Below are 56,560 nucleotides of genomic sequence, written 5' to 3' on the forward strand. Positions count from 1 at the left end.
GAAGATAACATCGGAGAATGGACTCACTTTAAACTCACTGACGCAATGAGAGCTGCTGAGGACAGAGAGGTATGGAGAGAGCTGGTAAACAGATCGTCTGTGGTGCCCCAACAACCCTGCGGGGTTATGGGATAGGATCAGGATCAGGATCAGGATCAGGTGATAAATGTCATTTGTTATTGACAATGTCTTAACTACTGAAATATGCAATGAGAAACGCCAAAATGTATTGATCACATGTATATATAGAGCCCCGAAATCAAGTGTAGGGGTGTTTGAAGACTGGATTAAGACAACCTTCACTAAAATCAGTCAAAATGTGATTTTCTTATGTGGAGACTTTAACATCGACCTTTTGAACCCAAATAAGCAGAACATCATTGATGACTTTATAGATACAATGTACGTTATGAGTCTGTATCCAAAAATCACCAAACCAAGCAGAATCACAGGACACAGTGCCACACTCATTGATAATATTTTCACCAATTACTTTGATATTGCCACAAGCGCTCTGCTCATAATGGACATAATTTGCCAGTTTTTACGTTCTATGACGACTACTACAGGAGAAGAGGCGTTGATGACAAAGACTTTTCAGAGAGAGTGCACAGAGAAAACCATGATTGCAATGAAGAATTAACTAAGAGAACAAAATTGGGACGTTGTGGTCAATGAAAATTATGTAGATGAAGCAGATAGAACATTTCTCAAATCGCACCTGATTTTTTTATGACAAACATTGTCCATGGACATAGCTTAGTAAGAAACCAATGAAGAACAATCAACTATGGATGACAAAGGGATTAAAAATGTTATTATATATTCTGGATTGTAATATAAAAATTGACAATATGAACAAACTAGCTAAACACTTTAATGATTACTTTGTGAATATTAGAATAAAGCTGGAACAAAGGATTCCAAATGTGAATGATGGGTCAGTTGAGGACTTGAATGATAAGATATAAAGAAATCCCAACTTGATGTTTTTCAGTAATGTAAAAACAGAAGAAATCATCAAAATTGTAAGGAAGCACAAAACCCAAAACCAGTCAAGTTGGCACGATGAATAAATCGTAAATAAAAACAGAATACAATGATTTGCAAATCCTTTTCAACCTGTATTCAATTGAATAGACTGAAAAGAGAAGATACTTAACGTTCAAACTGAGAAACTTTGTTATTTTTTGCAAATATTAGCTCATTTGGAATTTGATGCCTGCAACATGTTTCAAAAAAGCTGGCTCATCTGGTAAAAAAGACTGAGAAAGTTGAGGAATGCTCATGAAACGCTTATTTGGAACATCCCACAGGTGAACAGGCTAATTGGGAACAGGTGGGTGCCATGATTGGGTATAAAAGCAGCTTCCATGAAATCTTCAGTCATTCACAAACAAGGATGGGGCGAGGGTCACCACTTTAGGAACAAACTGTCAAACAGTTTAAGAACAACATTTCTCAACAAGCTATTGCAAGACATTTAGGAATTTTACCATCTATGGTCAGTAATATCATCAAAAGTTTCAGAGAATCTAGAGAAATCACTGCACGTAAGCTGCACGCCCGTGACCTTAGATCCCTCAGGCGGTACTGCATCAACATCAGTGTGTAAAATATAACACCACATGGGCTCAGGAACACTTCAGAAAACCACTGTCAGTAACTAAAGTTTGTTGCTACATCTGTAAGTGCAAGTTAAAACTCTACTATGCAAAGCGAAAGCCATTTATCAACAACATCCAGAAACGCCGCCGACTTTGCTGGGCCCGAGCTTATCTAAGATGGACTGATGCAAAGTGGAAAAGTGTTCTGTGGTCTGATTAGTCCACATTTGAAATTGTTTTTGGAAACTGTGGACGTCGTGTCGTCCGGACCAAAGAGGAAAAGAACCATCTGGACTGTTATAGGCGCAAAGTTCAAAAGCCAGCATCTGTGATGGTATGGGGGTGTATTAGTGCCCAAGGCATGGGTAACTTACACATCTGTAAAGGCACCATTAATGATGAAAGGTACCGTATTTTTCGGCCTATAAGTCGCAGTTTGTTTCATAGTTTGGCCGGGCTCCAGTGTGACTTATATATGTTTTTTTCCTTCTTTATTATGCATTTTCGGCAGGTGCGACTTATACTCCGGTGCGACTTATACTCCGAAAAATACGGTACATACAGGATTTGGAGCAACATATGTTGCCATCCAAGCAAAGTATTTTTCATGGACGCCCCTGCTTATTTCAGCAAGACAATGCCAAGCCACATTCTGCACGTATTACAACAGGCTTCGTAGTAAAAGAGTGCGGGTACTAGACTGGCCTGCCTGTAGTCCAGACCTGTCTCCCATTGAAAATGTGTGGCGCATTATGAAGCCTAAAATACCACAACGGAGACCCCGGACTGTTGAACACTTAAGCTGTACATCAAGCAAGAATGGGAAAGAATTCCACCTGAAAAGCTTAAAAAATTGGTCTCCTCAGTTCCCAAACGTTTACTGAGTGTTGTTAAAAGGAAAGGCCGTGTAACACAGTGGTTAAAATGCCCGTGTGCCAACTTTTTTGCAGTGTTGCTGCCATTAAATTTTAAGTTAAAGATTATTTGCAAAAGAAAAATTAAATTTCTCAGTTTGAACATTAAATATCTTGTCTTTGCAGAACATTCAATTGAATATAAGTTGAAAAGGATTTGAAAGTCATTGTATTCTGTTTTTATTTACGATTTACACAACATGCCAACTTCACTGGTTTTGGGTTTGTACAAATCTAAATGGTAAATGGGTTATACTTGTATTGCGCTTTTCTACCTTCAAGGTACTCAAAGCACTTTGACACTATTTCACCATTCACCCATTCATACACACATTCACACACTGATGGCGGGAGCTGCCATGCAGGGCCCTAACCACAACCTATTAGGAGACATGGTGAACCACAACCCATCAGGAGCAAGGGTGAAGTTTCTTGCTCAAGGACACAACGAGGTTGGTAGAAGGTGGGGATTGAACCAGGAACCCTCAGGTTGCTGGCACGGCCACTCTCCCAACTGCGCCACTTCGTCCCCAATCTACAACCTCAACTGACTATCATGGGATAGATAAGGAATCGATTAAAAAAGTTATAAAATAAATCGCTGAACCTCTAAAACATATAAGCAACGTATTGTTTTAAACAGGCAAATTCCCTGACAAAATGAAAATAGCGAAAGGGTTACCAATATGTAAAACTGGAGACAAGCACCAATTTACAAACTACAGATCGATTTTTTTACTTCCACAATTTTCAAAAATCATCGAAAAATTATTCAATAAAATATTAGAGAAATTCAAAACATAAGTTGAACACTAGCAGAAAATGAATACGGATTTAGAGCTAACATTTCAACATTGATGGCATTAATCAAAATAACAGAAACAATTACCAACGCAATAGATGGTAAACAAAGTGTAGCAACAGTATTGATGGATCTAACAAAAGCATTTGACACAATCAATCATAATATCTTAATTAATACATTAGAATGGTATGGCATCATAGGGCTGGTACTGAAGTGAAGAAGCTACTTCACCAACAGGAAGCAATATGTGAAGCTAGGCAAACACACGTCTAAAACGCTGAATATATTTTGTGGCTTACCCCAGGGGTCAATACTAGGACCAAAATGGTTTGATCTTTATATAAACGACATATGTAAAGTTACTACGGAATTAAAGGTAATACTATTAGCAGACAACACAACAGGGTCGTTTTTTTTATAGGGTGCCATTTGGACTTCATAACTTGTAAAAAATAAATAGTTGATTTACCAATATTTTTATGTTCTATTGTATACATGACATATGTAACTTGCTGAAAAACATATTGGTCGAACTCAGGCACCTAAATCATAGTATATTTAGCTATATTAATGAGAGGTGACACACGGGATATGTCCACTCTGTTAAGGACATATGCATAATAGCATACATGTGTTTTCAGTGCATGATTGCCTGTATAATGACTTTCCTATATGGATTGTATATCCCTCACTCTAAGCAGATATATTTTTAGAATACATACATTTTTAAATAGCATATATTGAGAAAAACAAGGGCATTTTTGAGAACGGGGGATATTAATCTATTTCATTTCTTAAGAAATATGAATTATGATACAAATTACTAAAATGTTATATCATTATTATCAACCCCTTACATATCTTTATGTAACTACAAGTACATAGTTGATATATTTTATTTTCATTAAACGTTTCAGTGAAAGAATACTAACATAACAGAGTGGACATAGCTCTAACAGGGTGGACAGTTTCATAACATAGTGGACAAAATTCAGATAAAACCGGAATGTGATTGAATGCATTTTATTAATTATAGTATGACTAAACTTTCTGACTTGGAAGAAAGTGAAAGAACATAGATTTCCAAATACCGTATATTACCAAATAGACGCCCTTGTGCAAATAGACGCCCTTGTCCTAATAGTCGCCCGGGGTCTGAGCCCATTTTGTGAATTAACAGCCTCTTCCTAATAAACGCCTATGTCCAAATAGCCGCCCATGGGCTGTTATTTGCATAATTTAGATTAAAATCATATTGATTTAATTTTCATTAAACCCAATTTATAAGCTAAAAGGAAAAGCAAAGGTGCAATAATTCTGGTCATTACGGTAACAGCAGACGTCACGTGGGGATTCTGGGTAATCAACATATTGCAATGGGTCACCGCATATAGCGTAACACACAACAAAGCCACGAGGAAAAGTTTCAACATGGCAAGCAACAGTAGCAGTGAGTTGAATGAACAGGATACCGGTACACCACAACTGATGGACGGGAATACTTTAAGGGGGAAGAAGAGAAAGTTTGACTTGACTTAAAGTTCAAGCTAGCGATTGTGAAGTATGCGGAGCAGAATTCTGGTTTGGCAGCGGCCAGGCAGTTTAACGTTGACCAAAAACGTGTACGAGAATGGAAACAAAAAAAGGGAGAACTACTATCTCAGTCGGCAATCGATGGAAAACGCCCCCCCCCCGGATGGAGGTAGGAAGAAAGTGAGCGACGAGCTTGATGCTAATTTGTGTCAGTGGATACATCACGTTCGTGGACTGAACCACCGTGTGTCCCGCAAAATGATCAGCATTAAGGCAAAGGAGTTGTATGTCACTGCGAGTTACACGAGAGACACCGGGGTGGTGTTTGGTGCAACAAGTGGCTGGCTTAATCGTGTGTGTGTGTGTGTGTGTCCGTGTTGCAAACAGTAGCCATAGCTGAATGTTGCTTTCTGGTATCCTACAAGGTGTGTGGGCTGACGGTGGCAGCTGATGGGAGTGAGGACCAGCTCATTTACTGCTTCAAGGAGGGACAGCCATGTCAGGCAGGCAGAGAGATGCTGTTGAGGGCTAGACAACAGGCTGCTGCTGTGGTTCAGGAAGAGGAGGAGAGTGATGAGGAATAGCAGTTCCTCAATGAACTTGTGATTGAAAAGGAGGATGATGATGAGGGGGGTGAGGGAGAGGAGGAGGAGAAGGAGGATGATGAGTGGGGTTGAGTTGCATTTGGGGTTGCGTTTGCTGCAGTATTATTGTTTTGATGGTTTTATAGAGTACTTGGTACCATAATTGTATTTTTCTTGTATGCTTCTTTATTTAAAACTTGGAGTACTGTAGCCTTTATTTTATTTAAGTGACGGTATTATTGTTCTGTTTTGATGGTGTGTTTTTTAATACTTGAGTACTTGGTACCATAATTGTATTTTTCCCAGTAGGCTGCTTTATTTAAAAAGTGTATTTATTTTTAGTATTGGTATTCTATTTGACAATTGTTGCAGTACTGCCATGTTGAGGCCTTGTTGATCTCTTGTCTTTTGATAGTCTTGTTTTTTTGTTTGTATGTTTACAATAGCTTTTACATTTAAAATTGTTTGTATGAAAAAAAAATACTGGACAGTAACCATTGTAACCAAATAATGGCCTGGTGCAGGCTGGTGCAAAAATAAATAAAAGCCTTGTGCAAATAACCGCCCATGTCCTAATAGCCGCCCGGGGTCTGACCCCATTTTGTAAAATAAACGCCCGGGCTACTATTTGGTAATATACGGTATTTAATTTTCTGTTCATTTTCTTGGGTAAATTACACATTTCTACAAAATAACCACCGCTCTGGCGAATCACAAAACAGGAACCAATAAACAGAATTGCAGGAAATTAGGCTGGATTGGGCATACCCTGAGGAAACAGCCCAGTAACATGACCAGACAGGTTGCTGTATATGATATTTTGCAACAGCAGTGATGATTAACCAAGAATTATGAAAGAAACTGCTGTTGAATGCATAATAGCACTACATATACATTGTGATAAGTCAACATTACTATATACATGTCCACTCTGTTAGGTTGATGTCCACCGTGTTAGTTGAATGAGGCTAACACGGTGGACACTAACACGGTGGACATTTTGAGCTAAAGTTAGCCTTCAGCCTGCCTGTGTTAACATAACAGCTAGCATGGACTTGAATAATTGATAAGAAATCTATAATTTCACACAAACATGTTTTGAAAAATTTCAATTTGATTGATCTCCTTATTATTTAGGCCTAACAGAGTGGACACGTTATGTTCAACCACATTAAATTCACTTCATAAAAACATCAACATCAGATAGTAAGAGAGCTAAAAAACCACACAGCTTACCAGAGTTGAGTTTCCCGCCACTGGTGTGATGTTACCTGATGAGAATGATGTCACTGACAAATGTGGTTGTTTTCTTAAAGGGACAGTAACGCAACTTAACAGAGTGGACAGCGACCACAGGGACAGACATAGAACCTTATTTTTTTGTAATTCTTTTTACGATTTTGATAATATACACCATATGACTAAAGAGAGCTTGTCTATGATAATTATATCATAACAAAAAAAAATTAAAAATATATGTTTTTATTTGTTATTTTCTAGATTAAAGTTGAATAAACAGCACCAGGGACATGGCAAAATCGCATAATAGAACTTTAACAAAAGCTTTAAAAAATATATATTCTAATGTTTGAAGCCCATATCACTGTATTTATGATAGACAACAATTTACCATACACAAAGAAACTAATGGAATGAGCAATTGTAAATATTTTGAGAAAATATGACATGATTTATACTGGGGACGCAAAAGGCACCATATAAAAAAAATGACCCAACAGTGTTTTGTTCAGGAGAGAACACACAGAAGCTAATACAAATAATAACAGAAGAAATCAAACATTTAAAAGATGGTTTGATAAAAACAGACTATCTTTAAATCTCAGTAAAAGTAAAATAATGCTCTTTGATAACAGTACAAGAGAAAAAATGGAGAAAGTATTTAAAGAGTAAAAGAAACCAAATTTTGGGTGTAATAACAGATGATAAAATGAACTCGAAATCTAATTTAAAAAAAAATGCAACATTAAGTGGAAAAAAAAAAAAATTTCAGGACCTAAAATCACTTCATATTGTATACTGCTCGCTAGTGTTATCATATCTGAGTTATTGTGTAGAAGTGAAGGAACTAATTACTAAAGTGCACTACATACACTAACCCTGTTATAAAAGAGGGCGGTTAGAATAATACATAATGTTTGATATAGAGAACATACAAATCCTTTATTTATGGAATCTAAATGAGTAAAATTTAATGATTTGGTGCGGCTGCATACATCGAAAACTATGTACGAAGCAAATTATAACCTACTACCCAAGAACGTACAAAAATTATTCTCAACAAAAGAGGAGAAATATAACCTTGGAGGAAAATCTAAAACAAAACAAAGTTAACGCGGTAATAAAGTGTTAACTATGAATATCAATAACAGCACTACTTTAATGGGTGATGAACGCACAGGTGTCCTTTTTTACCTTCGGGCCGTGCCGTAGCGGGTGGGATTTGGCTGCCGTTCACTTACCAAAAGCGAGCAGAAATGGACGAAGGAAAGGAAGGACAGGCTACGTTATTGAAATATCAAGTTCAAAGCCATGGCAAGTTGTTCTCCAGACAGGAAAGGAATATTTTTCGCCATGAGAATAGGTGACAATGCCTGATGCGTGCGTCGTTCAGAGGTGGGTGGTGCTTCACTTCCGTGTTTAGATTACAGTTAAGATGTAGTAATAACATAAATTTACATTGTTACTGTGACTGCTTTAGTAAGTAAGATGACATAAAAGCTCAACAGAAATGAAAGACGGTCGGCAGGAAGTCAAAAGGAGACTTTTTTTTTATTGCAAACAGTTGATCCAACATCAAAACATGTCAAGACACTTTCTCAAACCAATCACAAACTATCCCGTCTTCAAAATAAAAGCTTTACGCTGTACATTCGGTTTAACTGCATTCACAAAATAAAATGTCTTACATTACAATCATGCTTTGTCAGAGATGTTTTGTAATGTTTTTCTGTAATAATGGCAGGCTGGCTGAAATGTTGTGTTAAATTATTTTATAAAATGTTCTGGTAAAATCCTCAATTACAGAATGATTAGCAGACTGAATATTACATTTTATTAATTAATAGAGAAGGTTGAAACATTGTCATGCAGCATTATGAAGACCATTAACTTGTACAACATGTCATGTACAGAATATCAATAACATGTATTCAGGTAGAAATATCACAGATTACAGCGGATCCCAAAAGGGACAAGCGGTAGAAAATGGATGGATGGATATTACCAAATATCCTTGATAATCAAAGCATGATCATAACAATCCACATTTTGTGTTATTTACGAGTTAAACCGTTATCTAAACATGGAAGTGTAGCTCCTCCTCTGAATGCAAGTGCTCCTAAAGCAGGAATATAAATTCTGTACTTATACAAAATCTGGCAAGACACCAACACACAGCAGGCATTTTTTTTATTGTCATTAAATCGTGGTTGTCCTTTTTGTGTTGAGCTGTTTAAAAAAGCATAATGTCTAAAACACATTTCATGATTTCAAATTAATGGTCCGTTCATGGTGTTAAAACTTGAAAATGATCTGTCTAGGGTTCACTTATTAATGATGAAAAATTATATATATCTGCGTTTAATTGCGATTAATTTTGAGTTGACTATGAACGAAATGCGATTAATCACGACTAAATATTTTGTCCCTTTGACAGCCCTTGTTGAAAGGTAACATGGCCTTACAAAGCCAACGGGAGGTCTTAAGAGACACATAGAACAGAAAAAAATTACTTTTGAAAATATATGAATTAAATATTCTGTAGAATTTATATAAATACGTTAATTATGCAAGAATGCAACATTTAGTAAAATGTTTTAAACTTTTAAAATCTTTTGTCATCTCCCTAGAAAATATACTGATGAAACTCATAAATATTAGAATGGTTTGTTTGGATTTACATTCTATCATATACACAACATGCAACTCAAGATATTTCAAGCTTTCTTTCGATATATCGTTGATGATAATGGCGTACAGTTTATAAAAACCTTGAATGGAAAATCTCATAATGTGTTGGGTCTTCAAAAAGGGTAAGCCATGATAATCAAAATGTATAATAAAAGCTTGACATATCTCACTTTGCATGAGTTTATATCATATATTAGTTTCACATTTGAAGTTGAATTTGAAGTTGAATTGCTGACATGAATGGAATGGAAGTAGAATGAAAATGACTGAGTGAAAATGTGGTTGAAGGAAAACATGTAACTTTTCTCTGACTACAGTGAACATTGACCCTTTTGAAAATCAGGAGCACTATCACAATTGAGTGCAAGCTTTTGACCACAAATGTATTCACTAGTTGTCTGTCCTGCGTGTACTAACTCATCCCTGCCGCGGTGAAAGGAGAAGTTAGCACTGGGCGGCAGACATGAACTGGAGCTTACCGGCCGCCTCAGAGTCAGTCAGAATCTGTCTCTCATCTTGCTCATCTTAATGAGAAGGCATTCATTTTAAATGAACTGGTAAAAGCGCAAAAATGACAGACGGTGAGTGTGCACCTGTTGTATTTACTTCTGCTAGGATGAGATTGGCGCAGTTCAAAAACGAGACTTTCAATTATAGTTATTGTGTTATGTCTTCAAATGTTACAGCATATTGCTCGTACGTCCTCCCCTTGATTAAATAGCAATCTTTCAATTGTTACATGTAGCACTGTTGCAGTCTTGTAAAATGTAGCCAGACTTCCGCCCAGGTGCCACCATTTTGCTGTATGACGTCACTAGGCACGTTGCACGATGACATCATTCCCAACCACTGGCATCGATAAGTGAATTGTTAGAAAACTTGGCAAGCAATTCCATCCCTTACCATGACATTGATAGCATGGGCTATATGACCAAGCCCTATACAAAGGAGACCATATGCTTTACCAAAACATCCAAGCTTAGAAGCACGTCAGTAGTGACAAGCCGTCTTTTCAATTTATCTGTACATTAGTGTTAATGCAGAACTAAATACTTTGTCATGTTGTACTGTTTTGTTTATGACCTGAGCTTATTAGCAAATAGTTTGTCAAAGTCCCCACCATCTGTTTCTGTTTCCTGCATCCATAAAACCTATATGTATTCAACCATGCAATTGTGGTTTTTCTTACTGTTAATCTGTAGACAATGTGTGAATGTGTTGGTCCTTAGTTTTGATCAACAACATGCCGACAAACTGGAGATTGAAATTAGCCACTGGCTATAATCTTACATATTTACATATTAAAATGTGTGTTAATATGTTAATAATAGTATATTACTATGTAAAAAGTGACATCCAGTAACTCTCAAAGAAAAAAGAAGGTTAAAGCTTTTATTTTGAGTTACTTAGAAAGTGTTACAGAACTTAAACTTACATGAAACCAAGCAAACTGAGATATACCATTAAACTTCACAGCCACACAGAAAAAAAAAGAAAAAAAAGAGGCAGAACAAATCCAAACACTGTATAACTGTTACCAAAGTCTAAAATCTAAAATTAGGAAATTTCTACTGAAATACAAGAAGTGCATGCAAAATTACAACAAGACAGACATTTCTTGGCCCACTTTGTGTTAACCTCAGACACCCATCACATGCAAATTTAAAACATCAATCTTGCGCCTCTTCTTTTGCAGAATATCATTAGGTTACATTTCCATTGACAACAATCAAAGTACGTATCAGGGATTCAGATACACTAACAATGATAGATGCAGTCATTCTATTTTTGGTTCTTTTCCGATCTGGTGGTGAGGCTGGTGAGCCTGGTATGACTGTGATGACTGGTCACTACGGAGGTGGGGGAGCCTAAATCCAAACTGTTCCTTCGGGAACTACGTTGTGAGCCAGTACGAGAACCTGTGCTGGATCCTGGGGCAGAGGCAAAATTGTAAGGACTGCTTATTCCTCTGGAGGAGACAGATGATGCTTGTAGCATTTTCACCCCAGTAGACTCCTCTACCAGACAATTGTCAAGTGCCTCCTGATAGGAAATTTTCAGTTTGCTCTTGGGGCATGTTAGAATCTTTGTGTGGTGACTGATGTCTTGGAGCTTTGTAGCAGTGCTACCATTGATCCAGCCAATTTTCAAAGCATCTGCAATAGTCCTTCTACAGCCAAGTTCTGGGTCATAAAGCCCTCCTGTTACAAACTGAAACTCCATAAACCTCTGGCCTGCCTCATAAGGTACCCACATCTCCTTAATGGCTTCAGCAACAGACATTTTAGTGCCAGTTTTTACATCTTCAAAGCCAAAAAATGCTTTCTGGGCTGGCTTGAGTTTAGTAGCCATATCATCATTAATTATACCGAGGCGAGAAGCTTCTTGGATGCCGAGACGATGGCCATTTGCTGGATTTATAATTCCACCAGTGCAGGACTGGGCCTCAAGTAGTCTCAGGCCAGTAATGTTATCCACAAGACCACGTTTTATCGCCTCTGTGATAGATATTTTTTCTAAAGTCTCAGTATCAAATATGGCACCCACAGGATCCCTTTCACTAACACTTTCAACAGGAGAGGCTAGTGTGATCGAAACACTTGACATTTGCTTCACGGTGTTAGTGGAATCTTGAGCAACACTTTTGGTTGCAGAGCTTTGCTCTTGAATAGTAGGTGGTATTGTGGGGGTCATCTTTGACAGAGAAACCGCATTTCTTGATACCGTTGAGGATGAGGACATGGAAGATGGAACTGACGCATTTGTTGGGGGCAATATGTTATGCTCAGTCTTTTCAGTGATAATATCTGCAAACTGTGTTAAAGTGATGATACGTGACTGGTATCGATTAAAGACTGAGTGGTCAATGACTCCTTTCTCAAGCAGTTCACTGATGTCATACTCTCTTCCTGTCTTCCTGTCAATGATAACAAATCGTTTGGCACCATCTGGAGAAGTGATAGTGATCTCTTCCCACTCACATTCCTGCTGAGACAGCTCCATGAAGGTAGTATAGTCAATATATCCTTTATTGTATGCTTCACGAACAGTCATCTCTTTATTAGTCTCTGGGTCCACAATAACTATTCTCCTCTCTCTTGTGGTGTTTTTTATTGATGCGTCTTGTTTTATTTTGTCTGCAATTGGCAAAACAATCAAACCAGTCTTCTTATCAGTAATGCAGCGTTTCTTAAGCTCAGTATAGGTTAACTTTTCCTCTGTGTTTGGGTCAATAAAGCCCTTAGTATCCACATCCTGATCAGTCAGGATCTTTTTCATTTTCTCATCAATGTACCCTCTGAGGTGGGCCACATTTACATCAATTCGATGGCTGTGTTCAGGATCAATGATACCGCCACTTGCAATCTGGGCCTCTAACATACGGATGCCGTGTGCTTTTTCAACGAGACCCACCTCTATTGCCTGGAAGAGGGAGATAACCCCATTTGTACCACATCGTTGATAACCAGTTACAGCTTTTTCTGCCAAAAGCATGTTGTCCTTGAACTCTGGCCCAAACAATCCTTTGTAGTAAGCATCACTAACAGTCAGGTGAGTGTTGTTGACTGGATCAACTACAAAACCAGTGGCAGCCTGGGCTTCAAGAAGCTCCAGAGTAGTCCCAGATTGCATCAGTCCATCTTTCATGGCTTTATAAAATGTCATCACCTTATCACTGGCTTCGTCATATACTCCTGCTATGCAGGTGGACACTCCCAAGTAGGAGCGCAGGCGGTACTCAATGTCCTGAATTGTCAATCTGCCTTCTTTCAATTCTTCAATATCAGATGGTTCCAGAAGTTGTGCATGCAGTAGATCTATCACAGATACCTTGTCTCTAAGCCCCTGGACAGTTTTTGGCTTTGTGGGTTCTGGGAGAAGCAAAAGTCCTGTGCCTTGGTCCTTCCTACATTTTTCTTTCAAAGACAAATAACTAATTCCCAGTTGAGTGTCTGGATCCAGAAAGCATTCAGGATACTGACCGAGTGCCTCGTATAGGTCTGCATCTATCAGACTCCGATCCATAGCAATGTCTCTAGGTAAGTATACACTTAGGGTCGGATCTAAAATACCTCCTGTGCACTCTTGAACTTGAAGTATGCGTAGAGCTGTGTCTTTGTCAATCAGTCCCTTTTTCATAGCCTGACCAGCTGACAGGAGCCTGGAAGTATTTGGCTCTCTATAACCTATGGCAGCAGCTACAGCAGCAAACAACTTTGATTCATCTTCCTTACTGACTAGTCCTCTGGTACATGCTTCCTTTACAGTCATTTTCTGATTAGTCCGGGGGTCAATCATGTGCCCTGTGGCTGCCTGTGCCCCAAGCAGCAAATCAGCACTGTCAGCAGACATAATATTTTCTTTTTTTGCCTGTGTAAAGGAAATATTTCCGGATGATCCAGTTGCAACCCCAGCAATTATACCAGTACCTTTAAGGAAAACATTTTTCTCCGCAGACACCTCAGGAACAGTTCTCTCACCCATGATTAGTTGATTTAATGTTAGTTTGTCCAAGATTCCACAGTCAAACAACTGTTTTGCTGTGATAGTCTTGCGGACACCATCAAAAATCAATTTGGAGGGATCATTTTTTTCTGAAATTGGCAACATTTTAAGACCAGTGTGATGCTCTGTCTCACATCGTTGATTTAAAACCCCATAACTAACATCAAGCTCAGGGTCTGGATTAAGGTAGTATGCAGGACACTGATTTAGAGCATGGCAGAGGTCTGCATCTATTAGGTTGCGCTTGATTGCCATATCTATAGGCAAAAATACACTGAGCCCAGGGTCAAGTATGCCTCCCACACACTCTTGGGCCTGCAAAAATCGTAAACCAGTTTTCCTGTCAATAAGTCCATTTTTAATGGCCTCATACACTGACAAAGGTTTGGTCAAACTTGGATCCATATAGCCCACAGCAGCAGCTTCTGCAACCAACAATTGGTCTTTGTACTTTGTATCCACTACTCCTCTGGCACACGCCTCCTCAACTGTCAATTTCTGGTAGGTGCTGGGATCAATTATATACCCGGTAGCTGCCTGGGCTTCCAGTAGCAAATCTGCAGTTTCTGGGGACAGAAGACATTGTTTTTTGGCCTCTAATAAAGACATTTTTCCTTTATGTCCAGCTACCCCAGCAATGGGTCCATTTCCCTTCAGATAGACATTTTTTTCAGCAGACACCTCAGAGACTGTCTTTTCCCCTCTCACTAAATGGTCTAAGGTAGACTTATCAATGACTCCACAATCAAACAATTGCTTTGCTGAGACTGGCTTGCGTACCCCATCAAACATCAATTTAGAAGGGTCTTTTCTCCCAACAACTGGCAAAATGATCAAACCAGTATCCAACTGTGTTTTGCATTTCTTCTTTAAAGCCTCATAGCAGACGTCACACTCAGTGTCTGGGTCGAGGTAACATGCTGTACTCTGATTTAGCGCCTTACAAAGCTCTTTATCCAAAAGGTTACGTTTCAATGCTATGTCTTTGGGGAAGAACACACTGATATTGGGATCTATAAACCCCCCAGCAGACTCCTGGGCCTGCAACAGACGTAGTCCAGTTTTGCTGTCAATTATTCCTCTGTTCATGGCTCCAAAGACAGAAAGAGATTCTGATGTACTTGGATCCCGATAGCCCACAGCGGCAGATTCTGCTGCCAGAAGTCGATCTCTATCTCTTCTGTCCACCACTCCTTTGGCACATGCCTCCTCTACTGTAAACCTCTGGTTGGCTCTAGGGTCAATAATATGGCCGGTTGCTGCTTGGGCATCAAGCAGTAAATCTGCACAATCTTGGGGAATCAGCAACTGTTTTTTGGCCTCTGATAAAGAAATTATGCCTAAAGATCCAACTGCTACACCAGCAATAGATCCTAACCCTTTTAAAAAAACTCGCTTTTCATCTGAAACTTGGAGAACAGTTTTCTCTCTCTTTGTTAATTTGGTAAACAAATGCTTGTCCAATATTCCACAATCATGCAACTGATGTGCTGTGACTGGTTTACGTACACCATCAAAAATTAGTTTGGATGGGTCTTTCCTCTCGGTAATCGGCAACAGTAGCAAACCTGTGTGAGCCTCTGTTTTGCATCTTTTCCTCAAATCTCCGTAACTGACATCCTGTTCATTTTCTGCGTCAAGATAGCACTTTGGATTCTGGTTCAGAACATTACAGACATTTACATCTAAAATGTTACGGCTAATAGCAATGTCTTTGGGAAGGAACACACTGAGATTGGGATCTAGTATCCCGCCAACACACTCTTGGGCTTGCAACAGGCGTATTCCCATTTTTTTGTCAATAAGTCCCTTTTTCATGGCTTCATAGACTGAAAGTGGATGGCCTGCACTGGCATCCTTGTAGCCAACAGCAGCAGCCTGTGCTGCTAAGAGTCTTTCACGATCATTTGTGTCTACAACTCTGGCAGCAACTGCCTCCTCTACTGTCAACTTTGTATTGGTTATGGGGTCAATGACATGGCCAGTGGCAGCTTGGGCTCCCAGTAGCAAATCAGCACAATCATGAGAAAGAAGATTGTGTCTTTTGGCCTCTGACAAAGACATTTTGCCTTTAACTCCAGCTATAATTCCAGCAATGGGACCAGTTCCCTTGAGATTAATGTGTTTGTCGATGGACACCTCTTGGACAGTTATCTTTCCCTTTTCAAGGTCTTTAAATGTTGACTTGTCTAAAATACCACAACCTAGCAACTGCATGGCAGTCACTGGTTTCCGCAGAGCATCAAAGACAATTTTAGACGGGTCTAGTTTCCTAAGTACTGAAAGAAGAAGCAGGCCTGTGTGTGGATCTACCTTGCATTTCCTTTTCAATGCAAAATAAGTTACATCAGTCTCACTGTCTGGGTCTGAGTAAAGCTCAGGCTTTTGATTCAGTATGCGGTACATATCATTGTCAATCAGTTTCCTCTCAATAGCTGTATCTTTAGGAAGGAACACACTGAGTGTGGGATCTAGTATGCCACCGACAGACTCCTGAGCTTGTAACAGGCGCAGTGTTGTTGTCTTGTCAACGAGGCCCTTCTTCATTGCCTGAAATACTGAAAGGGGTTTGTTCGTGGCAGGCCCTCTGTATCCAACCACTACTGCTTCTGTTGCTTTTAACCTTTGTCGATCCTCTTCATCAATTATACCTTGATGACATGCTTCTTCAACTGTCAATTTTTGATTTGTTCTGGGATCAATGATGTGGCCTGTCGCTGCCTGTGCATCTAGGAGTAGGTCAACCACATGTGCTGGTAAGAGGCCCTCTTTCTTTGCTTCAGTGAGAGTTATTTTATAGGGGAAACCAGAAATAGATCTGTCACCTTCTGGATTTTCAATGATAACTCCTGCAATTGGGCCTGTCCCTTTTAGAATAACCTTTTTATCAAGAGACACTTCGTGGACAGTCATTTGCCCTTTAATGAGCTGGTTAAAAGTTGATTGATCCAAAGCACCACAATCAAGCAATTGTGCTGCTGTGACTGGTTTACGGATACCATCAAAAATCACAGTGGAAGGATCCAATGTCGGGGGTTCTCTAGCTCTCGTTAGCTCATCCTGCATGGTTTGTCTGACAACAGTCAACTCAGTGAGTTCTTTTTGGAGGATTAACAGTTTTCTTTTATATGTTTCCTCAATGTCACTAAGTTCCCTCAGCAGCCGCTGTATCTCACTTTTCAAAGTACTATTTTCCTTCTCCACATGCCGTTTGTCTGCATCATATTGCCTAGCAAGATTTTGCTTAGTTTCATATTGTTCCTTCCAGGAACTTAAATCTTGTTTTAACCTGTCATTCTCCTCCTCTAGACGGTGCTTATTTTGAAGCTCTGACTCATGAGAGACCCTAATACGTCTGAGGTCCTCCCGTTGACTTTGGAGGTCATTTTTTTCAGTCTCTGCCAACTGGAGTTTTAGCAACAGAGCATCTCTCTCTTTCACTATCTCACCATACTGGGACTGGAGCAGTTGCATCGTGGTTGATGTCTGTAGAAAGTGAGAATTAAAAAAAAAGGATAATCATTATAGTTCATTCAGAAACATGTTTATGGATATTCAGAAATTAATTTTTCACAAAAAAGTCAATCATGTTATACTTGGGGGGAACTGAAAGAGGATAGGATACGGTTTAATGAAGTATTCCAGCATGTTGAAAATTCCACACTTCAAATAAACAATTATTGAGCTCGCTTTATGTTGAGCATGTTGAATACATGTTATCCATTCAAAATGTGCAAAATCAAATCTGTGAAGAAATGTATTTAAAATAAATAATAGCTTTAATAGCCAATAATAGCTACATTGTGTACAGTGTTTTAAATTGTAATTTCATCACGAATACATACATTCTACATGAAATAACCCTTTTTTTTATCACTCAAAAGGGGAATAATAATGATTTGTAGTTATCAATCCTTGAACTCCATCATGAAAGTAATTAATAAATGTAATCTCTATTACCAGGGCTCATGGGGAAAAACAAATAGCATATTTACAACCAGCGAAATAAATGTCCTAATATCTCTGTCACCAAATTCAATATTTGCCAGTGTAATGAAAGCATTATCTTCGCCCATGGTTGTCTCAAATACCATTTGCTTTGTTTGCTATATACAATGTACTGTATGTAATGTAAAATAATAATAGAGTAATTTATTTTATGTCTCAAATCAAGAAAAAAATTCAAATATGTTCGAGTATACTTCATTAAAAGAAATAAGTTGATTTGGAATTTATGGATCTCTGGGCAAGGGAAAAATCAAGCAAAAAGTGCAGACCAGATATTTTCAATAGAGTGGTATAATTAGAGAAAAGTGTAAATACTATAGGTCAGCTAACATTAAGACACAGAACACTTTAATGAAAACAAGTCATGCAGTACATTTCCAGCTGTGATTCTAAAATTTAGAATGCTGTGTAAAATAAAGCAAAACTCTTATACTTGTATCAGTAACCAAATATTAAATTTGCACGCAGTAGTTCCAGGACCAAATAAGTATACAATAAGTCTGAATTTAATGCCTGCAACATTAGTATAAACAAATCGGACAAGGCAGAATATGACAACCCAAAAACAAATGTGTAATAAAAGATGACCATATAACAGTATATCCCACCAGGTGTCCTCCAATCATTGCTGTCCAAATATTGTAGTTTGCTGCTGTACAACAGCACTGCATCAAAGTCTGAGCTGCTACTAATATTTAGTGTAACTCCTGTTAAAGAAATATGTGTATTTTTATTCTGTCAAATTAAGCAGGAAATATTTATATTTAAGACAAGAAAAACAAAAATGTGCACTTAATTCCTACTATTAGGGATGGGCGATACCACACTTTTAGGATTCGATACGATACCGATACTTTTTCTTGCATTTTCATCGATACCGATACCGATACCATTAATTTCTTATTGGCAATTTTTGTCAGTCAAAAATATTATTACTATCATTATTTAAGACAAATCACAAGACAAATACAGACCATTTATACCACATGTATTATGGTCAATATATAATAAAAGTAAAATTAAAATAAATAACATAAATATGAAAAATAAATTAAATATTATATATAATAATAATTATATATTATATATAATAATAATTAGATATTAGGGCTTTCCAATTAACTGTCAAATCCGAATCGCAAGAAGCTGCAGTTATTTTTTAAAGTTTGTGATATAATTAGCAATTAATGAAATATGAAATAGGCTAATGTTTTCGAAATGTAAGAAATCATGTTACAGATTAAAACCAAAATCACATTCAATCATATATTTCAAGATTTTCTTGGAAAAAAATAAAACTGTAATGCAAAGATGAAGAATCTCCAAATTGTATCTCTTTCTTATCTTGTTTTAAATACTCAAGCAATTTTCAACTAACAGTAAATTCCCCTGTGTGGAAATTATTTGAATTTAGGATAATAATTTAAACAAAAATATTCAGTAAAAAAATAAAATAAACAATGCCTGACACTGGATATGCCTGGCTGCATCGCTGTCGGCTGGCTGTGTGTGTGTTGCACGTTGACGACGCTCATTCGCTGTCTCCTGTCACGTGACTGGGCCAGCTCTATACTCTGCCAGGTACAGGGGTGTCCCAGCACATAGTAAGTTAAGTAAGTCATCAAAAACATCTGAAAGTGATGCTTGCACCCCCCACACGCCGTTTTTTGGTTTATATCGATACTTTTTTCAGAAAAGTGATGCCAAATGAGTAGCGTGTGAGTATCGATATATCGATACCACAGGATCGATACGCACATCCCTACCTACTATACTTTTTTTTTTTTTGAGCAAATCAATGTCTTGCAGTTCGGTAAAACATTTAGAAAACGTTCCCGTCTGACTACAAAACTGCATTTGTATCCAAATATTATGGTATTTTCTTAAGCAAATTTGATTACAGATTAAGAGTGTGATTAATCATATAGTATATACAGTATCTATATTTATATACAGTACATAAATATACTATCTATACACATCTCTCAATTTTGTCAACTATGGTGCAGTACGGTTGTTTACTTCTAAAAACTGCAGTACTCCCAAAATAACATTTTTAAAATAAAGAATGTGGTACAGGCAAAAGATTCAGTGAGCACCTATGTTTTTTACACCATGTAGACAGCATACCAATATTTTAGAAACATCTCAAGAAAATGTAAAGTGAGAAACAACTATAGAGAATAAATAATGTTCATGCCAAAAAGGGATATTTTTTCAGCAACAGCAATGACTAACTATGACTATGATCTGGAAAGACAGGAGCAGGCTGGAATAAGGTTCCAGGCATCCATGTACCTCAGTAGTTTGCATTTGTATTTCCGTTGTCTTCAATTTGAGGTTTTCCCTCTCCAAGGAGAGCTCTGAGACAAGGTTGCAGTAGTCAACATTGCTACGCTCACTGGCCTGCAGCTGCAGCTCCAGGGCAGTAATTTGGAAAGAGAGCTCATCGTCACTTTCCTGTTTAAATCTCAGAACTTTATCTTTATCATGTTGAGTTGTCCTCAGCTCATTCTCTAGCCTTAGCATCTCTTTAGTTAAGGTGTCAGTATTCTCCTTTAGTGTTTGAAGCTCACTATAGCTTTCATTCAAAGCTTTACTCTTCTCTGCTATTATTCCGTGCAGAGTCTTGTTTTTTTGGTTCACCTCTTTAACTTTTGCCTGCTCTTGGTAGAGTTGTTGCTGCAGGGCTTTCCACTCACTGCTCAGTTGTGACAACTGTTCTGCAGAAGTCTTGCTTTGTTTCAAGCTTCGCTCTAGCTCGTCTTGCAGCATGAGACACTGTTTTTCGCCTCTCCTTTCCGATGTGACGGCTTGCTCTTGGCTCTGGCGTAATGCAGTAATGGTGCAAGTGTATTCTCTCACAGCCATGGAGGTATTTTCTAATTCTGTCTCTATCTGCCTTCTTTTGGACACTTCCTCTTGGTTAACTGTTCTTAAATTGTCTAACTGGATCTCTAAGCCATCTCTCACAGCTTGAAGGTCCTTTATGCGGCCCTGCAACCGACTTAGGGTTTCTTCTACTCTACCCTGTTGCCTGTTCTCTCTCTCCAGCGTCAAACACACATTCTGAAGGTCTGCCTCCCTTTCCCTTAGTTGGGTCACAGCCTTTGCTGAACTAGTTAGCTCTGCCTTAAGTTTGGTCAAAGTCTGTTCAAGCACATCTTGTCCTTCTTCTGTGGTTTTCCTTCTACGGACCTCCTCCTCCAGATTGTAGGTGACATAGGTTAACTGCTCAGTCTTCTCCTCTAGCTCCTGTCTAACTGCAGCGAGTTCCTCCTTGTACTTGCATCTTTCCTCTTCTCTGTGCTTCATCAGGACCTCCATCTCTATTTCCAGTTCTCTTCTCTTGTGCCCCTCTTCTATGGCTATTGAGCACTGTCGATGAGCTTCTTCCTCTGCCTTCTTCTTTAGTTCATCTGCCTGGTTGATAGACATCTTTATCCTCCTGAGCTCCTCCTCCGTATTTATCCTTTCTGCCACCATCCTGTCCAATTGCACCTGAAGCTGCAGTGTATCATCCACCCTCTGGGCCGAAAGCCTTTGGATTTTGGTACAACTGACATGCATCTGGGATTCATAGTTCAACATTAATTTATTGATTTCTGCACTGCATTGGCTTCTTACCTTTAAAATCTCCTTCTGTAGATCTGCACCCCTTGACGTTTCCGCTGCTAATTTCTGCCGCAGCTGTTCAATCTCATGATCTTTGTTTGCCATATTATTCTCCACTTCCACTTTGGACAAGCTGACATTCTCTAGCTCTGTATGCCTCTTCTTCAGCACTGAGTCATACTCTTGTTTTTGTTGTGAATAACGCTCCTCTGCTAATTTCCTCCTTCTCCTTTCTTCCTCCAGCAAGAAGTTCAGACGTGTCACCTGATCACTAAGATCTGCCAGCTGATTCTGAGTGGTGTCTAAGCTGTCTTTTGTGTCGCTGCACTGCAGAGCAGTAGTTCGCTTTATCTCCTCTACTGACAGCAGTTTTTCATTTGATTGGGACAGCTCAAGCTGATAGCGGGACACAGCATCTTCCAGGGATTTGTTCTTGGCATTGCGGTCTTGGATATCCTCCCTCAACATGCAAAGTTCTTCCTCTAAAAGGTCAATCCGAGTACTACGAATCTGGAAGCAAGAGGGGTACAAGATCAATGCAAAGTTTATTTCAAAGGAGAACTGCACTTTTTTGGGAATTTTGCCTATCGTTCACAATCATTATGAAAGACATGACAACAGATGGATTCTAAATATTAAATAAACATAAATAAAAGTCTGCTGACAGCAGAGCCAGTGGGAGCTCCACTATTCCACCCATAATATCTGATAAATAACCATTCAAAAAGCGCCAACAATACTTCATTTACATTTTGTGACTTGAATATTAACCAAGTATTCGTGATATTAATAAAATAAGCGCTAACGCAGACAAACTATTTATAGCGACGCTGTGATCACTTCCTGTGTACTGATGTTTACATCATTAACTGATCAGCTGCTTCCTCGCTTCCCTGCTTTGTGTAAGTTTATTGTAGGTCGTAAATCATGCATCTCACCTGGACAGAAGGTGGCTGTCCCGACAAGTTGGGACATGATAAATGGGTAATACTTGTATAGCGCTTTTCTACCTTCAAGGCACTCAAAGCGCTTTGACAGTATTTCCACAGTCACCCATTCACACACACATTCACACACTGATGGCGGGAGCTGCCATGCAAGGCGCTAACCAGCAGCCATCAGGAGCAAGGGTGAAGTGTCTTGCCCAAGGACACAACGGACGTGACTAGGATGGTAGAAGGTGGTGATTCAACCCCAGTAACCAGCAACCCTCTGATTGCTGGCACGGCCACTCTACCAACTTCGCCACGCTGTCCCCCGTTGACAGCCATATACGACCTCGAACTGGCGAGGACGGCACGAAAAGCACTTACCCCCGCCACCCACCCCGTTTCTTCTCGAGGATTATGAGGCATTTTTCATCTATATGGGAATATATGAACATCGTAGCAGTCGGCATCCTAAGGACAGCGGACCTTATACAGTAAGTGTTGTTATATTATGTTTGATGGCCCTCATAAAGTCTGCAGTGAGCAGAAATCAGTGATGAAGAAAAACAAAAAACAGCGTTGTGATGCGCTTTTGACATTAATGCGCCGCATATGCTTAAAATGATCAAAATAGGTAAATATTAAATGCTATCATAAATGTGCTCATTACTACATTACATATATACTTACATCATGTATATAAACCCTAATGGAGGTGTTTGGATGTTTTTTAGGGGTTCCATAGGCAGAATTGAACGGCTCCCATAGGCTCGATTGTAAGCAGACTTTTGATTGCATTTATTTAATATTTAGAATGCATTAAAAAAAATTCATCCGTCGTAATGTCTTTCATAAGGATTGTGAACGATAGGCACAATTCCAAAAAAAGTGCAGTTCCCATTGAAGAAAGTTGTGTTTTTTCATTTAAAAATCATGTAATCATGAAGTCTCTACAAATTCACACATCCATTCTTCAGTACCTTCAGCTCCTCCATGTTTTTTAGGAGCTCTCCCAGGAATTTCAAGTAGCCGTCAGACAAAGTAAGTAACTCCAAATAACGGGTCTGCAGTTGAGTAGCCTGGGGAAAAAGAATACAGTGATGACCTAATTGCTTTCCCTTGTATTGAATTTAAAATTTGTTTTTAAAAGTCTTTAAATCTGATTTTACAATGACATTTGGACATGTCCATTTTACCTCCTGAGTAAGATCCATTGATGGTGACCTTAGCATTGTCTTCTTGATGGGGATGTTAAGCAGAGTCTCTAAACCAGAGGCGTAACATGCAAGGTCTGTTTCATATTCCTGTAAAACCATATTTTAATTAATTTAAACACAAATACTCCCATGGTGTCATTGACTTTGGCTTTAAGCAGGGTTTACATAATTATATAGCAGCATATTAAGTATTCAGCCAAAATCAGTCTGGTAAAATAAATCACATATTAATCAAGTGACCAGTGGTGTAAACGAACAGATAGGATGTAGCGGTATAGTGGTATTGATATGGTGGTGAATTAACCTAAGAGTGCCTCAACTTAAGAGTGGTTTGAGGGGAAAAAAAGCTGTCTCCCAACTAATTGTGATGCTTTAAATTGAAAGTAGGGATGATGTTCGTTAAGAAATTATCGAGTTCGAGCCCATTATCGAATCCTCTTATCGAACCGATTCCTTATCGAATCTCTTATTGAATCCAGATAGGTTGTTGTTTGTGCACTGAGTTTCAAAAGCCATATATGTTATATGACTGGGCCGGCACGCTGTTTATATGGAGGAAAAGCGGACGTGACTGAGGACAGCATTCGGCCGTTATAGGGTGAAGGTTACAGGTGAGAGAGGACGTTAAAGGCACGTCCCCAGTGAGCATATAGTGCTGCTATGTGCGTTGTAAATTAAAAAAAATTGCCGACAAACACATCACCAACATGGATGAGGTGCATACTTGCCAACCCTCACGATTTTCCCGGGAGACTCCCAAATTTCAGTGCCCCTCCCGAAAATCTCCCGGGGCAACCATTCTCCCGAATTTCTCCCGATTTTCACCCGGACAACAATATTGGGCGCGTGCCTTAAAGACACTGCCTCTAACGTCCTCTCTCACCTGAAACCTTCACCCCTTAACAGCCGCATGCTGTCCAGGCGTCTGCTTTTCCTCCATTTAACAGCGTGCCGGCCCAGTCACATAATAATGTAGCGTTGGAAGGGTTTAACAATGGTCTTTACTCGAAGATGTCAAGAAATGCTGACACATTGTATGATCTTTTAACTGGTTTGATGATAATGCAAGACATACTTGGTCAACAGCCATACATGTCACACTGACGGTAGCCGTATAAACAACTTTAACACTGTTACTAATATGCGCCACACTGTGAACCCAAACCAAACAAAAAGGACAAACACATTTAGGGAGAACATCCGCACCGTAACACAACATAAACACAACAGAACAAATACCCAGAATCCCTTGCAGCACTAACTCTTCCGGGACGTTACAATAACATTTACGCCTTTTGGAGCTCAGTGCACAACTGCACACACAACTAGAAGGAAACGAAGCAGAAGAACGAAGAAGCGACATGGTGACGACGAGTAAGAATAAGAAATATGCTTACAAGTTCCAAAATGATTGGAAAAAAGAATTTTATTTCATATACGGTATAGTGGCTTCGATAACGGGAACCGGTTCTCAAAAAAGGATTAGAATCCATAGAATCGGTTCTTTTCTTATCGAACAATAGGGAGAACCGGTTTCAAACATCATCCCAAGTTGAAAGCAAACATTTTTAATTACAAGCATCTATGTCATCAGTTGGCATAGCTAATATCACAGATCCACATATGATCTGAGATGTTCTTACTCACTAGCATTAGCATATAACTAAATATGGATACAATTTTGTCTTTCCAACCATGGAAAGGAAACAAGTGAGCGTGAAGGACAGTGCCGTTGGGACTGTTCCTGTCTCTGGCTATGCTGCCCCCCCAGCCCGGCAGACGATAGCGTGGAGCACCGCAGAGGCCACTGCCATGAATGTGGTTAATGTTTTTGTTTTGATTTGTTGTTTATCTATAACCGAATGTGAGCAATTTGTTTTATGCTTTGCTATGTTTTTGGTTTTTCGTTGTGTTTTACTTTTGTAGCTTTATGTACAAATAGGGCTGATGAAGTGGCAGCTGGTTGTTTCAGCTCTGAACTCCTTTAATGTCCTTTGTGATCTTTAATGTTTCCCTCTCATTTTCATGCGTTTTTACCTTATGTTTTAATTTCCCCACTGTGGGATAAATCAAGTCTATCCTATTCTATCTTTGAGATGCCCCCCAAAGAAATGTCGCCCAGGGCTTTAGATATGGGCCCATTTGGCCCACATCTAAAACTGCCGCTGGCTGTTGGTTTCCCTTTTAGATCATAGTCTTCATGTTTTATTTATCTTAGGAATTATGTCGTTTTTTGTCATTCCATGACCCTGCTGTGTACGTGCATGATGTGATTGTACACTTTTAGACCTTAAAAGTATTTTCAAGAACACATTTAAAAACATTTTGACAATCATATTGCTAAAACCATCTCAAAGTCTTTCAGTTCTGCGTTCATATAATAAATAAATAATATTGGATAGCTACCACTTTAAAAGAGATAGAAGAAAGCATTTTCTAGTAATGAGAAGTGTTTGGCTCTTTACCTTGATGGAGTTCACACAGGCATCACTGTCTTTCAGTACACTTTCTACTGTTGACCTTTCTGCTTTAATGTCTGCATTCAGGGCCTTAATAAAATCAAACAACATATATACAAGAGGTTAGAGGTGTGGCCCCACACGGCAAAAACACCATCACACTAAGAACATATTTCATTCAGGTTGTGAAACCTTCTCTTTCTTTATATGGTCCTTCAGAACTTCCACAGTCTGTATTTTCGTCGTTCGCAGGATGTCTTGCTTTTTGCGAGTGTTGTCAATCCAGTCACTAAGGGAGGGACTTGTTTGCTTGTAGTGCTCCAGCTGAAGCAGATACCGCTGCAAATCCTGGAGTCTAACCAAAAGAGATGTACAAGGGTAATATATATATATATATATATATATATATATATATATATATATATATATATATATATATATATATATATATATATATATATATATATATATATATATATATATATATATATATATATGTGTGTGTGTATTACAAAACGCAAAACCAGTGAAGTTGGCACGTTGTGTAAATCGTAAATAAAAACAGAATACAATGATTTGCAAATCTTTTTCAACCTATATTCATTTGAATAGACTGCAAAGACAAGATACTTAATGTTCGAACTGAAAAATGTAATGTTTTGCAAATATTAGCTCATTTGGAATTTGATGCCTGCAACATGTTTAAAAAAAGCTGGCACAAGTGGCAAAAAAGACTGAGAAAGTTGAGGAATGCTCATCAAACACTTATTTGGAACATCCCACAGGTGGGTGCCATGATTGGGTATAAAAGCAGCTTCCATGAAATGATCAGTCATTCACAAACAAGGATAGGGTGAGGGTCACCACTTTGTGAACAAATGTGTGAGCAAATTGTCGAACAGTTTAAGAACAACATTTCTCAACCAGCTATTGCAAGGAATTTAGGGATTTCACCATCTACGGTCCGTAATATTATCAAAAGATTCAAAAAATCTGGAGAAATCACGGCAAGGCCGAAAACCAACATTGAATGCCCGTGACCTTCGATCCATCAGGCGGTACTGCATCAAAAAGCGACATCAGTGTGTAAAGTATATCACCACACGGGCTCAGGAACACTTCAGAAAACCACTCTCAGTAACTACAGTTTGTCGCTACATCTGTAAGTGCAAGTTAAAACTCTACTATGCAAAGCGAAAACCATTTATCAACAACACCCAGATACGCAGCCGGCTTCGCTGGGCCCGAGCTCATCTAAGATGGACTGATGCAAAGTGGAAAAGTGTTCTGTGGTCTGACTAGTCCACATTTCAAATTGTTTTTGGAAAATGTGGACGTCGTTTCCTCCGGACCAAGAGGAGAAGAACCATCCGGATTGTTCTAGGTGCAAAGTTCAAAAGCCAGCATCTGTGATGGTATGGGGGTGTATTAGTGCCCAAGACATGGGTAAATTACACATCTGTGAAGGCACCATTAATGCTGAAAGAAAGGTACATGCAGGTTTTGGAGCAACATATGTTGCCATCCAAGCAACGTTATCATGGACGCCCCTGCTTATTTCAGCAAGACAATGCCAAGCCACGTGTTACAACAGCGTGGCTTCGTAGTAAAAGAGTGCGGATACTAGACTGGCCTGCCTGTAGTCCAGACCTGTCTCCCATTGAAAATGTGTGGCGCATTATGGAACGTAAAATACCACAACAGAGACCCCAGACTGTTGAACAACTTAAGATGTACATCAAGCAATAACTCCATCTGAAAAGCTTCAAAAATTGGTCTCCTCAGTTCCCAAACGTTTACCGAGTGTTGTTAAAAGGAAAGGCCATGTAACAGAGCGGTAAAAATGCCCCTTTGCCAACTTTTTTGCAATGTGTTGCTGCCATCAAATTCTAAGTTAATGATTATTTGCAAAAAAAAATAAAGTTTCTCAGTTCGTACATTAAATATATTGTCTTTGCAGTCTATTCAATTGAATATAAGTTGAAAAGGATTAGCAAATCATTGTATTTTGTTTTTATTTACGATTTACACAACTTACTAACTTCACTGGTTTTGGGTTTTGTACATAAGAAAAATGAGCTCGTACTGTACTTTTTCACCTGGCAGCATTTTTCATATTGACTACAGTGGCTAATGTTTTCATAGTCAAATCTACCATGTTCAATTTCCAAATAATATTTGGGACTATACCTGTTGTCCATCTGTGTCTGTATTCGTTTCCAGCGATCTGACAGCAGGTCCACCTGCTCGGCATATTTGGACAGCATGATATCACACCTGTGGAAGGGCCCACCCACTTCATCATTCCAGCGCTTTGCGTTGGCCAGTTCTGCCTCCATGGAGGCCAAAACATCAATCTTCTGATCCAACTCTTCCATGTTACTCTGTACACAACAAGAACATTATAAAATGAATCGTATGATTAAGTGGAAGTCTGCATTTTATGAAGGTGTCGTATGGAGGTTAATTTGTGTCTTCATACGAAAGTTGTTGTTTTGTCAGTGAATTTGCGTAATTCATTTGTTTGCTTTGCTGTTAATATCTGCTGACTTTCTCTTCTAACATGTTATATCTACACTTCTGTTAAAATGTAATAATCACTTACTCTTCTGTTGTTTGATACTTTACATTAGTTTTGGATGATACCACAAATTTAGGTATCAATCCGATACCAAGTAGTTACAGGATCATACATTGGTCATATTCAAAGTCCTCATGTGTCCACGGACCTATTTCCTGAGTTTATAAACATAATATAATTTTTTTTTAAACTAAAGAAGATGTTGTGATGCCAAACAATATCGATGTAATTATAGTAGTATCTACTAGATACGCTCCTGTACTTGGTATCATTACAGTGGATGTCAGGTGTAGATCCACCCATGGCGTTTGTTTACATTTTGACGCTGGTGAGCTACGGTGTGTAGTGAAGCATGTTTAGCTATTCCTCGTCCAGCAGGGATGATACTTGTAAGAAACGTACTTTATTTGTCGTCATGGAGGCGAGGATTTAGTCATTAGTCAGGGACGGCGTGGCGAAGTTGGTAGAGTGGCTGTGCCAGTAATCGGAGTGTTGCTGGTTACTGGGGTTCAATTCCCACCTTCTACCTTCCTAGTCACGTCCGTTGTGTCCTTGGGCAAGACACTTCACCCTTTGCCTCTGATGGCTGCTGGTTAGCGCCTTGCATGGCCATCAGTGTGTGAATGTGTGTGTGAACGGGTGTGTGAATGGGTGAATGTGGAAATACTGTCAAAGCGCTTTGAGTACCTTGAAGGTAGAAAAGCGCTATACAAGTATAACCCATTTATCATTTATTTAGAAGTAGCTAAAACCCTGCCAACTGCGGCTGGACTTTAACCGCTAGCTAGCTAGCCATGTCTTAAAGCACCTCTCCCTGAGGGCGTTTCAGTGTTATAACTTCACCTTTATCGTTAGTTTTTAAGCCAAAATGCGTCCGTTCTTCCTTTTCTGTCTACAAACTGTGTCTGCTTGTAAGTACTGCGTGGTTTTGCGCTGTCGAACACGCTCGTCTGCTCGTAAAACCAGCAATGAAACGACTTGACGACGACGGGTTTCGGGGGGGTAGGGGACCGGTACTTTTAAGAGGCGGTATAGTACCGAATATGATTCATTAGTATCGCGGTACTATACTAATACCGGTATACCGTACAACCCTGTCGCTGACAATTATTTACGTATTACCTATTACGGAAATGGACCATAATAGACCAGACCGTCGTGAATTCATCATTTACTGAAGGGCCGACTTTCCGACTTTTGGACACTGTGTACAAAATCCTGCCTTTTAATGTAAAATTTGGTACACTTTGTTCTTAAATCATATAGTTTTGGATTTGTATTGCTTTTCTATTTTATTTACTTACATGTTAGTAAAATAAATATGACCGGTTATTATTGTCAGTTCCATGGTATCACTATAAAACATATACTGTACCAGATTTGTATAAACTACCCTGAACTGTGAAATGCGATGGAAACACAAACCACACGGGTCTACAAGAACCTAGAGTTCCAGGAACTAAAGGTTCCAGGAATCTATAGCTTCAGGAACTCAAAGTTGCTGGACTTTTGGTGGAAAAGGGCTCAATGTGTAACAGAAGACTTAATGAAACGGTCCTCTGCACAGTATCTAAAGGACAATAGACTTAGTTTTCAGTCCATACCTTAAGAGTCCTCATGTAGTCGTTTACATCTCTTGGCAAAAGAGAGGTCGTCTCATGCTCAGTCAATCTTGCCTCATGAACTTTAACTATATCTTCAGTCCGTGCCATACTTTGAAGCAAGTCCCGGAGAGCTTCCAGCCTGATAAGAAAACAACAAGTTGGATTTAATGAAAGAGAAGGGACTCATTACTCTCTATGAAACCCAATGTGTATCTCATTGAAGAATATAGTCGTCGTCTATCTATATTTTGTAAGTTAGCATAATGTCATCACCATTGATAGCTCGGTTTTTCTTCTAATATTCACTGAGGTTGGATCAGGCCAAAACCTTTTCACGCTGTGGATTGGCTTTGTTTATTAGTGGGCTGCCAAAGTAGACATACTGACGTTGCTGTAGCATTTATGATAGTATTGTCCCTAGTGTTGTCCCGGTAAATGTATTTCGATACTTTTCGGTACTTTTCTACATAAGGGGGACCACAAAAAAATTGCATTATTGGCTTTATTTTAACAAAAAAATCTTACGGTACATTAAAAATATGTTTCTTATTGCAATCGAAGAACAATTTTGTCCTTAAATAAAATAGTCAACATACTAGACAACTTGTCTTTTATTAGTAAGTAAACAAACAAAGGCTCCTAATTAGTCTCCTGACGTATGCAGTAACATATCGTGTCATTTCTCATTCTATTTGGTCAAAATTATGAGGGACAAGCTGTAAACATTGATTATTAATCCACTTGTTCATTCACTGTTAATATGTGGTTAGTTTCCGTTTTAACATGTTCTATGTACACTTCTGTTAAAATGTAAAATACACTTATTCTTCTGTTGTTTGGATACTTTACATTAGTTTTGGACGATACCACAAATGTATGTATCGATCCGATACCAAGTAGTTACAGGATCATACATCAGAATCAGAATCAGAATAGTTTTATTGCCATTGTTTAAAAAAATAAAATAAAAATAAAAAAATAAATTCAAAAATAAATAAAACTACATTGGTCATACTTAAAGTCCTCATGTCCGGTGCTTTTCAAACAGAGTATAGTACTGTTTTTGTTTCATTAGTACCGCGATACTATACCAGTACCGGTATACCGCACAACCCTAGTCGTACCTAAGCCAGTGTACCACCAACATCAATTTTAGATTTGGATACTACTTATAGTTGCTGAAAGTTTAGCACCCATGGCTGTTTCTACAAAAAAACACTGAGAGAAAACAACAATATGTGAGGTCCCTTGCCAAATCGGACTTTAAAGTTAACGTCATCACTCTAGTTTTTTTTTTTTAACCAAATTCTACATATTTTTGGCCTAAATTAAGCATTTTAAAGCACAATAAGGACTACATGGAAAAAAAAACAATGCTACACCTTGTTAGATGAGACCAAACCAATCAGACCGTGATGTTTAGTAGCATGGCCACTGATTGGCTCAGCCTCAGCTCAAAGATAGCTAACCAATATTCAACATTTGTTTGTGTTTTCATACCGCTGAAAGTAAGCCGATGAGCTACTCTCAAGACTGTCGAGACGTTGGTTGATGACTCCGAGCTCACTTTGCAGGAACGCAGCTTTATCTGAATCACTCATGCTCTCCAGCTCCTTCATAATGTGCTCCCTAAGTTTTAGGTACTCCTCTCGTATCAAGGAGACATCATGCTGTAAGTCCTTTCATAAAAAAAGAAAACAAAATCAGTGACAGGAAGAGGCTTTGATTTTGCATCTTTTTGACTTTACCTCTAGCTGGATGATTTTGAGGCTACAGTCTTTGGCCTCATCGTCTCCAAAGCAGACGTGAATGTGTTGACTCAGCAAACCCTCAGCTGACTCCAGCTTCAATCTGAGCGTGTGCAGCTCTGTTAAACTGCGAGAGGAGGAGACGACTTTCTTTTTCTCTGTTTTCGTCACTTTCACTTTTTTCATCTCTGCTCTCTGTCGCTCTTCCTCAAGGTCTCTGGTGTCTTCCTCAGCAGCAAGTTGCACAAAAAACAGCTGTTGTTGGGGTGGCTGTTCAACTACTTGCTGTGCATTTACTTTAAAGAGAAAAAAGAGGCAAACATTTTATACAGTTCTAGAAAAAAAATCTTCCAATTAAGTTGGAAATGTACAAAAACACAGTCCCTTTACAAAAAACATGCAGAATAGGATTACTGTGGGATGCACCTTCTATTTTTAATACATGGAAAGAGTTTTGCATGGATTATGTTGGACTCTTATTGAAAATAAATTACAAATGGAGATGAGAAAACAATTGCTAATCTTATGCATGTATATATATATATATATATATATATATATATATATATATATATATATATATATATATATATATATATATATATATATATATATATATATATATATAAATAAATAAATATATATATATATATATATACATATATATATATATATATATATATATATATATATATATATATATATATATATAGGCACCTTGTATAAATCGTAAATAAAAACAGAATACAATGATTTAAGTTAAGTTAAAGTTAAAGTACCAATGATTGTCACACACACACTAGGTGTGGTGAAATTTGTCCTCGGCATTTGACCCATCCCCTTGGGGAGCAGTGGGCAGCAGCGGCGCCCGGGAATCATTTTTGGTGATTTAACCCCCAATTCCAACCCTTGATGCTGAGTGCCAAGCAGGGAGGTAATGGGTCCCATTTTTTTCGAACAGAGAAACGTTGTTATTTTTGGCAAATATTAGCTCATTTGGAATTTGATGCCTGCAACATGTTTCAAAAAAGCTGGCACAAGTGGCAAAAAAGACTGGGAAAGTTGAGGAATGCTCATCAAACACTTATTGGGAACATCCCACAGGTGAACAGGCTAATTGGGAACACCATGATTGGGTATAAAAGCAGCTTCAATAAAATGCTCAATCAATCACAAACAAGGACGGGGCGAGGGTCACCACTTTGTGAACGAATGCGTGAGCAAATTGTCCAACAGTTTAAGACCAACATTTCTCAACAAGCTATTGCAAAGAATTTAGGTATTTCACCATCTCCGGTCCGTAATATCATCAAAAGGTTCAGAGAATCTGGAGAAATCACTGCACGTAAGCGATGATATTATGGACCTTTGATCCCTCAGGCCGTACTGCATCAAAACACGACATCAGTATGTAAAGGATATCACCACATGGGCTCAGAAACACTTCAGAAAACCACTGTCAGTAACTACAGTTGGTCGCTACATCTGTAAGTGCAAGTTAAAACTCTACTATGCAAAGCGAAAGCCATTCATCAACAACACCCAGAAACGCCGCTGGCTTCGCTGGGCCCGAGCTCATCTAAGATGGACTGATGCAAAGTGGAAAAGTGTTCTGTGGTCTGACGAGTCCACATTTCAAATTGTTTTTGGAAACTGTGGACGTCGTGTCTCCTGGAACAAAGAGGAAAATAACTATCCGTATTGTTATAGGCGCAAAGTTCAAAAGCCAGCATCTGTGATGGTATGGGCAACTTACACATCTGTGAAGACACCATTAATGCTGAAAGGTACATACAAGTTTTGGAGAAACATACTGTATGTTGCCATCCAAGCAACGTTATCATGGACACCCCTGCTTATTTCACCAAGATAATGCCAAGCGTTACAACAGCGTGGCTTCATAGTAAAAGAGTGCGGGTACTAGACTGGCCTGCCTGTAGTCCAGACCTGTCTCCCATTGAAAATGTGTGGCGCATTATGAAGCCTAAAATACCACAACGGAGACCCCGGACTGTTGAACAACTTAAGCCGTACATCAAGCAAGAATGGGAAAGAATTCCACCTGAAAAGCTTCAAAAATTGGTCTCCTCAGTTCCCAAATGTTTACTGAGTGTTGTTAAAAGGAAAGGCCATGTAACACAGTGGTAAAAATGACCATGTGCCAACTTTTTTGCAATGTGTTGCTGCCATTAAATTCTAAGTTAATGATTATTTGCAAACAAGTTTCTCAGTTTGAACATTAAATATCTTGTCTTTGCAGTCTATTCAATTGAATATAAGTTGAAAAGGATTTGCAAATCATTGTATTCTGTTTTTATTTACGAATTACACAAGGTGCCAACCTCACTGGTTTTGGGTTTTGTACCAATATTTATTTCTGTCCAGAGTTACATTATTTGTATTGCTAAAATGGTGAATTATGTGGAAACAAATCTGTGTTGTTTTGTTGAATTAGAAAATTCAGAAAAATATTTTTTCCACAATAGCATTAAAAATATCCTGGAAGTCTGACAATGCAAAGTTTGGCCCTATAAGCAACAATTGCTGTTGCTCTAATTCCTATGCAAAATCATGTGCAAATTAAATTCCTCTGTTATAAGCATCTCTAAAAATAGGTCTTGTGGATATCAAACGCATCAACTCACTTACTCCATGGTAGGGGATGTCTGTCTCAACACTGTCAGTTTATCAAAATGTATATGAAGTTTTCCTAAATAAAAATGCCACCTATTTTAACAATAATTTTAATTTAGATTATATTAATGTACTAACTTACTGTACGTAGGTAACTGCACCACTAGAGTTTCATAGTGGGTCTGAGCTCCATTGAACTGGCTCTCGATGCTCCTCTTGTCATTGTCAGCAAACATCTGCGAGCCTTGGCAACTGAGTTTGAACTCTTCATAATGAGTCTCAAGGCTTTTGATAAGATTGCGGTATTCCTCTGGATGCATGGTGGCCAGCTAAACACAAACACATACAGTATGTGTTATTTCATTGCTTTTGAAGGAACAACAGCACAAGTCAGTCATACATCACACAAACATACAGTAGCTGGAAACATACATCACTTTACTACCGTATTTTTTGGAGTATAAGTCGCTCCAGAGTATAAGTCGCACCGGCCGAAAATGCATAATAAGAAGGAAAAAAACATATATAAGTCGCACTGGAGTGAGTATAAGTCGCATTTTTTGGGGAAATTTATTTGATAAAACCCAACAACAAGAATAGACATTTGAAAGGCAATTTAAAAATAAATAAAGAATAGTGAACAACAGGCTGAATAAGTGTACGTTATATGACGCATAAATAACCAACTGAGAACGTGCCTGGTATGTTAACGTAACATATTATGGTAAGAGTCATTCAAATAACTATAACATATAGAACATACTATACGTTTACCAAACAATCTGTCACTCCTAATCGCTAAATCCCATGAAATCTTATACGTCTAGTCTCTTACGTGAATGAGCTATATAATATTATTTGATATTTTACGGTAATGTGTAAATAATTTCACACATAAGTCGCTCCTGAGTATAAGTCGCACCCCCGGCCAAACTATGAAAAAAAACTGCGACTTATAGTCCGAAAAATACGGTATTTATGTATCTTTTGTACTTAAATGATGTTTCATTGATCTCTTAAGCTCTGACTGAAAGTGAAACTCTATCCTGCCGACGTTTTACAAAGCATATATTGTGGCCACAGTTGTTGCCTGTATGTGGGTCTCACTTTTGTCTTCAGTCAAAGCATGTTCTTGTTCCTAATGATACGCGATTAGTGTGTCAATTCTAATTTAAGAAGGATAGGAATAGGGAAAGGTACTGTTCACATTTGAATCGACTAATCGACGGTACCTGGCAATCGATACAGGTACTTTTTTTTAACAAATGTAAAAATAAGAAAGATAATGTTTTTAATTTAACATTTAACACTGAGCTGTGCTGTCCAGTCATCTTGTTTTCTTACATTTTTCTACCCATTTGCAAGTACAGTACTGTAATACAGTACCGTACCGTATTTTTCGGACTATAAGGTTGACTTAAAATATTTTCATTTTCTCAAAAATCGACAGTGCGCCTAATGTACGGAATAATTCTGGTTGAGCTTACCGAACTCGAAGCAATTTTATTTGGTACATGGTGTAATGATAAGTGTGACCTGCAATATGCCGCCAGTAAACAACACCAAAACTTTAAATGTTCCATTGAAAATAAAGAACTTTACACACGGCACTCGGCAAAATGTTTTAGTATGACTTTGAAGCTGCACCGCTTGATGGATTGTCGGCGCCTTACGTCTACCGTAGTCAGAGATACAAATATTACTGTGATGTGTGTATAAGGGCCGCAAAATGGCACCCATTAGCAGACATATTATCTGGCGTTTTGTTTCACAATATTATGCAAAACCAACTTTTCTTACCTTCTGGTACCTGCTGATGCGTATTTGAGATCTGCTTAAGTCCTGAAAATTTGTGCACGTCCGCCACTGTAGTCCGTGACGATACCGTAGTCGATAAGCTTCTTCTTTTTCACTATCTTCTTGTTATGGGGCATTCACCCTCTGCTGTTGCCATTTCTAATATAATGTAGCGTAAAGTTCCAACTTATATCTCACTATGGAAGCGCTAAAAACTACCGGTGTAGTGGGTTTCCATAATTCACCCACGGAACTTTAGTTATTAGAGAGTTCCGGTCGGACGGTTTTTCACGGGACACATTTCCCACTGTTGCACTAGTGAGCCTTGTAATCCGGTGCGCCCTATGGTCCAGAAAATACGGTAATACTGAAATACTATAGTAGACTTTGCATGCAGTTGCAATTACAAGAGTGCTTACTTAGCCAGGTAGTAGTCTCTCCCATTAGTTGAATATGGCAGTTTTTTGTTTTGTTGAAACCCCAAAGTGTTTAAATTGTACATATTGTATTTATTACGCACCAGCTGTTTGATTGTAACATACATCTTAGTTGTAGTTTTGATGACCAAATTTGGAGGTGTTGAAATTGTGTATGTAAAATAGCTAATACTAATGTTTCGCATGTCTATGGCAAATCCAATCAAATTAGTATTGAGCTAACACATTTTGAAAAGTGGAGCTTACTGTACTCCTTCTTGCTTTGTTGTCATGGAACATTTTTAACAATCAGACGTAACGTCACGTGCAACAAAAGTATCAAAATACGGCACTGTTAGATTTTACATGAATTCTGTATCCATCCCTAAATAGGACACATGGTGTTGATTCCCTTGGTTTATGGTTCATCGCTTCTCTGGAACTGGTTAAGGTTATGACAGGCATGAACGGCAGCCAGTTAAATAGCATTGAGCTAGCACACATAGTATTTGTGAGAAATAAAGACTTTATGGGATAATCTGTTTGTTAAACCCGTTGGTAATATCTACTAGCCAGTGGTGTTATATTTTTATGTTTAACATTTTTGAATTTTGGTTTAGTGACAGATGGCAGCTTTAGGTCTCTGAGACTCACGATCACCTACCATGGAGATGGTGAGTGAGTTGATGTGATCGATATCCAGAAGGCAGTACTGCCAGGCAATGAGACTCTTTATGTTGATGTACAACTGATTCCAGATAGAAAGGATGGACTCAAAATACTGCTCATTTCTGTTGACAAGACAGAGAAAATAACATCCAATAAGAACAAGAAAGTTTGATCATATTACGCCTATACTGGCTCATCTGCACTGGCTTAATTTCATTTCAATAAGGGTTGATTTGAAATATAAGTATTTTGAGTTCTGAGCCGGGTCAAGAAACTAACTGTCCTTCTATAAAATGAGGTACAACTGTGGGGTGAGAAGGACTAAAAAGCAAGGGTTGGTGACTTACTTGGTGGCCAAACTAATGCTGAGTGGATTAGGAGGAGGGATTATCAGGCACACAGAGGGTACAGTCATATCTAGGCCCCCGGGTCCTGTAACCTCCCATTTGCTGCGCTGACTGTTGCCCTGCAAAATAGCTTCATCACCTTTACAGATCACTTTCTGTAGAGAAAAATCAGAACGGATGTATTTGAAAACAGACACAGTGGCTGTATGATGTTGAAAAAACTTACACAAATATTTTTGTTTTAACGTATAGACCAGGGGGTCCAAGCTTTTTCCACCAACTGAAAATTTAAAACATGCAAGGGCCATCGTATATTTTGGACAAAAAAAATGCTAAAAACAGACGCTATACATATTTAACATAAAACTTTGTGTCAGCGTTGTGTTATGATTATGAGTTATTAGCATCCCAATTGTATTCATTACATAGTGTTTTTTGCAATGGTTTCTTATATTTTACAAGTTTTTAAAAATGTTTATATTATTTCGACAACATGCGGCGGACCAACCACACCCGGGCCGCTTTTTGGACACCCCTGGTATAGACGACTCATTACGTGAATATTCTGTATTAAAAACTGTAGATTATTAAAGATTGACCTGGTCTTGTTTAAAATCACAAAGGGCTTTGACAATGACAGGGGTGCTGCTCTTCTCTTCTGGGTTTCTGGGCTTCAGTCTGACGATGGTCTTGGCCTTGTTAACAAGATGTTGAACTTGCCTTTTGTGATCCATTATCTTCTCTCTTTCCCTCTGTAAATCAAGACAATGCATTTTGATGATTTGTTTCAAACTTATTAATATAGAAAATCGCCTAACAAACTGATTTTTACACCGAACCAGAAAAAAATTATGTTTGCCCAAAAGGTCTTATACAGTGTTGAAAGTGACTGTCATTTTCAAATGCTATACAGATTGTCCTCATTAGGGTCACAAAGGCCTACTAAAATGAAATGTTTTTATTTAAACAGGGATAGCAGATCCATTCTATGTGTCATACTTGATCATTTCGCGATATTGCCATATTTTTGCTGAAAGGATTTAGTATAGAACAACGATGATAAAGTTCGCAACTTTTGGTCTCTGATAAAAAAAAGCCTTGCCCCTACCGGAAGTAGCGTGACGTAGTCAGTTGTTCGCCTCCTCATATTTTCCTATTGTTTTCAATGCAGCTAGAGCGATTCGGACCGAGAAAGCGACGATTACCCCATTAATTTGAGCGAGGATGAAAGATTCGTGGATGAGGAACGTTAGAGTGACGGACTAGAATGCAGTGCAAGACATATCTTTTTTCGCTCTGACCGTAACTTAGGTACAAGCTGGCTCATTGGATTCCACACTCTCTCCTTTTTCTATTGTGGATCACGGATTTGTATTTTAAACCACATCGGATACTATATCCTCTTGAAAATGAGAGTCGAGAACGCGAAATGGACATTCACAGTGACTTTTATCTCCACGACAATACATCGGCGAAGCTCTTTAGCTACTGAGCTAACGTGATAGCATGTGGCTCAAATGCAGATAGAAACAAAATAAATAAATCCCTGACTGGAAGGATAGACAGAAGATCAACAATACTATTAAGCCATGTACATGTAACTACACGGTTAATAATTCTCAGCCTGGCAAAGCTTAACAATGCTGTTGCTAACGACGCCATTGAAGCTAACTTAGCAACCGGACCTCACAGAGCTATGATAAAAATATTAGCGCTCCACCTACGCTAGCCAGCCCTCATCTGCTCATCAACACCCGTGCTCACCTGCGTTCTAGCGATGGACGGCGCGACGAAGGACTTCACCCGATCATCCGTGCGGTTGGCGGCTAGCGTCGGCTACCGCGTCTGCTATCCAAGTAAGTCCTCCTGGTTGTGTTGCTACAGCCAGCCGCTAATACACCGATCCCACCTACAACTTTCTTCTTTGCAGTCTCCATTGTTCATTAAACAAATTGCAAAAGATTCACCAACGCAGATGTCCAGAATACTGTGGAATTATGAGATGAAAACAGAGCTATTTTGTATTGTTTTCAATGGGGTACCGATACTTCTGTTTCACTGGCTACGTCACGCGCATACGTCATCATCCAAAGACGTTTTTAACCGGAAGTTTAGCGGGAAATTTAAAATTGCACTTTATAAGTTAACCCGGCCGTATTGGCATGTGTTGCAATGTGAAGATTTCATCATTGATATATAAACTATCAGACTGCGTGGTCGGTAGTAGTGGGTTTCAGTAGGCCTTCACAAGTGAGCCATTCACACCTGTGGACCGTGAAAAACCCCATGTACAAACATGGGCAAAACATGCAAACTCCACACACAGGTGCCTAAACAAACATTGTTCGAACCTGAAGTGAATTAATTAACTCATATTATGTTCTACATATGGTGAATGTTCATATTCATCTTGGAGAAAGCAAACCTCCAAGTTTAAGTAAACAGTTTGAGCACATCATAAGATAAGGCCCCTTGGTTTAATTGGGTCTTCGGAATGCAAAAGTGATGACCATATCCTTGAGAGGAGACTACCTGTCTAGCTCAACGCCAACATTTGAAGTTATGACTTAAAGCATTTGTTTTCCAGACACTTACACACGAACATCTCCTTTTATAGTCAGGGTGTGCTCTCCGGACCCAGCGCACACACACAGACAGGAGGTAGGAATATAAGACTGGTGGTTTGGCTTCTCCAAGTTAGGAGTCCTTCATTTTTTTTTACCTAGATTCCTCCGGGTACTGCAGACCTGTTTAAATGACGCTCGCTTGTAATAAATGCAACTTTTTGTTCAGCAAAGCGACTCCGACATCTCTTTTGATCCAGCTACGCAGCCGTGTTGCCCTTCTGCCCGGAAGGGGGTGACAAGACCAGAAATACTTCAAACCCTTTGTAGAACCTTTGATTTTCTATCTGTGAGGCTGATATTTAAGTTCACTTAAACCCATAATTGGTTTGTCTTAACTGGTCTGCTCTTCAAGAACATTGTACCTCCAATTCCATGAGTAGCTCCAGCAGGTTGTCCAGTGATGTATTCTTGTCACGGTTGAATTTCTTACAGAGGGTTTCTTGTTCTGTCTGGAGGGATCTGTATGTCTCATTGGCCTCTTTAAAGAACTTGAAAAAAACATAACAGGTTACTTAGGTCTGTATTGAGGAGGGCCACCCATCCGTATGTAAAACGTCAATTAATGAATATCAGGGCGCTTCATATTCAATTTTGTTACCCCTTTCTGCTCTCTCACTGTTAAAAATATGATGACAAATATCTCCAGACTTTCTCATTGTTCCTCACGGCGCACAGCGTTAATGCTGAGTTTGTAAATAGTCGGTGATACTGTATGTCAAGAAAATATACTGTCTATAAGAAACCTTGTATTTGGTTGATCAAATGAAATCTAAAGATAAAACAGAAACACTCAAAAGATTGTATGAATGTATTCCTCTGATAGAGCTGAAGAAGCATTAGAAAAACCTGCAATATTTGCAATACTGGGAACAATATGGGAAAACATTAGGAACTGCAAAACAGTTCCCATTGAAAAATATTTCAATTAATTTCAAGGGGAGATTGCGATGCAAGAGTTTTGAGTTAAGCACTCTGTCACTTGCAAGTTGGGGTACTGTATTGATTATAAGAAAAATTACCACAATGACCACCTTTTACAGTTCATTGAGTCCATCCATAATCCAATATACACAATGAACAGTGGGATGACGTTGGAGTATCGGCGGGAAAAATACCATGCAAGCACGGGGACCACATGCAAACTCCGAAAATAAACCCCCTGATATGAGATCAGTTTCAGTCAATTATCATGAAGCAGTAGCTTAACCACTGATGCTTGCCAATGTATTGTTATCCTTGTGTTTAAGATTTAAAAGGTATGGATTTGTCAAGTTACCTGGTTGTATGCTGCATTCTCCTTCAGGTGCACATCCATACACTTGGTAATTTGAAGGAGCCAACTCCACTGAGTCTGCAGTGTGTCCCTATAGGCCTTGAGAGCAAAATGCCAATGGAAGAAGTCATAATACGGAGGGTGTTAAAAAAAATATGATCTAAAAAAATGAACACTGGTAACACAGATGTAAAGAGCAAGCAGGTGATGCAGTATGTCGCGCCAATTCATCACACAGCACAAACCTCTATCTTGTCTGAAGCTGGGTGGTTGTTCTTCAGGAGGGTATCCACCCTGACTTTCAGTTTATTCAAGTGCTTCTCTTTCTCCTCCAGGGCGCTCATCAGTTTCTGTTGTTTACAAAGAAGTTAAGAGTAGAGTTGAAGAACTGCATGACTGATTGCAGCTGCCAAAAATTAATGCAAATACATTAGCCCCTAATCCAGGCCTGGGCAATTATTTTGACTCGGGGGGCCAGATTTAGAGAAAAAAATGTGTCTGGGGATCTATTTTTGGAAACACTAATACAAAACCTCACAATAATGTCTGATTGAGTGCTAAAAACGTTCTGACAGACCGCCTTAAAATTTTTTTACTGAATGAGACACCCAGAATGTACATGAAAATAAAGAATGTGTGATTTACAATATGAACGATAAAACACTGAATATTGCCAACATATGAACGTCACACGCCCTCTCGATCGAAATATTTTACAATCAAGCGAAACGCAACAAACACAGTGAAATATGAACGCCAAGGTAAAAAAAAACAAAAAAACACCTACAATCTGATATATATGATATATCACTAAGCTTTAGAACTGTGTCCCTGACACCCGCATTTTAGGCTGGCCGCTCTGGAAACACTCTGGAAACGCTCCCCACCCACACTGCTTGGTTTTATGAATGTATTCCTCTGATAGAGCTGAAGAAGCATTAGAAAAAACTGCAATATTTGCTGTGATTTAGATTACCATAGTAACTAGTATATCATGCAAAAGCGCAGATTACAACCATTGAAATACTTTGTATAGTTCAAGACTTAAGTTCATTTGAAAACATCACTGCACATCATAATGGCAGCTACAGTTTCCATCTTAAAGATCTAAAAAAATTATTTGGGAATGTCCGGCAGGCCAGATTGAAAATCTTCACGGGCCGCATGCCCCCGGGCCTAATTTGCCCTGGTCTGCCCTACTCTTTCAACATTTACAAGAAGTTCCACTACCAATAACTTATTTACTAAGAATGTATTTATCAGGTAAACATATGTTTGGTAATCTGTGTGGTTCACAATTAAACAATATATTCAGATTAGGGCAATCACCCACCTTGCTAGTAATCACTTTTAAATGTAAAGTTTTCATTTAAAATAGAAACAGTTTGAAAGTTTAGGATGAAGGGAAAAAACGTATCTGTGTAAACGCATCAAAATTATATCATAAATGAAGGCAGGCTCATTAACCTCTTAAGGCCCAAGCTGTTTACATGCTTTTTTTTTCTCTCTTTGCTAATTGGGTTTATTGGACCCTAATTAGAACAAAAACTAAGGATCATCTTTTTATATGATGTACTTAGTCCATAAGTAACAAACGTGTACTTCATGTTTAGTGACATGCTAATTCTTATTTTTACCCTTTTTTTTTCCAAATTCCATTGTATGTTGTACTCTTCTGACACCACCAGATAGCAGTATAAGTGTCCACATAAGGGCCATAAGACCCCAATCCAGTAGTGTACACAATTTTGGAAATAAGAGCTAAAAGGTGCTGTCCACGCATGTGGCCAACTAAGCCTTTATAGGTTAAGAATGGGACAGACTTTGCCACCATGCCCTTTTTGGCTGTGTGAAAATCCTGAAACATTTGTGTAAGCTATTGAAACCCATGAAAAAAAGATAACACTTTAAATTTGAAAAGGCTGTATCCATTCAAGCCACACTAATAACTACAATTATGCCTTTGAGGTGAAGTGCCAGCGTGTGTTATAGCAGCTCCACACCCTCCAAATATAGGGTAAGGTAAAATTTTCCTTTTTCTGTATTATGATCGATATCTTTTAAAGTTTGCAATATCAATTCACAAAGCATAATATCGATAACAAAATACCCAGCCCAGTAAGTTGAGTTGCAGCTTAAATACACTTCCCATTTCTCTTTAATTGTTGTTGCTCGCTGGCCACAAAGTAAGCTATAAAACTAATACTGTAAGTCAACAGGAGCTGTGGTTGTTCAGTGAGTTGACTTGCTGGAAAAAAAAACAACTGCCCCTTGCTTTTTGGCAGGGAACTGCACATCACATGCTAAAACCCAGACAGAGAGCTATAAAAATATCAAGACAGTGTCTGAGGTGTGACAACGCAGAAGCACAGTCCAAGCTTTACCGAGAACAGAATATCGATGAATTATGTACAGCATATATGTGACATTGAATATTTAACAACACAGCAACATAATATGATGTAAGTATACTAACTGAATAGCTCTCTTGCTTCTTGGGGATGTATTGGTCAATATTCTTTTCCCCCCAATCAAATATGAGCTCCTCTTCCTCCTTGTCATTGACCCACATAATTTCTTTTGACATGTCCTGAATGATCTGCTGGAGGTCTTCCAGCTGCTGCAGCCGACCGAATGACTTTTTCTGGAAAGGTAGAAGCAAGAAGATCATCACTTTTCTAAAATGTACACTTATGTTGTTAAAAATTGCATTCATTTTACCTGTAGACTGTCCCATTCTTGCTCCAAAGCATGAAGATTCCCCTTGTCTCCTTTTTTAACCTAATGAATGATATAAAAATTGAGCATTTAAGAAGTGTTTACAAAAACGTGTTTTTTTGTTTTTGTTTGTTTTTCTCATGAAATCCAATAAATAACCATTCAAAAAGCGCCATTTTTGAAAATAATTTACATTGTTTGACTTGAACATTAACCAAATATTAGTGATATTGATATTATACGTGGTAACACAGACAAACTATTTATAGCGGCGACGTGTGTCCCTAAGCAGCAGACCCATCATAGAGTGGTCTGCTGCTTCTTCGCTTCCCTGCTCCCTGTAAGTTTATTGTAGATCATAAATCATGCCTCTCACCTGGAAAGTAGATAGCTGAGGATGTAATCTGACAAGTTGGTACACTTTGACAGCCATTTAGGGACCCAGAACTGGCGAAAACGACACGAAAGACGCTTGATGCCCCACCACACCTCGAGGATATTGAGACATTCTTCATCTAAATGGGAATATATGAATATCCCAGCAGTCGGCATCCTACTGACAGCAGACTTTATACAGTAAGTGATGTTTTATTATGTTTGTTGGCTCTCATGAAGTCTGCAGTAGGGATGTCCGATAATGGCTTTTTGCCGATATCCGATATTCCGATATTGTCCAACTCTTTAATTACCGATACCGATATCAACCGATATATGCAGTCGTGGAATTAACACATTATTATGCCTAATTTGGACAACCATGTATGGTGAAGATAAGGTACTTTTTAAAAATAATAATAAAATAAGATAACTAAATTAAAAACATTTTCTTGAATAAAAAAGAAAGTAAAACAATATAAAAACAGTTACATAGAAACTAGTAATTAAAGAAAATGAGTAAAATTATCTGTTAAAGGTTAGTACTATTAGTGGACCAGCAGCACGCACAATCATGTGTGCTTACAGACTGTATCCCTTGTAGACTGTATTGATATATATTGATATATAATGTAGGAACCAGAATATTGATAACAGAAAGAAATGGGGGGAGGGAGGTTTTTTGAGTTGGTGCACTAATTGTAAGTGTATCATGTGTTTTTTATGTTGATTTAATAAAAAAAAACAAAAAAAAAACAAAAAACAACAACAAAAAAAACGATACAGATAATAAAAAAACCGATACCGATAATTCCCGATATTACATTTTAACGCATTTATCGGCCGATAATATCGGCAGGCCGATATTATCGGACATCCCTACTATGCAGTGAGTAATAATCAGTGATGGGGAAAAAAGGCAAACGTTGTGATGCGTTTTTTAAATTATTATGCTTAAAATTATCAAAATACGTAAATAATATATGTTATTATAAATATGCTCATAACTACATTACATATATACTTACTTCATGTATATAAACCCCCAATGTAGGTGTTTGGATGTTTTTTTAAGGGTTGTATATGCAGAATTGAACGGCTCCGTGTGAGCTGACTTTTGATCGCACGTATTTAATATTTAGAATGCATTAAAAAAAAAACATTATAGTCATGTCTCAAATAATAATTGTAAACGATAGGCAAAATTTTACAAACATTTTTACAAAAACTTTTTTGTTTTTGTTTGTTTTTTTGGAATCCAAACTCGTTGCAAAATGATGATTGATCATGTAAGGAATTTTGAATGACACTAAAAGTGATCAATAATCGTGTTGTTGATCACCCCAATACATTTCTCATAAGCAAGGTTTCATGTAGTAACGATAATGCGATAAGATGTTTTAACCCACCAGGTCATTCCTGGCTCGTTCCACTTCAGGGCTGTTCTGGATGGAGTTGTGAAACCTCTGGTGACTGATTAAATGCTTCTCTATACCTTCAGGATCCTCTCCCCAGGAAGCAGTTCCAATCAGATGCTGAGAAAACAAGTCATTGTATGATCATACATGTTTGCAAAACTTAATCGGTCACTTTTACAAAACCCTGTGACCTGCCGAACCAAGACATATTTCTATCACTCTCTCTCAGTGACTTACCTTTTGCTGCGTAATCCAGGCCACTGCATCGTGAAAGCTGCGACCCGGTTCTTCCCATGAACCAGAGCCTCCTTTAGCACTCCTCCTCCTCCTCTGCATGGAGCCAGTCATGGCCAAGTGGACCCCTTTCAACTGGTCGTTACAAACCTCCCAACTTAATAGTAGTCAAAATGGATTGGGATGGAGAGACAGACAACACATGCATCATCTCCCTGGAAAAGTCTAGTATCATCCTTACATCTTACTTAATCAAAATCGGAATCCTTAGTTCAACTTTGGGACACATGTGGTGTGTCTGGCCAGTAATTTTTGGTATAAAAACAAACTTGGCATTGTAGAAAAAGATGCCTTTACATTGAAACAAGTATCTGTATTGTAAAATAGTACATTTAAAAAATAAAACAGATATAAAAAAAAAACCAACACAATATTTTATGTGGATTTTTGTATATATGATTTTTAATACCAATCTTCACATTTGTTTTTTTTTAGGTAGTATGCATTTTTTTATTTTCAACGTTATGTTTTTTCCAGTTTCCACTTACTGGCACAGTTTTTACATGCAGCCTGTAGAGCGAGAACTCGCTTCCACTTCCTTGCACCGGTCGCCTAGGGGTGGGGGTCCCCACATCTGCGGTCCCCTCAAAGGTTTCTCATTGTCATCCCATTGGGTTGAGTTTTTTTCTTGCCCTGATGTGGGATCTGAGCCGAGGATGTCATTGTGGCTTGTGCAGCCCTTTGAGACACTCGTGATTTAGGGCTATATAAGTAAACATTGATTGATTGATTCCTGGTTTTCAGAAGAGTTTCAACTATAGATAATATAGATGCCACTTTGAACATAATTTTAATGAGTGGGACTAGGTGTGTACCGTATTTTCCGGACTATAAGGCGCACTTAAAATCTGGTGTAATGATAAGTGTGGGCAGTAGATGGCAGTCAAACATAAGAGCTAAGTCAGAATCAGAATAGTTTTTATTGCAATTGTTTGAGAACGGTGTAGCCTGCACTATGATGGGTCTCAAGTAAACAACACCAACATTTTAAATGTTCCATTGAAAATATAGAACTTACACACGGCGCTCAAAAATCTATCAAAATGTTTTCATACGACTTTGGTAAGCTATGAAGCCGCACCGCTTGAAGGATTGTCGGCGCATTAAACATACAAGTATTATTATGGTGTGTGTATAAGGTAGGACATATTATCTGGCATTTTGTTTCGCAATATTATGCAAAAGCAACTTTTCTTACCTTCTGGTACCTGCTCATCTGTATTTGGGATCTACGTAAATCCTGACAAATTGCGCGTGTCTTCTACAGTTATGCCATTCAATATAACAGCCTGGTATGGGTCACTCAGCACCATTCACCGGAACACACTCAATAAGATCTTAAAGCATAGCAGTAAAATTATTCGACAGGAACAGGAACCACTCTCACACATCTACAACAGAAGAGTCAGATCTGAAGATATGCAATTAGCCACTGACACGACTCATACACTCTACACTACAGCCCATTGCCCTTAGGTTGCAGGTATAGGTCACCTTTATTCAGAACTAAGAGAGCAATGACCACCTAAATCAGACTCAAGTATAGTAATTAATGATTAGCAGTTTAGTTTTTTTGTGGATTAATTGTACATTTGTTGTATTATTAACTCATGTTTTTTTAGCAATATAGAAATTATTGATATTTTAGCTTCCAACAGATTATGTTGTGTATTTTTGTTTTATCAGTATCAAATAAAAACCTATGACACTTAAAAAGAAAAAAATAAGAGTGTAAAAAAAATCTGAAGCTTGGCATTGAGAAATATATAATACAAACAAGATCTCCAAAAATATTGTGTTAGTTTGTTTTTATGTCTGTGTTTTACAGTCAACTTATTCTAATACCAATACTGGTTTCAGTGTCAATACAACTTGTTCTACAATTGCAAGGTTTTTCTTACAATACCAAACTTACTGGCAATTAATATACTTAATTTGTTCGAACATATATGAATATAAACATGTTTCACAAACAACAAACTAAATTATAAAGAATGAAAATTAAAGGCTACCTTTTGACAACATTGTCATTCGGCTGTCCCATCTGTCTCAGGTCCATGGCATAGTTCTTTAGATGATCAATAGTGCCTTTGGCCCTCAACATGTAGCGCTCTGCATCAGCTGTAGAATCACCCTGAAATACATTAACACATATTTCATGACAGTATTGGCGAGAAACAATCCCCCTTTATTTATTTTCAATCGTTTATCCAGTTCAGGGTTAAGAATGGGCTAAATTCCCATGGGATCACAGGACACATAAGCAAAAAACCATTCACACAATTTTGAGTATCCAATTAATTGAATGTATGTCTTTTGGACTGTGAAAGACAAACAGAGCATCCCGAGTAAACAGAGTGGCTGTAGGTGTGTAGTCCTTTAAGGAAAACTGCACTTTTTTTTGGAATTTTGCCTATCGTTCACAATCATTATGAAAGACATGACAACGGCTGTATTTATTTTTTTGTAAATAAAAGTCTGCTTACAATGGAGCCAATGGGAGGTCCTCTATTCAGCCCATAAAATCCAATTAATAACCATCCAAAAACCATCAACAATACTCCATTTACATTTCGTGACTTAAATATTAACTAAGTATTAGGTTATTGTAAGCGTTATTAAGCGTTAACGCAGATTAACTATTTATAGCGGCGCTGTGAACACGAGCTTGTGTAAAAATATTGTCAAAATCGACTAGTGAGCTGCTTCCTTGCCTCGTTGCTTGTGAAAGTTTATTTTGGACCATAAATCATACCTCTCACCTGGATAGTAGAAGGATGAGGACATAGTCCGACAAGTTGGTACACTTTGAAAGCCAATTTAGGCCCGGAAATGACGAGAACGATACAAAAAGACATTTGGTTCCACTCTCCTTTTCTTCACGAGGATTAAGAGTCATTATTTATTTAAACGGGACTATAACAAGATTATTTCAGTCGGCATCTAATGACAGCAGACATTGTATAGTAAGTGATGCTTTATTATGTTCATTGGCTCTCTTGAAGTCTGCAGTGAGTAGTAATCAATGACGTTGTGATGTGTTTTTGAAATTAATGCCTCGTCTATGCTTAAAATGAGAAAAATATGTATATATCAAATGTTATTATAAATGTGCCTGTTATTACATTACATATATATTTACAGCATGTTTAGAAAACCTTAATGCAGTTGTTAGAATGTTTTCAAGGGTTTTACAGGCAGAATAGAGCGACAACCATAGGCTCCATTGTAAACAGACTTTTGTTCTAATTTATTTACTATTTAGAATGCATTAAAAAAGAAAAACTAATGTGTTCTTGTCTTACATAAGGACTATGAGCGATGGGCAAAATTCCCCAAAGTGAAGCTCCCCTTTAAGATTAAATAAGGCTGTAAGCCAAACGTACGTGCTAATCACTTGCTGCCCTGCCCTTTGTTAACTCTTGGAAGGACGTCATGCCTTCAAAAGGCCTATAGACTATTTCCATTGGCTTCCCTTGATTTGTCTTCATATTATATCCATTGGATATTAAAGTGGATAATAACACCAATTCAATACAAAAAACATTGCAAAAAAGTTTGATGTGTTAATTCACTATGTCAAAATAAAACAATAACCACACAGTCACACATGGGGACAAACAAACAAAGCAATCCTAGTAGTTAGACTAGAGTGTCTGCCCTGAGATCGGTAGGTTGTGAGTTCAAACCGAGTCATACCAGAGACTATAAAAATGGGATCCATTACCTCCCTGCTTGGCACTCAGCATCAAGAGTTGGAATTGGGGGTTAAATCACCAAAAAAAAATATTCCCGGGCGCGGCCACCTCTGCTGCTCAGTGCTCCCCTCACCTCCCAGAGGATGATCAAGGGTGATGGGTCAAATACAGAGAATAATTTCGCCACACCTAGTGTGTGTGTGACAATCATTGGTACTTTAACTTAAACTTTTATAATAGACTGTTTAAAGCTACAGTATATATACTATATATATATATATATATATATATATATATATATATATATATATATATATATATATATATATATATATATATATATATATATATATATATATATATATATATATATATATATATATATATATATATATATATATATATATATACTACACAAAAGTGAGCAAAACGTGAAAAATATGTTTATTCCCCTGTTGTAGTATTAAACTACACCAATTGGTGCCGCTGTTTCTTCACATAATATACTAGGCGACATTATGTCCTTTTCAGCCTGACTAGTATTACAAACTGCCGCTGCCAGTGCTTACTCATATTACAAGAAACCTTTCTTTTTGTGTCAATAGCCTTTTTTGTAAAAAAAAAACAAAACAACTGCTTTGAACACTACCCTTTTTGTGTACTGCTTGAGAAGAGAGTCAAAGAGAGACAAGAATCAATATTGACTCACAGACTGTAGAGCAATTTCAGCTCTCCTTAAGTCCTCCTGGCACTGGGCTTGAAGGGACGCTGTTCTTTGGTGGATATCATTGATGCCACTGTGGAGAGCAGAACAAAATGCAGATACATTGATCATTGAAGGAATTAATAATACACAGATACTATATTAATAAACTTGAACATTTTTAATTAGATCCAACTCAGTAGCTGTATCAAAACTATTTTTTACAAACATAAAGCTGCTCACTCATGATATGTAATAATATTGCGTTGGTGCACAGAACAACACTGCAAAATACACCCACATTCCGGATAGTTAAATTCATCTGACACTGACAGTTTTAATACAACTACAGTATTTCATTGACTCTCAATATATTGCAAAAGTAGTCATAATATTGTGGCAGGTCAATGTGTTTTAATTACCGTAATTTCCGGACTATAAGCCGCTACTTTTCCCCCTCGTTCTGGTCCCTGCGGCTTATACAAGGGTGCGGCCTTTTTACGTCCTGTTCTTCTCCGACACCGACGAAGAGGATTTCGGTGGTTTTAGTACGCAGGAGGAAGACGATGACACAATGATTAAAGACTGACTTTTCATATACCGGTAGGCTGGTTATTTTGATAACGTACAGGCGAGCACTTTGTATTACTTTGCACCGTTGTATTATTTGTACTCTGCATGAATGCTGTTCGCCATGTCAAAGATGTGAAAGTTTGATTGAATGATTGAAAGATTTATTGTTAATAAATGGGACGCTTTGCGTTCCCAAACAGTCATCTCTGTCCCGACAATCCCCTCCGTGGCAGCAGGAACCCCTATATACTACGGTAATTACACATCAAAACCCTGCGGCTTATAGTCGGGTGCGGCTTATATATGGAGCAATCTGTATTTTCCCCTAAATTTAGCTGGTGCGGCTTATAGTCAGGTGCGGCTTATAGTCCGGAAATTACGGTAGTAGTGTACATATAAGTGTTGTGCAACAGATCTGTGTTCTGGTATCCCATTAATCTAACATTCAGGAGTTTGCTTAAACGATATATTCAAAATGAATTGGCTATAATCTCACATACCATATTTTCCGGACTCTAAGGCGCACCTAAAATCCTTTTTTTTCCTCAAAACTCAACAGTGCGCGTAATGTAAGGAATACGTTTGGTTGAGCTTACCGACCTCGGAAGCTATTTTATTTGGTAAATGGTGTAATGATAAGTGTGACCAGTAGATGGTAGTCACACATAAGAGATAGGTGTAGACTGTAATATGATGGCAATATGACTCAAGTAAACAACACCAACATTTTCAATGTTCCATTGAAAATATAGAACATTACACACGGCGCTCAAAAATCTATCAAAATGTTTTCGTACGACTTTGGTAAGCTATGAAGCCACACCACTTGAAGGATTGTCGGCGCATTAAATATACAAGCATTATTATGGTGTGTGTATACGGTAAGACATATTATCTGGCGTTTTGTTTTGCAATATTATGCAAAAGCAACTTTTCTTACCTTCTGGTACCTGCTGATCTGTATTTGGGATCTGTATAAGTCCTGAAAAATTGCGCGCGTCCAGTCAATAAGCATCTTCTTTTTCTCTATCTTCTTGTTATGGAAAATTCATCCTCTGCTGTTGCCATTTCTAATATAAAGTAGTCTAAAGTTCTTATTTATATCTGTCAGTAAACTTGCCATGAAAGCGCTAAAACATACCGGTGTAGTGAGTTTACATTATTCACCCAAGGAACTTTAGTTATTAGAGTTCCGGTCGGACAGTTTTTCACGGGACACATTTCCGGTGTTGTTGTTTCCGGATGAGGAGATGGTGCTCCGTTGTTGATTTATGTAAAGTCTGAATGTCATTAAAACAGTTAGCTCCATCTTTTGACACTTCTTCCACTCCCGCCCTTGCACGCTACATCGCTACAATAAAGATGACGGAGAAAAGACGCTGCCGAAGGTGAGCCGTGTAAATAAGACCGCCCACAAAACGGCGCATCCTGACGCGACTGTCAGAAAGCGGCTTGAAGATGATCTGTAAAACATAATCCATGCAACATTTTGACCAAATAACCACCATTACATGTTATGTAGACCACAAAGAAGTGTTTTACATTTAGAAAGAAAAAAAAAGACTCCTTTAATGCGCCCTATAATCCGGTGCGCCTAATATATGAAAAAAGATTTTTAAAAATAGACCATTCATCGGCAGTGCGCCTTATAATCCGGTGCGCCCTATGGTCCGGAAAATACTGTAATTATATGTTAAATGTTCATCAATATGGATTGACCATTTTTAAATAAACTCAATGTAGTTTTTTTTTCTGCATCTACAAGACTTACATGGATGAACTTGGTATCAAAGTAAAGGGGGATGTTAATTCTTACTGTACTATTACAATGTAGATATCTATACTACTGTGTAAGTGTAAATGCAGCTTTTTCAAAGGGCTTTAGAGGTAGAAAAATGATACTTGACAGTTTAACTAAGTGTTAGTTATCAAGGTAGGCCAAGTTTGTTGCATTACTCTTTGATTTTTATGAAATTATTCATAAACTATGCACATTGGTCTCAGAATGTACATATGGTTTCTACTTTAGCCTGTGGTTTGAATTTTCTCCTCTGGTTTTCCACAATACCCCAAAAATGTAACTTTTGGCGATATACTTTTGATTATGGTGACATGTGTTTGTTGACATTGAGCAATTATCTCAGCATCAACGCAACCGCCCTTCAGTGCTGGGGTTAATAATCATGTTAGTCCTAAAACGTATGTCTAATACTTTAATATTTAGAGCCTGTGGCAAAGTGGCAAAAAAAAAATCCTGCCTAATAAACTCGATATAAAGTTCCTGTATGTGTTGTTGATACAAAATCAATAGTCTAACATAATTTTCAACCCAAGAGAGAAAAGTGTCAGGTTGTCAAACTACAGTAGTGTTTCCACTAATCATTTTAGCTTCAACAAATGAGGTATTAGTCACTGAAGTCAGTGAAGGAAAACAAATCATGTCAGCACATTAGAGGAAAGAAATGCACAGTTTGCATCCATATAACAACAATGGCAATGCTTTTCAATTTGCATATTTATATGGGGAAGATATGGTTTGAATCAAAATTGTACTTTCAATATGGGATTCCTTTGGAACTGTGTGTGTCTGAAAGTACTTCACTTTTGTAAAATTCACTCTGTGCCCTATTTTTGTGCCATTGTGTGCATCATCCGTTCCATCCTTACCCTTTCCAACCTTTGTAACTGAGCTACTGTGTGGAACAATTTCCCTTGTGGATCAATACAGTTTGTCTAAGTCTAAGTCTAAGTCTAAGTCTAAGTCTATTTTATACCTGTTTACATGTCCATAGAATGAGATAAGAATTTGAAAGGGGACATTTGTGTTACATGTGTTCTGGTTATGCAAAACAAACTTTTCTTACCTATTGGTACCTGTTTTTGTGTATTTGGAATTTGCATAAGTCCCGAAAATTTGAAATCAAACAATCTTCCCTTCTTTTATACTTCCTCCAAACGAGCCGTTTGGAATTCACCCAATTTGTAAAATATTTTAAATTGCAGACATTAGCTGATATCTCCATATATTGAAAAGTTTTACTCGAAGAGCTTTGCATGAGTCCGCCATTACAGTCGCTGTAGTCGATAAGTTCCTTCCTTTTCTCTATCCTCTTGTTGTGGGGCGGACTGGCTCGTACATGCACATGCATCCTCCATTGTTATCATTTCTAATACAAAGTAGCGTATAGTTATGCAGTAATTAATTTATATCTGTCAGTAGACTTGGAAGCACTAACAATTACAACATGGATGACTGGCAGAAGACGCAGTCAAAGTGGAGGCATGTAAATAAGACCGCCCCTAAAACGCGCATCCTGAAGAGACAGTCAGAAAGCAGCTCGGAGATGGTCTGTAAAACATAACCTATGCAAAGTTTTGACCAAAGAAACATTGTTACATGCTTTTTTTTCAGCGGCATTTAACACTCGGTGGCCCATTATAGATGGCTAAAAGTATAAGTTATTCAAACATACCTCAGTCCGCCTTTAATTGCACCTTCCATTCTTCCTGAGTCTAACGGCAGTCCTCCGACTGAAGACTTGGAAAAGGTGTTGTATCTCTCCATGGAGTGGTATCCATTACCACCTCCGTGCACGAACTCGCTCCGGGAGTAGCGGATGGACCCGCCGGCGGTCAGGTCGCCTTTTTGAGTCAGTGTGTTCTGGGAATCGTACTGACTCATTCTGGTGAGCCGGTCGAGGCCTTGGGACGATACACTGGGAAACGACAGGACCAGAGGCCATGCAGGTCACTTCCTTTGCTGCCAGCTGTCAGCTCATGTTCCCAGGAGCAGACTGCACCCAAGCTCTGGGAGGCTCGTTTTTTTGGAGCCTGCAGTAGCCACACCTTCTACTCGACCTGCACAGCCAATACAAAAAAAAATCTCCCTTTCCCCTGAGAGCCACTCCTAAGCCTGCTGGGGGCAGAAATGTTTTCCTTTTTGTTTTGTTTTTCATAATACTATATTTAAAATTTGCTCTGGCAGTGTACGACGGCTTTGTATATGGTAGGCTCTGATATGAGTATTGGAAGGGGGACGCCCTTGACTGTAACTTTACGATGTGGCATTCAATTTCCATGAAATTTGGGATACACTTTAAGGTGACTGACAAGCACATGTTTGCCAAATTTGAGCAAGATTGGTTGGAAAACATGGCCGCCATCAAGTGGTATTGCAAAATAAATAAATAAATTCCTGCCGATATCGTGTCTGATCAATAATGTATTGGCCAATACTCTAGGGCAGTAGCCATACCACCATTGAGTGACAAACAATCACTTTGTTTACATTTTGTAGAAGAGAAAATTAATTACTTTTTTCTACAGGATTTTTTCGATTAAGGTTTTTCTTATTTTTGCTTTCTCCAAAATCATTCGAGATGAACTATAATGCTTTAAACGGGGTTACCTCCATTTTAGAGTGCCTCAACTCAGTGTTTTAAGATAAGAGCTGGCTCTCGGCTTATTGTTATGCTTTCATTTCCAAGCAAAAAATTTGGGATACATGCATCCCCACCATTAGCTAGCTTAGTAAATGCTACAGTGAACTCGAAATGGGATTTATGGCTCTCTGAAAGGATCCGGATCTTGAAGAGCCATTCCGTTTAAAAGACTGGCTCGTTGTTATACAGTATTTCGGTTTTAGAATATTTTCGGAATTTACTCGTTTTTATGAAGGAAATAATCACTGGCAGAGGTTAGGCAATAATTCACTGGAATTCTGAAATTCAGATTTTCATCAATGTATATTCTATTTGTGGGAAATATTGTAAAATATGGTAACACTTTAGTATGGGGAACATATTCCCCATTAATGAGTTGCTTATTAACATACAAATTAGTAACATATTGGCTCTTAATTAGTCATTATTAGGTACTTATTAATGCCTTATTCTGCATGGCCTTATTATACAACCAGTAAGCCATTAACTAAGACTCTTCCCTCAATAACCTCAGAATTATTGCTTATTAGTAACCC

The 56,560-nt window shown here is 38.3% G+C and overlaps 1 protein-coding gene across 1 annotated transcript; it reads right to left on the bottom strand.

Annotated features, from left to right (window-relative positions):
• Window positions 1-10,751: 10,751 nt before the first annotated feature.
• Window positions 10,752-55,402, bottom strand: dspb (desmoplakin b). Its single transcript, XM_062028137.1, has 24 exons — window positions 55,056-55,402; window positions 51,016-51,103; window positions 48,621-48,742; window positions 46,552-46,705; window positions 46,306-46,431; window positions 44,525-44,584; window positions 44,280-44,447; window positions 42,049-42,153; window positions 41,807-41,902; window positions 40,893-41,018; window positions 38,503-38,655; window positions 37,904-38,058; window positions 37,552-37,678; window positions 34,817-35,003; window positions 32,041-32,336; window positions 31,793-31,971; window positions 30,293-30,431; window positions 28,298-28,491; window positions 26,300-26,462; window positions 26,114-26,197; window positions 23,628-23,735; window positions 23,412-23,510; window positions 20,186-22,012; window positions 10,752-17,365 (listed from the first exon to the last, which is right to left on the bottom strand). Exons 1-24 carry the CDS (start codon window positions 55,262-55,264, stop codon window positions 11,156-11,158), a joined length of 11,175 nt encoding a protein of 3,724 aa, XP_061884121.1. The 5' UTR covers window positions 55,265-55,402; the 3' UTR covers window positions 10,752-11,155.
• Window positions 55,403-56,560: the final 1,158 nt, after the last annotated feature.

This window comes from Entelurus aequoreus, linkage group LG19 (assembly GCF_033978785.1).
Source record: "Entelurus aequoreus isolate RoL-2023_Sb linkage group LG19, RoL_Eaeq_v1.1, whole genome shotgun sequence".
Classification (NCBI taxonomy): domain Eukaryota; kingdom Metazoa; phylum Chordata; class Actinopteri; order Syngnathiformes; family Syngnathidae; genus Entelurus; species Entelurus aequoreus.

Bases quoted from the DNA above. Each gene is read 5' to 3' on its own strand.
- dspb (XM_062028137.1), bottom strand. From the start codon at position 55,264: ATGAGTCAGTACGATTCCCAGAACACACTGACTCAAAAAGGCGACCTG. The intron at 48,743-51,015 runs GTGAGTCAATAT...AATGTATTTCAG, and splicing joins CTGAAATTGCTCTACAGTCT to GGTGATTCTACAGCTGATGC. The intron at 44,585-46,305 runs GTGGGTTAAAAC...ATCATTCATTAG, and splicing joins AACGAGCCAGGAATGACCTG to GTTAAAAAAGGAGACAAGGG.